Consider the following 72,089-nt stretch of genomic DNA (forward strand, 5'->3'; position numbering starts at 1 on the left):
AAACTCTTCTTGCTCTATTGGATTAAATCTATTATTTCATGCTATTTCATTTTATTATATTTTATCATTTCAATAACTTTTTCTTACAAATTTAAACCCTAGCCCCGTTTTTCTTTCAAATCTATGCATATAAAATTCTTAAATAAATTTAATTGCTCATATTGAGAATGCATAAAATAAAAATATGAAATTTCTCAGAAGACATATGGAAGACACGGAGAAGACAGGGAAAGCATGATGCGGAAATAGAATAAGTAAAATCTCAAGAATGTACCCAGATTCTGATGCTAATTCGCTCTTCCTTAGAAAATCTGCAGAGCAAGCTCCCCTCTTTAGAGTTCTTGAGTCCTCCAATGCTCCAATTGCTCTCCAACACTATGTCTAAGCTTCTAAGAATGCTTCAATATAAAGAGCTCTCAAGAAACCTCTAGAATGCTTCTAAAAATAGCTGGAAGGTGTCACCAACTAAGCATGGGTCTTTTCCAACCTTCAAGATGAGCCATAGGGTTGTAGACACCATGTGCTTAATTAATGCACTAACCTCTATGTTGTTGACACATGAGAAATAGAAAAATGCGTTAATTCTCATGCAAGCTTATAACTCCAATTCACTTTTTATATAATTTTTATTTAAATATTTATAACTTTCATTTTAATTTTTTTACAACTTTTATTATTATTATTTATTTATTACTTTATTATTATTTTATTTTATTATTATTAATTTTAATTTTCTAATTTTCTTTGATTTTATTCATTTCTCTCAATTAATTCTCATTTAATTAATTATACTCAAAATATCAAAGATCATGATATTTTATTAATTTTTTTCAAAATAATTAATTTATTAATTAAATCTATTTATTAAGACTTAATTAATAAAAAATTCACCATAGACCTCCAAGATAAAATATGAAAACCCATCATAGAACAAATCATACAAAATCAGTCTAAAGGGTTAAAAATCATGAATCATGTCTTCTGACACATTCGGTGGGTAAAATATCTAGATACTTGTCCTACCTCTTTAGGAAAATTGATTTAAAGGTTTGGGATTTGGATTTGAGAATTTATCTCCCTTCTCTTATCATTGAGATAGTATAATAGGGTACGCTCATCTTGGAAATTTAGGAAAGTCGATACCCAGTACCTGCAACCTACAGAAAAACTATGCATGTACATACAATATATATAATGCTAAGCTAAACAGACAATGGTAGGAAGTGGTGCATCATGTAGATACCGACTAAGCAGGTGACTACGACTCCCTTCCTTAACCACATCAAAAATGCCATACAATAAGAAAACAGGCACACCATACACATGCAAGTATGGGATAAGTATCCATAATAAAACACATGAGATAATATACCATCTAACTAATCATCATTAATAACTGAAAGCAATGTAATGATCATCATACATATATGAAATGTAAAGTCTAAACGATCTCATCATATATCAACTGAATCCATATTATAATATCTAATAATGTCAAAAAAATACCACTAAACCATCAACATAAAACTAGTCCATCAAAGTCTGATAATAACAACAACAATAAGTCTAGAAAAGATGTGAACGAGGGTAAGCACTACATCCTCCCCCCCTTGGGTTAGGCTTACTCCTAGAAGCCTACAAACAAATAGGGATATAACTCCCTCAATCTAGCTGCATCCTCCCAAGTAGCTGAAGAATCATCAGTAGGGTCCCATTGGACCCTTACCTGCTCGATGGTTCAACCCCTGAGGGTCAACCCCTGCTGCTCCAGAATATGAACTAGCTCTAAAGCTAGCTGCACGGCCTCTACCTGCAATGCATTCCAATCAAGAACATGTACAATATTAGGAATATACTGCCTAACACTGAAACATGGAAAACATCATGAATGCGAGCTAGGCTGGGCGGTAGAGCAAGATGGTAAGTAACCGGGCCAATCTTCTCTAGAATCTCGAATGGTCCCACAAAGCAAGGTGCTAGCTTAGAACCCTTTCCATATCGAATTGGACTCTTTCGTAGTCGCACTCTCAAGAAAACCTTATCACCCACAGCAAACTGCTTATCAATCCTATGAGCATCGACATACTTCTTCTGCCTATCCTGTGCCGTAGTCAAATGCTCACGGATATGCACTACCTATTGCTCCATATCACGAAGCATCTCAAGACCCAACAAGATGCAATCCTCAAGACTATCCCAACTCAATGGTGTATGACAAGGATGTCCATATTTTGCCTGAAATGGTGCCATACCAATAGAACTGTGATATCCGTTGTTGTACGCAAACTCCACTAGGTAGAGACAATCCTCCCAATGTGTCTGCCTATCGATCACATACATTCGTAACATATCCTCCAAAACCTGATTCACCCTTTCTGTCTGACCATCACTCTCTGGATGATATGCCAAACTGAAGTTTAGTTGCGCTCCAAGCTCATGCTACAGCGATGTCTAGAATGCAGATGTGAATACAGGATCCCTGTCAGAAATAGTCATTCTAGGAATACCATGTAACCTCACAATATCATGCATAAAGAAATTAGCTATAGAAGCTGCTATGTAGGAAGACCTAATCGGAGAAAAATGCACCACCTTAGTCAACCGATCAACGGTGACCATGATAGCATCATGACGTTGAACTATCATAGGTAATCCTACTATGAAATCCATGGAGATGATATCTCACTTCCAAGAAGGAATGAGATTTGGCTGCAAAAGTCCAGTTGAGTGCTGATGTTCTGCCTTAACTCTCTAACACTCAAGGCACCTAGCCACAAAATTAGAAATATCTCGCTTCATCCAAGACCAAAAGAACAAATGTCTCAAATCAGCATGCATCTTCTTAACACCTGGATGTGCTGAGTAAGGTGTATGATGGGCTTCTGCCAGTATCAAGGTGCGAAGCTCATCTGAAAATGGCACATAAATCCTTTCCAAATGTCTCAAAAGACCATCTGACTCTCGAATGTAACCTGCAAATCTACCTTCCAAAGGCATTCTTGAATCTATCTCTCTGCACACTTCCTGATACCAAGAATCTATAGGAAGTGCCTGAAGAATCTGACTCCTCAGATCCACACTAAGAGTCATCGATGTTACCACATGTCTCTTGCGACTCAAAGCATCCACCACCACATTCTCCTTACCCTAAATGTACTTAAACTCAAAATCATACTCACATAGAAACTCCATCCATCGCCTCTGGCGAGCATTCAAATTAGGCTGAGTAAAAATGTACTAAAGACTATGATGATCGCTATGTAGCTCAAATTTGTGCCCCAACAAGAAATGTCTCCACCTTGTCAAAGCATGAACTACTACTGCTAACTCAAGATCATGCGTAGGATAATTTAACTCATGATCCTTGAGCTTGCATGATTCATACGCAATTACCCGTCCATTCTGCATCAACACTACCCCAATCCCTTCAAGAGAAGCATCTGTACATACCATGAAATCACCTTCTAGATCAAGTACAACTAGAATCAGTGCACTGATCAAAAGTTCCTCGAGCTTCTGAAAAGCTTCCTCACATTTCTCTTTCCATATGAACTTCTTTCCTTTCCTTTGAAGAGAAGTGATAGGATGTGCTATCCTAGAGAAATTCTGGACAAATCTGCGATAATAACCTGCTAACAAAAGATTGGCTACTCTGAGCTGGCTGATTGGACTGATTCTGTCTATTACATTGAGCATTGCAGTTGTTCTTAGAACCTTTTCCACCACCTTGAGCTTGAGAATTTGAGCCCTTCTATTGCTATGTCTTTTGAAACTACTGTTGATACTATTTCCCCTTAGAGAAGGAAAACTTCTTGTTACCACCTGAATTGTAGTTGCTTTTAGATCCTAATGCTGCTAGCGCTCCTACAAAACCACCTTGACCAAGGTTGACACTTTTCTCAACAAGGATAGCTCGATGCACCACATCCTTGAGGGTTTTTGGCTCAAATACCTTAACTCCCCCAATAATATAGTTATTCAAACCCCTAATAAAATATTGTGTCAACTGAGCTAAATTTTCACTGAACCCTGAAAAAGGCATGAGCTCATAAAACTTACGCTCATACTCGATCACTGACAAAGTGTACTATCTAAGATTATGAAATTCATTCGCCCTTTGTTGTTTCCATTCCTTTGGTAGGAATCATTCACAAAAATTCTCTAGGAATAATTCCCATGTGACACTGCTCATATCAATCCCCAGCTTCTTCTCCTCAATCATCCACCAAGTGGCTCCAAAATTCTCTAAATTAGTGATCGCAAACCTTGCCTTAACATTTCTATCGAACTCCTGCATGGCAAAAATCTTGTGGAGAGAAATAAGCCACTGCTCGGCCACATAACTAGAACCTTGCCCATTGAAAGGTTTAACCTTGGATCTTGAAAGATCCTTCATCTGAGTGGACACAATGGACCTCTGACGATCCTTTTGAGGACTTCTAGATCTGGGTCTATGCTCTTGTTCTGTCTGATGCACTTTAGGCTATTCTTGAACAGGAGGTAGATGTTCTAGAATAGTCTGCATCATCTATCTAAAACCAACCTCTTCAGACTCAGCTTGGTCCTCTCTATGGCTCTCTTCCTGCTACCTACTAGAGTGTTCTTCCCTGCTCTCTACACGAGCCGATCTCTCATGGGCAGACTCATGGGCACTGATAGTTCTGCCATGACCACGGCCTCTACCACGGCCTCTAACAGAAGACCTAGTCCTAGATACCATCCTACAACAGTACAAAGTACTATTAAAATCACATGTTGTGATAGACTATGTTTAGTTCTATGTTTAGGTTTAAGTAAAATTTCTAATTTTGAAAACTAAGTGTTGAAGTATGAAAAGTATACAAGTAATAGTTCAAGTTCTATTTTAGTTCACCTAGTTTCAAATTGAATAGATACACTTGATAGTTCAAAGTTCTAGTTGTTCCAAAATACCTAGAGCTCCCAATGTAGAAACTCGGTTCTGATACCAAATGTAATGCCCTGCCAAGGGATCCAAAGAATTAACCTAAAATTTCACTAAGTTTAGAAGTAATTTTTTTTTTTTTTTTGAAAGTAAATACCACATATAACTTTTGCACAATAACGGAAGCAATAGCATTGTCCACCTAAAAGTAAACATAACATAAATAAAATATTACATTCTTTAAGATCCCTTAACGTTGAATTACATACATGAATCCATCTACTACAACATCCACATGAAATAATAATGATACATCCAATATACAAATGTCCTTTCTGAATTACATTCCAGAATGCACAGTCATCCACTGTACATGTCACAGGGTATGATAGGCACAAAGAATATACATATGTAGAATAAGGTACATCATCCTATTCTAATCCATGATACATCAAAGTAGAGATAATCACATGATACACCATCATAAAAGAGATAAACATCCATCATAAAGATCAAACATAATAAACAAAGTGCATGATTCCTCCCAACCGTTAATAGCATCATTAGACCATCGTGGATCCTAGCCATCCCTCCGTGCATAACATCCCAAATCATCGAAGAGATCATCGGTACTAACATAGTAGGAATGTCACTCCTAATATATACAATATCATATGTAGAAAGTAATCTAACATGCAAATAAAAGCATAAGAGAACATCATCTAACATATGCTAATCACAATGAAAAAGGATACATATCCACCATCATGAAGGACACATCAGCCACGATGTCTCAATGAATCTCAAAATGATAAGAGTGGAAAATACACTACCACCCGACCGTGTGGTACCAAAGTGGTCTACGTCCACCGTGATAAGGAGATAATCTCAAGTCCCAAACAGGCTATCAAAATCACATAGCACAAATCTCCATAAGTCTAGGAATCCTAAAAGTATACTAACTCAAGGGTTCCAATCACAAAAGTGACATCTAATCCCAAAGGCACACAATGACATGTAGGAACCTACTATGCAAGAGGGAAAGTGTCATCGCAATTATCACGTACAAGTTACCTTGGCAGTTAGCTAAACTTCACGGGCCCATACTGATTTCATGCGGCCACTAGTATCCTCTCATACTGACGAGGCATACTATGGAATGCAAGGTCACAACCATGCATCTCACTACTCCCATCCTAGCCTGTACAAGCACTCAAGGCATGGGTGAGAACAAAACACTTATCTTTTTAGGTTCATTCAGTTAGTATAAGGTTGAAAGTTATCACTTATTAATCCAACTTACAATGAGTTACCTTGGCAGCCTCTTAGGGCCCCAACCCCCATTGCAAGCCACTTCCTGTCACTACATGCAGATATCCTACCCTAATGCTCATGGAATCATAAATCTCAAAATCTCAAAAGATAATCCATAATAAAATCATCAAATATGCATAAAAGCATCAAATCTCCATGGGCAAACATTCATAGAAAATCATGAACACAACAACTCTCTATTGGCAACTGAAGTATCACTGATAATCAAAGTATCCAATGGTTCTCAATAACCAAAATATATCTCAATCATACTGATTGAAGACTCCAAAAATGGTTGAGTCAAACAAGTCACATCATGACATCATCAAGAATAAATCCACATCTCAGTCCCATCATGGCGACTAGAAAATAATCAAGGATAACTGATCGATGACCAAAATAATGGTTAGGTCAAGAGTCTCATACGCAAGAATCTCAACTATAGCAATCAGTAATCACAACCAATACATAGAGCATTCCATCACATAACCATGGTTGGGTTTATAAAGATCGAAATTAAAACATCATCATGACATCACAAATCACATAATCCCCAAGCCTTTGGTAGATATCCTATACTGGTCAACACTAGTCAACCCAAAACCCAAAACAATAACATAAAGAATACACAATGTAAACACATGTTTTGGTTTTGCTAAGTTTATAAATTTGAATTTAAAAGTCTCAGTTTATGTTTTTCCAAATTATATCAAGTGGAGAAATTTTACATTTTACCTAACCCATGTTTTGTATTGATAGATAAAAGTTTTTCCTTCTAACTCTTAGAATTTCAATTTTCTAAATATTCAAGGACTAAACGTTACATAAATAACCACCCACATTGTGCTTCAATAAGATGCAAATAACATGGATGAATGCAAATATTATCTATCTTCCACCCTTAGCAAATTAGCTTTGTATCTTTAAATTTGATTTATGTTAATAATTAATTTACTTTTTTCTACTATAAAAAAATTCACATAATTTGTTTATCAATTATTAGTTAAATTAATATAATAACCATTGTTCATCGATCAATATCTTATAAAATATTAATTGTCATTTACTAAATAATATTAACTCAGGCTAATTATAATAATATTTAATAGTTATCGCTTTACTCTGAATACCCCATTAACTAATCAAAACTTATATTGATTGAATTTATCACAAATTCTATCCTACGATCTCTAATATAATGTCGCTACCTTATCAATATACCTGCCCACGTATGATGGTCATGCGGCCTATCTTAGCTGTGCGGCAGTATATATGGAGATTGTTTCTCCATGCGTACAATACCACGAGCTGTGGATAGTAAGAAAGAAGATGGAGTAAGGGGTCACCCCAATAAATTTAATTGCCTTCTTAGTCGGTGCAGACTCTAATATGTGCGGTCTATGGTAATAAGCCCTCTGCAAAACTTGCAGTATGACACCGTCAGATATGGAATAAGAGGGGGGCATGGTAGTATTAAGAGAGACCCGCCCCATTCGTAGGTACTCTGCGATGTGCAGGTACCATACACATTTCAAGCCATCGGAGTACGGGGTCGTGGGGGTGGGTGCATTTCGTCCCACCTCTAGTACATATCTATTTTATATATATATTTTTTGTATACAACAATTCCAATAATGTTTTTTTAATAAAAAATGTTTCCTTCCAATATGAAATTTATTTATATGAATCTCTGTTGTGATTTGATATTTGATTCCTCAATTAAATATATATATGTGTATGTATATATACGAATTTTATATCATAGTATATGTATAAATAATGCATATATATATATATATATATATATATATATATATATATATATATATATATATATATATATATGTATGTATGCAGATTTAAAAAAAATGTAAACATATATATATATATACACCATATATGAATTCTAAGTCTCAGAATTTTTCTATGAACTTTTAATTCTCAATTTTATCCAAAATAATCTAATGGATTTGGTCATGAATTTAAACCCTAGCCCCGTTTTCCTTTCAGATCTATGCATATAAAATTCTCAAATAAATTTAATTGCTCATATTGAGAATGCATACAATAATAATATGAAATTCCTCAGAAGACATATGGAAGACACAAAGAAGACAGGGAAAGCATGATGCGGAAATAGCATAAGTAAAATCTCAAGAATCTACTTAGATTCTGATGCTAATTTGCTCTTCCTCAGAAAATCCGCAGAGCAAGCTCCCCTCTTTAGAGTTCTCGAGTCCTCCAATGCTCCAATTGCTCTCCAACGCTATGTCTAAGCTTCTAAGAATGCTTCAATATAAAGAGCTCTCAAGAAACCTCTAGAATGCTTCTAGAAACAGCTGGAAGGTGTCACCAACTAAGCATGGGTCTTTTCCAACCTTCAAGATGAGCCATAGGGTTGTAGACACCATGTGCTTAATTAATGCACTAACCCCTGTGTTGTTGACACATGAGAAATAGAAAAATGCGTTAATTCTCATGCAAGCTTATAACTCCAATTCACTTTTTATATAATTTCCATTTAAATATTTATAACTTTCATTTTAATTTTTTTACAAATTTTATTATTATTATTTATTTATTACTTTATTATTATTTTATTTTATTATTATTATTAATTTTAATTTTCTAATTTTCTTTTATTTAATTCATTTCTCTCAATTAATTCTCATTTAATTAATTATACTCAAAATATCAAAGATGATGATATTTTATTAATTTTTTCCAAAATAATTAATTTATTAATTAAATCTATTTATTAAGACTTAATTAATAGAAAATTCACCATAGACCTCCAAGATAAAATATGAAAACCCATCATAGAACAAATCATACAAAATTAGTGTAAAGGGTTAAAAATCATGAATCATGTCTTCCGATAGATTCGGTGGGTAAAATATCCAAATACTTGTCCTACCTCTTTAGGACAATTGGTTTAAAGGTTTGAGATTTGGACTTGAGAATTTATCTCCCTTCTCTTATCATTGAGATAGTATAATAGGGTACGCTCATCCTGACAATTCAGGGAAGTCGATACCCGGTACCTACAACTTGTAGAAAAATCATGCATGTACATACAATATATATAATGCTAAGCTAAACAGACAATGGTAGGAAGTGGTGCATCGTGTAGATCCCGAGTAAGTAGGTGACTACGACTCCCTTCCTTAACCACATCAGAAATGCCATACAATAAGAAAACAGACACACCATACACATGCAAGTATAGGGTAAGTATCCATAATAAAACACATGAGATAATATACCATCTAACTAATCATCATTAATAACTGAAAGCAATGTAATGATAATCATACATACATGAAATGTAAAGTCTAAATGATCTTATCATATATCAACTGAATCCATATCATAATATCTGATAGTGTCAAAACAATACCACTAAACCATCAACATAAAACTAGTCCATCAAAGTTTGATAATAACAACAACAATAAGTCTAAAAAAGATGTGAATGAGGGTAGGCACTACACTGCTGATACTCGGTGACCACACAAATAAATGCTAAAACTTGATAGATGTTCTATTAACTTATTAGGCATTTAAAGTGATTAACATGCATGCATAAAGGAAATAAAATGAACACAAGAGACACTAGATTTAACGTGGAAACTCAATTTGGGAAAAAACCACCAAGTAACTAGTTACCAATTTTTACTATTCTGAAGTGAGCCCTATTAGGAGCCAACCCTGTTAAAGGTTACAAAACACACTGTTAGGTGTGACCCTGTTAGAGGATTTAATCACCCTGTAAGGAGTGGCCTAGTTGGAGGTCTTAAGAACAATTCAATTGAATTGTCACCTTGTTAGAGGATTTACAAAATGGTTGTTAAACCAACTCTGTTAAGAGATTTTGAATCATGGTTACAATGATTAGAAAGAAACAATGAAGTGATCTGAAATATATGAAACTTATCTTTGTTGAATACAGATCTCTGTTCTACTTCACTAGATCCTCATTGATTGAATACAACTTTGTAGCTCCATAAGGATATCTAATCCTTCCTCAACATTTGCTCATATATTCAATATTCACTCATTCCATTTATATCCATACATTCACACTCTTATGCATCCACTCTTTTTCATGTTCAAGAATTCACAATTTGACCTTTCATATATACCTTACAGATTGTCAAGTCGGCTCAATTACAAGTTACAACAATTGAAAAACATTAAATCAGTCGGCTGCAAATATTGCACAAAAGAATTAGACTTAATTCTTTAGAACCATAAAGTTCTTCGCTGCCTAACCCAGCTCGGTGACCACTGCTCTAGAATGGTTTCCCCAGTGTTAACCAAGTGAAGCTCGGTAAACACTGCAAACCTTGTAACTTCCTTTGGAGATCAAGTTAACTTAGTAAACATTGACCTTCCTTCACTTACTGAGTGAGCTCGGTAAAAGCTAACTTTCTCTTCGATGACTGAGTCAACTCGGTAGATATTGACTTTCCCTTTGTTAACCTTGGGAGCTTGGTTAACATTAACTTTCTGCTATAGAATCCTTTGATGCCTGAGTGAGCTCGATAAGAGCTAACTTTCTTTTGAGTTGTTCAGGAACATTTGGTAGACACTATAAATTGCTTTGCTGATCGTCTGAGCTCAGTAGACTCTATCTAATGGCTAATTTGACATTTGTGTAACATCAAACACAATACACAATTAACAATTGTATCCAACAATCTCCCTCTTTGGCATTGATGGAAACACGACATGTCATAGTAGAATGAAATTTGAAAATAAGTCTTTCTCTTATATGGCAACACAACATGTCAACATAATAATTCTCCGTCTAAGATAGAAAACTCTCCTTCTTACAGTAATCTCCCTTTGTGAAGGAATTACATAGAAAACTCTTTATCTTAAACAAATTTCAGAGAGATATGATAGTAAAACTCTCCCTCTTTGACAACACATGCCAAAGACAACTCAACTTAAATGAATTTTAGTGTACCTTTAGTACTGATTCATATGTAATATTTCTTGGTTATGTTGCATCAACTGATAGATCTTTAACCTGGTATGAGTTGATGCATCACTAAAACTTCATTTTAGTGAACTTCAGATAGGGGAGTGACCCCTAACTTATCTCTTAGATACAAGAATGCATCCTTAGGTAATGGTTTTGTGAATATGTCAGCAATTTGTTACTTTGTATGAACATATTCCAATCTGATCTCCTTATCTTGCACCAATTCTCTGACAAAATGATATTTTATTGCAATGTGCTTAGTTTTGGAATGCATCACTGGGTTCTTAGATATGTTGATTGCACTTGTATTATCATAGAACATAACAATTGGTTCTTTGATTTCCATCTTCGTGCCTTCCAACAACTATTTAGACCAAACAATATTAGAATAGTTTACTACTGCAGCAACATACTCTGCCTCTACTGTAGATTGGGATGAACAATTCTCCTTTTTGTTTGTCCAAAAAATCAACCTCTTTCCAAGAAAGAATGCACCTCCACTTGTACTTTTCTTGTCATCAAGGTTTTCTGCCCAATCAACATCAGTAAATAATTTTAAATCCAAATTACCTTCAAACTTATACCATAAACCATACTCTTCAGTTCCTTTCAAATATCTCATTATTCTTTTGATTGCCATAATGTGATTTTCTCTTGGTTTTGTTGAAAACCTTGCTACAATACCAACTGCAAGGGCAATATCTGGCCTAGTATGAACTACATGCTACAACTTTCTGATCATAGATCTATACAATGTTTGATCTACTTTTTTTGATTCATCTTCCTTGGGTAAGTTTTAATTCGGTACACATAGGAGTCCCAACTATTTTACAATCTTCCATTCCAAACTTTTTCAATATCTCCTTGATGTATTTTGATTGAGTGATGTAGATACCATTTATATTCTAATGAATTTGAAGACCAACAAAGAATTTGATCTCTCCAAACATAGACATTTCAAATTCCTTGTTCATTTTTTATGAGAATTCTTTGCAAAGATCATCATTCCCTGTGAAAATAGTATCATCTACAAATATTTCTGCCAAGACAATCTTATTATTTGATCCTTCCTTTATATACAAGCTACTATTATCATTAGTTTTTTGAAAACCAATCTGAATAAGATAGTTATGCAATCTTTCATATCATGCTTTAGGGGCTTGTTTTAGACCGTACAATGCCTTGTGTAATTCCTAGACCATGTTCTTCTTATCTGGATCAACAAAACATTCAGGTTGTTCAATGTAAAAATCTTCATCCAGTATACCATTGAGAAATGCTGACTTGACATTCATCTAATAAACTTTGAATCTTTTGTGAGCAGCATATGCTAGTAAGGTTCTAACTCCTTCCAATCTTGCAACAGGAGCAAAAGTTTCTCCATATTCTATTCCTTCTTCTTGAGCATATCCTTTGCATACTAGTCTAGCTTTGTTTCTTGATACCTTACCATCTTCATCCAACTTGTTTCTGAATACCCACTTAGTTCCAATAACATTTTTGTCTTTAGGTCTGGGTACAAGAGTCCATGTCTTGTTTTTCTCTATCTGCACTATCTCTTCATTCATAGCCTCAATCCAACTATCATTTTCCAATGCATCTTTGATATTTTTAGGTTCAAAATCAGCAAGTAAACAAGTACCTTTCAACTTATTTCTTGTCATGGTTCCTTCAAATTTATCTCCAATGATCTGATCTGCTAAATGATGTCTCCTGGCATACTTAGCTAATATAGGTTCCTTTCCTTTTGAATGAATTTCATTATTATCTTCTTGCATTTCAACTTTAGGCACTGTCTGTTCTGGCTCGGTAGATATTTGCTCGGTATATGTTGGCTCGAGTCCTTCAGACTCGATAGACACTTGCTCGGTAGAAACTTTCTCAGTAGATACTTTCTCGGTAGACACTTGCTTGGTAGACACTAAATTTAACTCGATTTGCTGTGGCTCGATTTGAACTTCCTGTAACTTGGTTACAGATGACTCGGGAGTAGAAGATTCTTGATTCTCTGATGTAATTGGTACCATATCAGGTTCAATGAAGAAAAACCTTTTATAATCTTCTGGTTCCCTTTTGCTTTCTTCTTCAGTCTTTTCTGCAAACTCATCAACTTTCACATGTGCACTTTTTATGACTTTGTGAGTAGACAAGTTTAAACATCTATATGCCTTACTTTTGTATGAGTATCCAAAGAATATACCTTCATCACTTTTCACATCAAATTTTCCTTTTCTAGATTCTTTCAAAATATAACATTTACTTCCAAATACTTTAAGGTAACTTACATTAGGTTTATAGCCATACCATAGCTCATAGGGGGTTTTGAATAAGTCTTTCTTCAGTTGTACTTGGTTTAGGGTATAAACTATAGTGCTAATAGCTTCCTTCCAGTATTTGATAGCAATGCTCTTTTCAATCATTAAAGTTCTTGCACAATCCATGATGGATCTGTTCCTTGTTTTAGCTATTCCATTTTGCTGAGGTGTTCTAGGGGCTGATACCTATCTTTTGATTCCTCTTTCAATGCAAAAGTTATTAAACTCATGTGAAATGAATTCTCCACCTCTGTTTGACCTTAAGCATTTTAATCTTTTCCCTGTTTCCTTTTCTACTCTGGCTAAATACCATTTGAACTTTTCAAATGCTTCTGATTTGTTTCTTAGATACATGATTGTCATCATTCTTGAGTAATCATCAACAAAAAGAATGAAGAACTTTTCTCTAGTATAGCTTTCAATTCCAATGGGTCCACATAAATCAGTATGTACAATTTCTAATATATCTTCAGACTGATAGTTTTTACTTTTAAAACTAGTCTTTCCCATCTTTCCAATCTAGCAATTTTTGCATAGACCAACCTCAGGTTTCTTTATGTTAGGAATGCCTCTTACTTTCTTGAATTTGCTTATCTTTACCAAATTATCAAAATTTACATGACACAACCTTTTATGCCATAACTAAATTTCTTCAACTTGAGAAATGAAACATAAACATTCACCTAGTTCAAGATAGAACAAGTTACCTTTAGTTTCAGTACCTGATCCAATCAGCTTTCCTTTGCCATCCAACAATCTTGCTTTACCATGCATGAATTCTATATACTTTGAATCCATTATTGAGTAGTTGTGCCACACTTACCCAATAGGCATTATCACATATAAGTTCTTTGGTTAGAGAGATTCTACCTCTTTCTTTTATACAACATGGTTTATTGTTACCAAATCTTACACTGCCACCATCATAGTCTTCAAAGTATTCAAACTTAGTTTTGTCACCAGTCATGTGATGAGAACAACCACTATCTATGATCCATGTATCATTTTTGCTCATATGAGAAATGAGTGCCATTTCTTCATCATTATTAGATTCATCTTTCACAGCAATGTAGACAATTTCATCTTCTTCTTCATCATTAGAATCATTAGAATCTTTAGCCATAAAACATGTTTTCTTACCTTTATCCTTGAATGATCTGAAGTGTTTCTTGCCATTCCATTTGTGATCTTTCTTCTCATCTTTCTTCTACTTGTTTGGACACCTAGCAGCAATATGACCAACTTCTTCACATGAAAAATAGATTAGGGGTACTTTACATTTGTATTTTTCTCTACCTCTAGAATATTTCCTTGCTAGAAGGGCTTCAATTACTTCAAGATCACTATCTAAACTTTGGTCTAATTCATCTTCACTTTCTGATTGAGATTCCTTTTTCCTTTTGCCTTTCTCTTTGAGTGAAAGCTTGGCTTCAAATGCTGATTCAATGTTCTTGGAAACTGGAACATAGTTATCAAAATTGTCTAGTTCAAATGCAGTCAATCTTCCAACTATAGCCTCTAGATTTATCTTATTATTTGCTTCACATCTTCTTTCTTGAATTGTAGATACTTTGATTGCATAAATGGGAAGTAGAGTTCTAAGAACTTTACTTATAACTATCTCTTCCTTGATATCTCCTCTCGATGCTTTGATTGCACTGACACATGCTTTGACTCTTTCAACATATTTTACAATGTTTTCATCCTCTCTCATCCTCATTTGATCAATTTGTCCTCTCAAACTTTCTACTTTGGCTCTTCTAACATTATCATCTCCTCCATAGATCTCTTTCAACTTTTTCCACATTTCAAAAGCAGATTTGCAGTCCTTGATATCATCAAATTCTTCATAACTCAGAGTAGATACTATATCTATCATCATAATGTTGTGAGTCTTCTTTTCAACAATATCATTGACAGATAGTGTACCAGCTAGTTCTAAATATTTTTCATCAATGTATTTTAGTCCTGTATCTCCAATAGAAACTAGATGAAGTCTCATCAACCCTTGCCATGCTGAGAAGTTATCTTTGTTAAGTCTTAAAATTTCTCTCTTATAAGACATCCTGATCTTTAGCTTAGATCCTTGAAATCTTATCCTGCAAGCACCAAAAGCTTTGATACCAATTGTTGGAAATAGAGATGGAGTAACTGAGAGGGGAGGGGTGAATGAGTTACCACAAAAATAAATCCACAAATCTTTAGATGTCTTAAAATATAGTTGCTGCTAATACTCGGTGATCACACAAATAAATTTTAAAACTTGATAGATCTTTTGTTAACTTATTAGGCATTTAAAATGATTAACATGCATGCATAAAAGAAATAATATGAACACAAGAGACACCAGATTTAATGTGGAAACTCAATTTGGGAAAAAACCACCAAGTAACTTGTTAGCAATTTTCACTCTTCTAAAGTGATCCCTATTAGGAGCCAACCCTGTTAAAGGTTACAAAACACACTGTTAGGTGTGACCCTATTAGAGGATTTAATCACCCTATAAGGAGTGGCCTAGTTGGAGGTCTTAAGAACAATTCAACTAAATTGTCACCTTGTTAGAGGATTTACAAAATGGTTGTTAAACCAACTCTGTTAAGAGATTTTGAATCACGGTTACAATGATTAGAAAGAAACAATGAAGTGATCTGAAATATATGCAACTTATCTTTGTTGAATATAGATCTTTTTTGTACTTCACTAGATCCTCATTGATCGAATACAACTTTGCAGCTCCATAAGGATATCTAATCCTTCCTCAACATTTGCTCATATATTCAATATTTTCTCATTCCATTTATATACATACATTTGCACTCTTATGCATCCACTCTTTTTCATGTTCAAGAATTCACAATTTGACCTTTCATATATACCTTACAGATTGTCAAGTCGACTCAATTAAAAGTTACAACAACTGAAAAACATTAAATTAGTTGGCTGCAAATATTGCACAAAAAAATTAGACTTAATTCTTTAGAACCATAAAGTTCTTCATTGCCTGACCTAACTCAGTGACCACTGCTCCAGAATGGTTTCCCCAGTGTTAACCAAGTGAAGCTCAGTAAACACTACAAACCTTGCAACTTCCTTCAGAGATTGAGTTAACTCAGTAAAAATTGACCTTGCTTCGCTTACCGAGTGAGCTCAGTTTAAGCTAACTTTCTCTTCGATGATCGAGTCAACTCGGTAGACATTGACTTTCCCTTTGTTAACCTTGGGAGCTCGGTTAACATTAACTTTCTGCTATAAAATCCTTTGATGCTCGAGTGACCTTAGTAAGAGCTAACTTTCCTTTGAGTTGTTTAGGAATATTCGGTAGACACTGTAAATTGCTTTGCTGACCATCTGAGCTCAGTAGACTTTGTCTGATGGCTTATATGACATTTGTGTAACATCAAAGACTACAGAATTAACAATTGTATCCAACATTATATATATATATATATATATATATATATATATATATATATATATATATATATATCAAAACAACAATGCACTTTCTAAAAGTTTATAATTGTGCAATATAATGCACATATTCAGATATCATTGACAATGATGAAAATAATATTAAAAAAAACCATATAACAACAATTATGTATAGAAAGAGAATAGGGAAAAGGATAGTCAAAGAATAAATAGTAGGTATTACATTGATGACATTTAACTTTAGAAAGAAATAATCAGCAGAAATAATGATCATACAAATGAAGTCAAACATTAGTAATTAAAATGAATATACTATCAGTAGTGAAAATAATTTTGGATACCTGATAAGATGATAAAGGAACAAGAAAGTAAAGGCATCATTAGTATGAGTCAAACAGTATATAGAAGCTTAGTTATTTGTAAGAAATTCATCTATGTCATCACCAACAACTTATACTTGAAGATTTTTGGCAATGATAATTATATTCTACTATGGGTTTCTAGTATGCATATGGGAGTTATACGGAAGTTAGAAAACATCATTTTAGAAAGCATAAAAAGGAGACATGTTTGAAACATTAGTAACACTGCTACATATAAATGAAGATTCATTTTCAACATCAAGCAACCATGTGAAGGCAATGATGAGTATGGAAAAATAATTTATGAGTAATGGATACCACTATATCCCCCATTGTTTGAAGGAAAGAGAGTTCAAAGAATAGCATCATACAAGTGTTATATAATAAGGAAAACAAAAGAAATGCAACTTAGCATATTTATGATTTATTTCTAATGTTTTTCTTATTTTTCATTTTAAAAAATAGTTTATTATCCTTTTATTTTACTAATAAAAAATATTATTTTTCTAATTGGAAAATAATTTTTAAGTTTACAAATCTTAAAATTATATTTCTTAAATTATTTGTAGGCCCTAGATTGAGATGCACTGTAGTACACATCATATATTGTGGGGAATATATTTGACTACTTCAACCTTGGGTCAAGGGATTATTTGTACCATTTTTCTTCGGTCATAAAAAATAGTTCACTAAGGAAATATTAATCTACAAGTAGTCAATCTAAAAAGTGATTTTTAAAAATAATCAAAAGTCAAGATCCAATTAAATGAAGAAATACCATGCACCCAAATAAGTATAAATAAAATCAAAACCTAGAAATTTTAAAGCTAACAAAAGGGGGAAAAAGAAAGTAGTAGAGAAAAAATGATTTTAAGCTAATCATTGAAGAGGTATGTCAAGTATACAGATGTATTATGTAAAATGTCAATCATGACATCGGTATAGTTGCTAGAGAAGCAACATAGAAGATTTGGTGAATAAAAGAAGAAAAATACAAAGATATGATGGGAGAAGTAGGTGCCCAAAAAAATGACATCACCCTTACCCTCTATTGTTGTCATAAGGACTCCATGTAGACTCTTGCTGCATGATTAGTTCTGTAGCACCTATTTCTACAAAAAATTTAACAAACAATCCATAAGATGGAAAACTATGTAAAGACTAAAATTCTCACAAATAAACCAAATAAACATGGATCTAAATATATATAAAAGTTAAGTATAAGGAAGTATAAGATGTAGGAGTTTTACATTGCAATTTACTTTCTAAAGAATAATGAAACCTACTAGCAACTATTGTTTGATTTATCTTTTAATGTATACAGAGATTGTAAACAAAATATCAATATTATTCTAGCAAAATAAAAGTAGAATGGTTTTTAACTTCAAAAACCCCATTCCTGGTTGTTTTCTACCATTAAAATATTTTGAGATGGTAAATTAAAAAATAAATTGTAGAAAGAAATTAGACAAACCTGGATTCATGCCAAGCCATGAAATATTGAGCATTGACAAAATAAAAATCAACTTGAAAATAATCCATATGAAAGGGTGACTGTAGAAACTAGATAATAAGCCAATATCCACAAAATGATATGCGAGGAATGAAAATAAATGTGAAGCTTCTTATCTAAAACACTTCTTAGTGACAACTCATCAATTGGGTAGTATAGACAAGGCGCATGAACTGTTTGATAGAATTCTACCATGATATTTGTTAAAAAGATTGTCTATAATTCTATCCAAAAGTCAAACATTAGTAGGCATTACATAGGAACTAGAGGACATCATGCTCACATGGAATGGAGAAAGCTTGTAGATGCACCATAGTGAAGGGAGGAAAGAATCATTTGTTGCAATGTGTTAATAGAGAGGTCATCACATGAGAAAAAATTGGTGAAGAAAAGAAGAAAAATAAAAAGATATGATGTGGGAAGTAGGTGCCCAAAAGGATGACATCACCCTTGCCCTCCATTGTTGTCATAAGGACTCCATGTAGACTATCACTGCATGATCAGTTAGCACAAAAGTAGACTATCACTGCATGATCAGTTAGCACAAAATTTTTGCAAATAATTTCACAAATAATCCATAAGATAGAAAAATATGTAAAAACTAAAATTCTCACAATTAAGCCAAATAAATGTGGATCTAAATACATAAAAAATTTAAAGTATAATGAAGTATAAGATGTAGGTATTTTACATCACAATTTACTTTCTGAAGTATAATAAAGACTATACTAGTAATTATTCTTTGATCTCCCTTTTAATGTATACAGACGTTGTAAACAAAATATTGATATTCTTCCAACAAAAGAAAAGTAGAAAGGCTTTTAACTTAAAAAACCCCTTTCCCAACCATTTTATACCATTCATATGTTTTGAGACTCTATATTGAAAAATAAATTGTAGAAATAAATTAGACAAACTTAGATTTGCACCAAGCCATGAAATATTGAGCATTAACAAAATACAAATCTGCTTCAAAATAATCCATTTGCAAGGGTAATATAGAAACTAGATAACAAGCTAGTATCCACAAAATGATATGTGAGGAATGGAAATAAATGTGAAGCTTCTTATATAACAACACTTCTTAGTGATAACTCATTAATCAAGTAGTATAGATAAGGCACATGGACTATTTGATAGAATGCTACCGTGATATTTATTAGAATTATTGTCTAAACTTTAATTCAAAAGTCAAACATTGGCAAACATCACATTGGAACTAGAGGACATCATGCTCACATGGAATGAAGAAAGCTTGCAGAGGCACCATAATGAAGGGAGGCATGAATCATTTGTTGCAATGTGTCAATAGAGAGCTCATTCCATTAGATGGATAAAAATTGGAGTGATAATTACTTAGAATAAAATAATCACAAAATATATACAATATGGAAGCATAGAAAAACACATGAACAATTGGGCAAGAGGCCTCAAGAGAATGAAAATTTTGAAAAAATTGATTGGTTTTATGAGTAATATTCATACAAAATTTGGCTTATACAAATATCATACTATAATGTGGCTTGTAGAAATACCATGGAAAATTGTATTTCATCCTACTAGATGGGAACAATTGATTTTTCATTTTATTGTACCTAATCTGATGACAGTTCTACATGAATATGTAATCAACCCAACTAATCAACAACTAGACCTAATTTACTAGGTTATGACTAGTTTCTTTCTAAAAATATCTACTATGATGTGTTTTTGTAGAATTTCTTGCAAACTCTACCCTTTTTTCCTAGTTTGTGTTATTTTTGTGGAGGGCCTTGAGGTAAGTCACTTAGCATTGGTTGAGTGAGTTTATTATTTTATTATTTGAATTCTAGAATATGTATGCAACTTGATCAATTTTTATTATTATGCTAAGATGTAATAAGCACCTTAAATAAGATCTCTAAACATACATGTATAGAAGGAAATATAAAGAGATACCTTTTTAGAAGGGGAAAAAAAACAAAATTTTACCTAGCCCTTGAAGAAAATGGTAGAGCTAGGGAACGACAATGAAATCACAAAGAAAGGGCACTACACAGAAATGAAATCATAGAGAAAGGGCATAAAGATCACAAGGGCACAACATGACAACAAAACTGCAAAGCAAGGGCATGATAATGAAAATGTAGATCAATGATACGACAATGAAATGCAGAGATCACAACAACCAAATCCTAGATCAAGGGCACAAAAATGAACTACAAAGATCAAAATAATGAAATCACAGACCAAGGGCATGACAAAAAAATGTAGAGATTACATCAACTAATTGTAGAGATCAAAGAAATGAAGGGAAAGCCAATGTTCACAGCTCTCCACACTCATTCAAAGCTCTCAGCCCTCTTTCCTATGTAGCTCTCTACAATAAAAAAAAATAGGGAATGATTTATGTCATGTTTTTTTTTTTTCTTTTTTTTTCTTATAGTCAGTAGGCATCAAAAATACAACTCCAACATCAGTGTTATGATGGTATCAGGGACAATTGAAAAAAAATGAAAATCAACATGAATTACATCGCCATCGCAAATTAGTGTCAAAATTTGACCCCAAATGTTGTAGTGTGATTTATGATTTGAGGCAAGGATGAAAATCCTTGAACTATCCTTCCTCCATCTCCTCCCTTGAGTGGATCAAAAACCTCCACCTTTCTCATTTAGGGAGATTTGAATGTTTTGAGAATCTCCTAAATGATCTTGAAGATAAATAACTTGAGGCAAAGAAATAACAACAATTGATTCTACTCTAAAAGACCCTTGGATAGTCTTGGATGAATAGAGATAATTTTACCATTTACATTAATATCCAGGCTTTTGAATTCAAATACAACATCATCTACTTTAGAGATATTGTGCATCATGTTTTGAGAATCTTTCTTATTGTGTCCATTCAAATTAACATTGCATACCATTTAGATTATATCAATCATGTTTCTTTCATAGGATAATATTACACCATCATTATTTTATATATATTAAATCATATCATATTTTAGTACAAAAATTCAAAAAATATCTTACAATTGCATACATTTAAATCCTTCATCCTAGTATTGTCTAGTCATTGATATCTTAGCAATCTAAGAACAATGATAATTGTATTAGATAGGAGGAAACAAGTCTAATTAGCATGATTTTGTGCATTCATTTATTTTATTATCTAATTTATAATAAGTGTGAATGTAATGATTTATTAAAGTGTTGTGCCATGGGTGCATGACTAATTTTTACACACACAATTATGGAATCCACCAAGGGGCCTAAACTTTTGATTTATGGTCTCAATATTTTAATATTTTGAATTTTTAATGTTTCCATTTGTACATTTTTTTAGATTATCATATGGAATTAAAAAATCCTCATATGAGCATTTTTAAGGCTTCATATCATCATTCTTTGTTTGATTCTAACTCGTAGAAGCCTTTGTAATTTGGTATTCTATTGTATTAGCCCTAATTGTGACTCATACAAGTATTTGAAGAAAAGGTATTTTGTCATATATGAAGAGCATATTATTATACAATTTTCTAGTAAGATTGCAAATTGATATTTTACTTTTAAAGAGTAGAATTTTAAGGTTTTTGATTGATTTCCAAAATACTAGTAATGCTAATCATTGTCTCATCTTCTATTTTTTGATATTATTAATACAACTTAATAAAAAATTTAGCAAGCCACTTGATGAAGACCATCATTGACAAACTGAAAATGGATTTTTGTTATAGGTATCCTTGAATCTATATCAAAATATATTATCTTATTTATTTCTTTTCATTTTGGGGCATCTTAAGAGTTTTATCTATCACATTTAAGTTGGTGTTAGGGGAGTATGCTCTTGGCAATTTGTGTTCAATCAAAAACCTAAAAGCATAAGATTCATCATGTGTAATACATATGGTTAATTAATGATACTAGATCTATTTTGCATGTCTTGGAGAAGTTAGAGGATAGGGGAGTATTACCTTTTCCATTAAGTCCAATAAAACATATAGACCGTTGAGTCTTTTCTAGTCTTGTAGTATCTCTTTTAGAAAGCTTGTCTTTGAGGAAAAAATCTTATACAAATAATTCAAGCAAGAACAAGAAGACCTGTCTTATCCATTTGACTATAATCCAATGGACCTTAATAATACTAAATCCTAGGGGTACTTAGGTATTCTATCTTCTTAACTCCAATGAGTGTGTAGGGCCTTGCAGTCTTAATTTCATTTACGAGACTACCCTCACCCTTGTACTCATAGGGAACTCTTTTGTGTCTTAATTCTATTTTTAGGAATATGGTAGAATATACCAGTATTTGTGTAGGGTCGAGAGGTCTTAATCTTGTTTACAAGACTACCTTAAATTTGAGTGATTGTTAGGTTAAAAGGCATTAATTCTACTTGCAGGAGCATAGGGTATAGCTATGAATGGAACACTTACTAAAAACTACAGGATAGATGATACCCAAATCACCTTTCAAAGCCTCATAATTTGTGTGTGAAGATCAATCCAAGTGGTTTCCTAGATCCCCCAAATATTTTACACTCACCATCTATACTCAATAGAATGGAAATATAAATGAGGCATCAATAGATCTTTTTGATCAAGAATAGAAACCATCCAAAATTCCCAAACTTTTCTATTCTTGTGAGATACATAGTATGGGAAAAGGTTTTGATACTAATTCCTTGGGTAGAATTTTTCTTTAATTTCCTTCATTTTTCCTATACCAGTAAAAACATTCTCAAACATAGATATATCATTATGTTATAATTGAGAAATTAGACATCCTAATTCTTGCATTCCATGAAGTTTCTTTTTCCTTTGTAGAATTGTTTGAGATTACTATTTTATCATAATTTTCTACCAAAATGTATCTACTAATGTCCTTATAATTTCCTTGACTATGTATGTCTATCAAAAAAATCTCAAAAGATGTATAAACTATCAAATTTTGAAAAAATTTCATTTTTGTATGCTAGAATTGTCATACAAGCCTTTTCCTTAGGTTTGTTGTTTGTAAATTATTGTATGATGATCTTGGAATTATCATCTAAAAACTACATGTATTTTTTACAAGAATATACTATATTATTGGTAAAAATCTATCAATTTTTCATATTGTCATTTGAGATTAGCATTTTGTGTTATAACACCCACATATTGTCATAGAAAAAATCATGTTATCATACATGACTATAAGGAAATTTCAAAAAAAAGAAATATTTTGACTTATATTTGTTCTCATTCAGACCTTGTATTTGTTTCCAAATATGGATGTCATTAACAATATTAAAACCTATACATTTGAATATATTTAAATGTAAATATAAAAATAATACAATGCAACTCATAACACCATTATTTTTTAACTAGGGAAACCCTAGCTAAGGGAAAGCCCCAATGGGAATGGTACCCACAAAATGATTCACTAATCAAAAAATCTTAGGAAAGATATTGACTCTATTAGGAGTCTATTACATATGTATAGTATCTCAATCATTATTACAAGACTAGGTCTTGTTTGAATCCTCAATTATAAAAAGTATGTAAGATAAGCCCACTTCCCAAGCATGTAATATACAATAATATTTTGTACACAAAAAGTATAGATTGATAGGGAGGTTGGATGAGTCACCCATTGACTCATGCTCTTAGTCTCCTTATAAGATCTCTAGGGTGATTCTTCCTCACCACTTGCCATGCATAGGACCCTAATTTTCCTAAGGTCCCCTTTGTTTCACTAATCAACCTAACTATCAATTAAGAACACTCTAATAAGATAAAACTTGATGCATTTACACTTCCTTCACTCTAGCCCTTAAACAAGCTTAATGGCTCAAAATGCCCAAATCTTGGACTGAGCCTTGTAGGGGTATGGAGGTAATGAAAAATACTCCTACTCAAACAATTAGTTATGTTTGACATCCCAAAAAGTTCACCTTCCCATCCAATCTCTTACTTCTTTTACAAATAGGCCTAATAGGCCAAGAGCACCAATTAGGTCTCTTAAAGCAAGAAAATTGGGTTTTTCTCCTATGCCTTCCAAAGTAGCCCTAGATTTTTGTATAGGTTTATTTGTCTATTTGGAATTCCCTTAAATATTTTTGGGGTCTTGGGGTCATACTCTCCCATCCATCAACCTAACCCAAATTAGGTGAAGATAGGACTTTAGGCTTAATTGACTAGTCTAGCAAGCAAGCTTGTTTTAGGATGGTTATGGGATTGGTCTAAACCTTTCTCCTTCATAGGATTATGGTAATCCCTTATTCTTCAATTTCCAAAAGGAATCGGACTCTATATTCATTCCTTTGCTAGCATCTCATACTTCTATATGGTCTTCCCTAGCCAAACTAGGCTTGCCTAGGGAAAGAGTTTTAAAATGGTTAGTTTTCATTTGAGGGACCCTACTCCTAACATGCTGAGTACATGGAGTCTACTCACTATCCCTAAGAGGTTTTATAGATTGAATAGTGGGGAAGTGAATTAGAGCTCCATCTTCCAAAACTACCTAGAAAAAACTAGTGACAATATAGAACACAGAGAATTTTATAAAAGGTAATAAAATTTATCAAAAATCCTATCTATAAATGTATAGATTCAAGAAAACATGCAGACCAAAAGATGAACAAGCTATAATACAAATCTTACATGACTAACTACCTACTATCATGAAAAACAAGAAAATTGCTCACAAAATGCTTCAAGTACTAATTTCAAAAACTCAAATTCCATACATTGTACTTCCAACCATTCCCATAGGTCTAATTTTTCAAAATCTCAAATTTTTTACATTGTAATTTTTTACTTTTTCAAAAAATTTCTCAAGAAAATTTTAAAAATTGCAAAGTCGCTCAATGCATCCTTTCCAACTTTTGCCACTTTTTGGAAAATTGGTCAAATGACCTTTCTACCTTCCCAAACTCTACCATAAACCTTAACTATGGTAAAAACCACGTCTTAAATCTTCCAATACCCTAATGAACTCATGATGAAATCATCATCATGTCTTGTGTCAATCAGAGGGCTTTACATCTTGCTAGCCCCTAATTGCACTTAGTAAAAAGGCCTAAGAACATATGAACAACACTCTCCAATGTACCTCACCCATGGTCAACATGACCTTATCCTTCAAATCCAAAACTCCCTAAGGCTCACACTTAAATAAAAAAATATGTAACTTAGATTGCCTTGGCAATTGTTAGGCGCTCCTACACCATAGATAGAAAAACCTCTTGTCAATATTGATATCTTCAATATCTAGATTTACCTTTGTAGCTCATTATACAATATTTTAATATAGTGCCTCTTAGTACTCTCAACATCAAATTCACATCACAAAAGAATAGCATAACAATCAAAAAATCATCACACAACTTTCCATTTGAAGTTCTTTCCTTTATACCATGTTATTTCGTTCTGTCAACCTTCATGTCTTCACACATGCCCCAAAATACAAAATCATTCTTTATTCACTTAGGATTAACATCTAGGATGTTATACCTAATTTTTAAAGTAATTATTTTGACAAAACAAAAATTCCTTAAAATATTTGTTTCCTTATCTCTGACATGTTCTACTTGTGCAAACTTGTAATCAACAAATCCTTAATATCTTTGCTTGTACTACTCATAAAGACTCATGCACATAGGTATTATATCCTAACACTTTTTACTATCACCAAATAACTACGTATGTACCAAATTTTTTTGTGTAAACTAAACAAATCAAAACTATGTTTGTGCTAATAGTTAAACTTTGAAATATTTAGATAATTTTCTAAGTTATCAACCCAAAATCATATCTCCATGATATACTAACTCTATAAAAGTAATATGTTTCCAAAAATGATAATATAAATATATTTTCATAATCTTCTCTTAGAAAAATGATCAAGAATCTCCCCCTTTGGCATTGTTGGCAACATGTGGGAAAATTGGCTAAGTCCCAAAAACTTAAAATTTCAAAATTTGTGAAGTTCTTCACATGGCTATACAAATTTTAATATGTGGATAATTTTTTATTTATACCATCTTTACATATCATATCATATTTATAATATTACTCCCTCTTTGATAATGTTCTACCTTATAGCTCCTCATACATATAAAATATGCATTTTTCACTACCATGACCCCCCCCTTTGACATCAGTGACAAAGGTGAATCAAAAAATTATATACAAGTAAAAAAAATGGATCTACCTTCCATTTCTTTATTCTGACTATTTTGATATGTGTGTAATGCAATCAAAAAAGTTTTTCTTCAGGTTCTTGAATTCCTTTTCCCATATTTTTGTCTTTTGATATGCTAATAAGAGCACATAGTCTGTAAGATGCCACATCAATTATATTCAAGTTGAAATGGAAAAATTTATCATAAGATGACTTATCTTTAAGGTATTCATCCAACTATTTTAGAATATGACTAATTTTTAGAGTGAGGGGTCAAGCCATAGTAATGGTTCCTAGTTTTCATCATGAATAAATCAGATGAAGAGTGGGAATTTTGATTTTTAGCTGCTTTAAATGAAGCTTGGGATTTGCATGAAGCCACCACATAGATTTGAATGAAGCCTAGGCTTTGGATGAAGCAATTTCATGGCTTTGAATAAAGCCTAGGCTTCACACGAAGTTGCCACATAATGTTGCACGAAGCTATGTGGCGAGGGCTTCACATGAAGCCCAATGGGGTTGCTAGCCTCATAGGGCTTTGTGCAAAGCCCAAGGTTCATGTGAAGCCATTAGGATTTTTTTCAAAGAAATTAAAACCCATTTTTTCCACTCAAAATGGTTTTTTAACATGTGGGCTACATTTTTCATTTCATTTCTATGGCTACAATTTCATTGAAGGGCTTAGAACAAACTTTGTGAAGTCTTTAGTTGCATCATCATTCCAACCAAGAATTTGCAACCTTCTTCAAGCATTCAACATACCAAGTATGTTTAGTTTTTGCATTTTTGCATTTTTAATAAATATTTATTTATTTTTAATGAATATTTAGTTATTTTTGATGAATATTGAGTAATTTTTAATGAATATTTAGTTGTTTTTAAATGAATTTTTGGTAGCTATTAATGAAACTTTAGTTATTTTTAATGAATATTTAGTTATTGTTTATTGGTATTTAGTTATTTATAGTATATGCTTATATGTTGTATTTTAGTTTACATATTAGAAAATATTGAAAAACATTGTTATAATTGTAGTTGAAGGAATTGTATGTTTAGAATTATTAAATTCTAGGTAAATAGACAAAAAAAAAAAAAAAAAGATGTAGAAAACAAAAAATAATTTAAAACTATAGATGAATAAAAACATAAAAACCTAGGATATCTAGAAAACTATCTCTCTCTCTCCTCACTTTCTCTCTCTTCAATCTCACTCTCCTCACATTATCTCTCTTCAATCTCACTCTCCTCACTTTGTCTCTTCAATCTTGCTCTTGTCACTTTCTCTCTTATATATATATATCTCATTACTCTCTCACTCTCTCTCAAGATTCTCACTTTCTCTCTCCTCAGTCTCCCTCTTATCATTTTCTCTTTTCTCACTTTCTCTATCCTTAGTCTCTCTTCTCTCTCACACACACATTTTCTCTCTCCTTAAACTATCTCTCTTCTCACTTTACTCTCTCCCTCTTCTCTTTGTTGCTCTCCTCTCACTTTCTCTCTTCTCACATTCTCTCTCCTCACCTTCTCCATCTTCTCAGATTCTCTTTTCTCACTCTCTCTTATCACTTTTTCTCCTTAATATCTCTCCTGACTCTCTATTTGTTGGTAATTTATTAGAAAGATGTCCTGAGGTTGTCATTTATATCAACATGTATTCAACATTTTATTTATGCATTTAGAGATAGAAAATTGTCTAAATGTTAAACAATTTTTAGTAACAGAGAGAACAAATGTGATGTGTACGAATGACTTGATGAGAGTTAGATCATTCATAGTTGAGAAAAGCTCTATGATAGTGTCATGATGATGTATGCTAGTGCATAGATGGGTATGGATAGTATGACATGAGTTATAGTTAAAATACTAGTGTGCTTGTTTTACAATATAGAACAAAGCATAACAGAGAATTAGATTATACAACTTTAGGAATTACATTGGTTACAAAATAATTACTATGTCATGATGAGCTGACTATGTGGATATTATTCCATAAGTTATTTCATATTATGCCAAGTGTGTGAAGACATGAAGGCTGACTGAGTAGAGATTTATGAATATAAGAGGTATTAGTAAAGATCTTATCTTGTGAAGATACGTGTGCAATATATGATGAACTATGTGACATACATATGATCTATGCGAGATTTTTGATTGATTATATGTGAATTACATCTGATATTTGAGCATAGCAAGTGAAAAATATAGTAGATAGAAGGTATTGTATGGATATCTATTCTTGTGAAGAATTGAATTGTATAATTACATGTTAGGGCAATGGGCTCTTCTTGCATACATTGTATCTGTTCTAGCAACTCCTAATAAGGTTGATGCTTCTAACAAGGCCTAGTCCTCTAACAAGGACTTGAGACACTATATGTACTTCATAGACTCCTAACAGGGTCAGTATCCTCAACATGATCCTATTGTTTAGTGAATCATCTAGTGAGTATCATCCTCACTAGGGTTTTCACTTGGCCAAGTTTTTCCTAGGTAACAAATAATGATGTTATGAGTTCTCTATGTGCATGGTTATATTTACCATTCAACATTGTTAGTTTACTTTCACATGCAAGTTATAAAGTAATTAACAATATTCAGTTGTAGGAAAAAGTTTGTAGAATATTAATTCACCCCTCATCTTAGTATTATCTATTTATAACACTCTCCTCACTATCTCTCATCTCTCTCTCTCTCTCTTCACTTTCTCTCTCCTACATTTAATTAATTTTGATTAACACCTAATATGACCTATGAAAACCTTATATTACTAATTAGACCTAATAGGACCTTATACATGACCTCTTAAGACCTTAGAAATACTTTTAAGACTTGATAGGACCCCTTATGACCTTAAATTACTTATAGAACCTATCATGATCCCTTATTGAGTACATGTTCTTGTAATTATATGAAATCCACTTATTGACCCCTTGTATTCTTGTAATATGATGCAGGAGCATCTTGGGTTTTCTTGGTGACTACTTCAAAGTTCATGGGAGGCTCAATAGTTTCTTTGGAGGGTGCTTGGACTGGTACTCGGTTGAAGAAGGTCTAGTGCTTGACATGCTCTGGGAGCTCAGGATGGTCTATGGAGCTTGGCATGGTCTGGGAGCTTGGAATGGTCTTTGGAGCTCAGTATGATCTTGGAGCTTGGAATGGTCTATGGAGCTCAGCATGGTCTTTGGAGCTTGGCATGGTCTTGGAGCTTGGCATGGTCTTTGGTTGCTTCACATGGTCTAGGAATTTTGTGTCTATTTCAGGGTGGATAACTAATTTTTCACAATGAGTTAAAGGATGAAAATTTTAGGGATTGAAGAGGGCTTAGAGTACTAAATATGGTTTACAGAATGAGTTCTAATTCATTTGGAGTTAGGAGATATCATGATTTTACTTATACATCAATTTTGGGAATTTAATTATTGTTGTTAGTTGACTTGTGGCATTTAATTTATGTATTTGTATTTAATTTTTGTCTTGGGATGACTTGTGGCTTAGATTTATATAAGTAAAGGTTGTGGGGAAGTCTTTAACCATTATCATTCATCGTGGAGAATTGGAGGAGCTTGAAGAGTGAATTTGGAGAAGAGCTAGTACCTACAGTTTGGAAAACAAGGGGATTTCTTGGTGGGCTTGTGAGCATAAGTTTTGATCTTCCTTGAGGGTTTCTACTAGAGTGTGGATCTAGACTAGCTAGTGTACAGATTGGATCTTGAGGGATCTTGCTGAATTGTTATTGTAATTGCTTTGTATTTGGCCATAACTGGGAAGGCCTTACAACTTGGCACATTGCATGTAAGCAGTTATTTTATAAATAGAGAGTTGTGATTTGGTATCAGATCTTGTGTTATTTCTTCTTGTTGTTGTGTTTTCTATACGTGATTATTTGCTAGGGGCAAGGACATCTCCTCTAGGGAATGGTATCAGCGCAAAGGTTATTCCTGAGTATGTAGATAGATCACCAAAGCTGAGGCATTTTTCCCAAGGACTTGGGTTAGAGAAGTGGATCTGAGAAGATCTTGATTTGTTGGTGGATATTCTTTCTAGAGTCCTAGATCTCTTGGTTGCGGGGTGGAAAATTGTGATTTTGACTTGCAATTGTAGAGGTCTTGTAGATGGATCGATGGATGATTGATCTTATTGAAGCATGATCACAGAGTGTTTGTGGATTGAATATATATGGTCCTAGACTTGTGATGTGGTTCTTGATTGTTTGTATGAGGTGGCTGGTTGCAATCTCACTTGCAAACAATTTGGGTTTATCACAAGGAGCATAGGAAGGATTTTTTGTAGAGGGCTTACAAAGATCTTGGAAGATGTCTCTAGGAGGATTGGACCCTAAGATGATTGCAAATCTCTATGATGTGGTGGAGAGGAGGTCTTCTAAGATGTTTGCTTGATTTGAAGCTAGTTTGGCTGATCAAACTAAGAAGGTGGTTGCTCAATTTGAAACTAGCTTGGCTGATCAAGTTAAGGATGGGGTAAGGAAGGAATTCCATACTTGTTTGTGGAGTTGGAGTCTACCAATTTGGAAGAGAGTTGTTTGACTAGTTAAGAGACTCATTCATGAGAGAAGATAGCATACCAAGGTTGAGGTAGAAGAGGTTAGTTTTGTTGATCAGATTATGGAGTTTGATACAAAACCTACAGAGTAGCTAGAGGTTGTTGCTAAAGATATTCCTAACCTTGTTGATGCTAGGATAGAGGTTTGTTTTCATGATCAATTGGTTGGATCTGGCATCAAAATTACAAAGCACTCAATCATGGATGATCTAGTTTCTATTGGTGGTGAGTTATGTATTATAGAGCATATTGTTGTGAGCAATGAGATTGCTAGTGTTGTAAGTTTGGCATGTGTTGATGGAGATCTACATGTTGCTACTAATGTGGAGTTTGTTGCTACTGATGTGGGGTTTGTTTTTTTTGGTGTGGATTCACTAGTTGCTGATGTGGATAAGATTTTTTTGGTTGAAGAATTATGTTTAGTTTGTTCCTAGGAGTGAGCATGTTGATTGAGTGGTTGATATTCTAGTTTTTGATAGAATGATGCAAATGTGGATGATGTGTAGATTGGTTTTCTTATTCCTGTTGGAGTGGAAGCCTTTGGTGAAGATGAAGTTGGTTGTTGATCTTTCTTTGGGAATCAAAGTGTGGGACACACTTTTCTATTTACCTAGGGAGTCTGATGTAGGATCATCTTAGGTTTTCTTGATGACTACTTTGAAGTTCATGAGAGGAGGTTTAGTAGTTGCTTTGGAGGGTGCTTGGACTAGTACTCGATTGAAGAAGGACTAGTGCTCAGTATGCTTTGGGAGCTTGGCATGGTCTATGGAGCTCGGCATGGTTTTTGGAGCTCGACATGGTCTATGGAGCTTAGCATGGAATTTAGAGCTTAGCATGGTCTATGGATCTCAGCATGGTATTTGGAGCTCGACATGGTCTTGGAGCTTGGCATGGTCTTTGGTTGTTCTACATGGTCTGGGAATTTAGTGTCTATTTCAGGCTATATAACTAATTTTTCACAATGATTTAGAGGATAAAATTTTTAGGGATTGAAGAGGGCCTAGAGTACTAACTATGGTTTGAAGCACGAGTTTGACTTCTTTCAGAGCTAGGATATATTATGATTTTACTCAAACATCAATTTTGGGCATTTAATTGTTATTGTTGGCCGACTTATGGCATTTAATTTATGTATTTGTATTTAATTTGTGTTCTGGGCCACTTTTTGGCTTAGATTGGTATAAGTAAGGGTTGTGGGGAAGTCTTTAGTCATTATCATCCATCGTGGAGAAGCAGAGGATCTTGAAGAGAAAATTTGGAGAAGAGCTAATAGCTGCAACTTGGAAAACAAGGGGATTTCTTGGTGGGCTTGTGAGCACAAGTTGAGATCTTTCTAGAGGGTTTCTACTAGAGTGTGGATCTGGACTAGCTAGTCAATGTATTGGATCTTGAGGGATCTTGTAGAACTATTATTTTAATTACTTTGTATTTGGCCATAATCGAGAAGGCCTTATAGCCCAACACATTGGATGTAAGCAATTATTTTATAAATAAAGAGTTATAATTTGTTATCAGATCTTGTGTTATTGCTCCATGTTGTTGTGTTTCCACTGCATGGTTGTATAGCTAGGGGCTAGGACATCTCCTTTGGGAATACTATTGCCTTGCACTACATCATACTATTAAGTTAACATTTAGTTTGCACATGTTATTGGTAGATGACATCCCACAATCATGGAAAACCTTAGCCTCAGCCTTAACCTTAGGATTAGGGATGGGGGAAGGGTCAGGGATAGGGATATGGTTAGGGATAGGGGTATAGAAAAAGATAGTGATAGAGATAGGGACATGCTCAAGGATAGGGATAGGGACTGCATGCTTATGTACCACCTTTCCACCCTCGTGTTCTTGATATGACAACTAAATTCTAGTTAGTGACCACAAAGACTAATTGATTGAAATAAACTATTAAGAGATCATAGGATCATCTATATAGAAGTGTCTATCAATAGATTTTGACTAGTGATTAGGAGCTTACTGATAGGCTTAGATCATAGACTCTATTTAGATTATGATTTTTGTTGAGCTTAGAGTAGAAATCTTAGTTGGTATGTGATTAGAGAAGGTTTAGATCCTAATTTCTAAGGAGATTAGCAAATGAGAGGTCTTCCCATTTTATGAGGTCAAGACCAAGGTCAGGGTATATCAGGTTACTAGATGTGTTGTGCCATAGATTGCTTGTATGATATACACTAGATTCCTAGCAAAACATGGTTGATACCCTAATAATGACCAAATTCTATTATATTTTTCCTAGCAGTTGTATGCAGAGATCCGTTTAGGGCATCACATGAGCTATTTAGATATTTTGGGATATTATGGTTTGGGATGTGGTAGAGTTTGTGATTGTGATGCATACCATGCACAAATTTGTCTTATTCCTCATCATCATGCATTGGTGGGATCTAGAACCCCAATGGTGACTCCACTGATGGCCGCTACTACATATAGAGTTGTTATTTCTTCTTAGAGGGAAGGAGTTTATCGGATAAGACATATTGCATCTATAGCTAGGAGCATGACATCTAACACTCAAGGTAGATATCTTTTGAGAAGACCTATTTAATGTAGATCATCTTTAGAGGCATCATCAAGTACTGTACTTCCCACTAATTATATCTATAGAGTTTCACATATTTCTAACACAAGAGATATATGTGGTCTCACTAGAGAGCATAGACATATAGAGATGGACTTGTATCTTCTAGATGATCTTTTATAGGAATATTCATACACTACAGATACATAAGGGATGTCTTTACATAGTGTCATAGAGATAGTTTCATAGAGGCCTATATTTTGAGAAACCCATGACATGTCATCAGATCATGTACACAAAAGTACACAACACTTTGCATAGGACTTTGGTATTAACCACTCTACACAAAACTCTGGTACTCAACACTTAGCTCACCACTCAGATACACAATAGTATGTTGCAGCTCCAACTAAGGGATCTTAGGAGTTGGTTTAGGTTTTTATATTTCTATTGATGGACTTGATGTGATTGTTCAACAATTGCAAGATTTGAGTCAAATTCATGTTCCCACTGAGATAGGATCATACATGGACATGCTATTTTAGTTTATTGACTCTATCCCACTTCCATCCTAGTTTGTTACTCCTTTGCACTCCTCACTATTATAGAGGATTGATACTATTGGAGATGGAGTTTCTATTGATGACACCTTAGTACATGTCAATGATGACCCACTTGCTCCTTATACCTAGTTACCCCTTTTAAATTTTATTTTCTACAATAACAAATTTCTATTCATAAGTATATATTTGTGTACTGATATTTCCAAATGAATTATATTTTTGTAGGTACAAGTAGTAGAGTATGCTTCTTCCAGTATGGGCTCTAATCATAGTGGGAGGATTATTGTTATTGATGTGACAGATACTACTTGTGGGGGTACAAATATGATGGATGTGACACCCACTAGTTCTCAGGTGATTTTCAAATAGAAATTTAAACTAATTCAATACTAGATACATTTGTACAAATATTTGAAACTAGTTGCCATGTATATATACATGTATATGTCTAACTAATTTTTGTATTTTAATTTGTAGAGCTCAGTTGATACTCCATAGACACATGATCCTCATGAGTCTCAATCAAAGGTTCGCTCTTTCCATATGTGTTTTAATGACCCTTTAGTTTAAAACACATGCATATGTTTAGCTTATCATTGATCTTGTCGAGATATATACATTTATGATTTCACATTTATATACACATATTGATCTTTGCATGTGTTTATGATTCATTTATGATTAGACACATGATTGGTTCAATTTATGATTAGACATTTGATCTATGTTTATAGTTTATGGTCCATGTGATATATGTATTTAGTTTATTGTTAGATGTACATGATTGGTTTAATTTATGATTAGACATGTGATATATGTATGTTTCTAGTTTTGTATTATATGTACATGATTCAACATTAAAACACATGATGAAAATTATTTAAAGAGACATGATTGATGAAAATTTATATGTACACATATAAACTCCTAAAATTCATATGAAATGAACATGTATGTATTCAATATAAATCCTACATGTCTTACATGAAATGAGTTCATGTACAATGATATAAGTCCTAAATTTCATGAAATGAGTCCATGTACAATATAAGTCCTACAAGTTATGTATGAAATAAATATGTATAGATGTATACACATATACTTGTCTCAAGTTACATGAAATGAACATATACACATGTAATGTATTAAAAAGAAGATACATACATATAGTACATACATTTTTAGTAGATCAAAGAGTGAGTTACTAGATTTATGAAATATTTATGAAAGTCATAAATATAAAATATCTAAGCAAATACTACAAATATGAAATATCTCAAGTGGTTCCAAATGCTCATGGAGAACATTTAGTGTTCTCTCATGGTCCTCAATATCTAATCTCCACTTGCAACATCCAATTTTATGTTAAAATGGATGTAGAGAAATTGAGGTAGCAATAACATGGTGACTATATTGAAGCACTTTATTGTCAAATTGGTAATCAACAAAATAAATTCCATGTTTCACTTATCTATTTGGTTGAGATATGTTCCCGCCAAAACAACTAAACCTACACACCATGCATTTAAATGTTAATCTAATGTGTATATTTATTAAATGAATTCATCATTTAATAATAAGTACACATATTTTATATATATTCAAAAAATAAACCTATAGGGAATGACATCCCATCACTTTCTTCATGTTTAGTTAACTTCATCCTGTCTAGAGTGCAACATAATAAATAGTAACTCACTCCTACATTTCCATGCTTAGCGATAACTGCAAAGACTTTGCCTATAGACAATAGATATCATACATGTATATGTATGCTCTAGATCATCTTTGTGATATATATATATATATATATATATATATATATATATAATTTATTAAATTTCACTTTCTAATTCAAACTAGTCAAGATATATGGTTACATTGTGGTTCGACAACATGTACTCCATTTCGAGTCACAAGATAGGAACCCCCTAGTTTCAAAATCCTATATGAGGAACCTAGTATGACACCTTGGTCATTTGAGACCCTTATTTAGGTCTATTTAAAACCTTGATGTTTGATCAGGTAGTCTTAGATAGTCAACTAGGGAGAAAGTTCAAGTTTTAAAAATCTTTGTTTCTTGTTTCCCCTCCAGTTGTGCATCTTCACACCCTTTTAAGTTGTGCATATCTAAGGGTCCACTTCTCCATTTTCTAACTCTTCTATCTCCTAAGGTATAAACCCCCTCTTGAAGGTGTGCACACACATACTTGCACATGTTTGCACCCTCAAGAGGTGTGCATGTATGCACTTAAAAAACCACACCCTTTTAAAAAGAATAAAACTAACACTATCACATGTGCAGGTGTATAAGTCAACATGTGTGAAATTGCACACATTTTGCTCAAATGCAAAATTAAATGCACACTAGTACACCCTACACACTTGAACAAGTGCACTAGGTGCACTAGTGAACAAAACATGCATTTAGGGGTTTTTGGTCAACTTTTGTCTTAACAGGTTTTTGCTTAGTTTTTAGTCAGTTCAAATACTGACTAATTCTCAAGTCTTCCAACATTAGATTACTTATTTTTTCCTCTTTTGACAAGATATAATGGCATCATCATCATCCTCTATGGAAATAAAAATGGCACCTAAGCCTATATAATTCAAATACCAAGGAAATCCTAAGAAGTTTAGATTCTAGGAAAAACAAATAGATTTTTGGGATACAAAACTTGACCACATTGACAGGAACACTTTCTTGATACTCTATAATAAAGTAAAGGAAAGATGGTATCAATATTGATCTAGAGTAGGTTGGTGAATGTCACTTCACACCCTACATTAGTTTAATCCTCTAAATTGATTATGACATTGCACTAGTACATTTGACCCAAATTTTTGACCAAAACTTTTGACCATCTAATAAATTAGGGTCAATTTGGTCAAATTGTGATGACTTTTGTTAAATGTGAGCTCGTGTTGGTCAAAATTTTGACCAACACGGGATCACACTATGTAAAAATTGAAAAAAGTGTTGTTTTCTACCCTAATCTTATTGTTACGTGACCCAGAAGATAGCTCGTGCACTGAACCATTTTCTACACTACCTTTTGTGGCTAGGAGTATGTGCCAAAAGGGTTTTATAGCGTTAGCACCAATAGGGTTTGACATCTTGGGTTCTTTGGTGGTTGATTGTAGCAGAGGAGAGCTCATGAATGCTTCAAAGTTGATCCATTGAAAGAGATTTTAGAAAGAAGGTAGCATGAAAGCATTAAATAATAGCTGGAAACATTGAAGAGTCTCCTTCCCAGCATTACAAAGGCAAGTTGAAGTTTTGTTTTATAGATTGAGATTTGATTTCATCATACTCTTAATAATCCACCCCATTTCTACAAAATCATTATTCATTGTAATTTGCTCTTTGATTGCTTTCTTTCTTGCCTTGTTTTGAATATATTTATATGCCCTATACAATGTTTGCCTTTTTTTGGACTAGACATTTCTCATTTTCTTTGTTCCCTAACTTGAGTTTTCAAACTAGTGCTTATAACAACCTCCTAAGATATTCATAAATACCAGTAATCCAAAAGCAAGGCAAACAAATTTGATGAGTCAAAAAATAAAACACAAAACTATCAAGATCTAATCAATGGACACAAAAAGGCCCTCCAATAATAACCCTTAGTTAAAATCCAAGGTATTACCCCTATCATTTCTAAACTCTAGACAATTCAAATTCCAAAAAGAATATCTATTATAAAAAATTTGAGTATCCCTATCTAATTTGCATCTACTATCCCCATGTATAATTAGAAACTTATCCATACTTACAACATTCATTCTATACACATGTATGCATCTTACTAGATCAATCTAGATGAAGCTTAGAAAAAGTTTGCTTCAAAATAATAAAATCAACTACTAGAATAACCTACAAATCTATTACTATGCAATCGAGCCAACTATGCTAGATAGTTTGAGGGTATCATGCCAACGTTAGGGTTCTTAGGGATGAGAAAAGGTGAACAAGTGATTAGAATATTAAACTTCATCAATAATAGAGTCTTCAGCCCTCTAAATGCTCAAATGGCCAATTGACAAAAAAAGGTTAATAGTTTCTATTATTGGTAGCCTTTGGAAGACATTACAAGAAAGAAAAATCAAATTCATGATGTTATGCAGATGTTTCACAAGATAAAATCTATACTGATGAACAATACACAAATTGTCTTGGCTTTATTTACATGAAGAAAACAATAGAGAAGCTTTCATTCTGCCAGGTATAATGTACAACATTATAGCATGCCGAAAAATAACGTGAAATGTCAATTTAATTAAAATCCTAAAAATCTCACAATAGAAAGCAATTATGTTGAATAGGCTCATTAGAAGACCTTTCTATCCTACAAGGTAGGAAACATATACCACTTAAAGCTCCAAAGTCCTAAGAGAACACAATATCTTTTAAGAATAATTCTCATATTCAATTGGACTTCAGAGAACCCTCTAGCTCATGGAAATTATGTGGAATGAGCTTCCAAGAAGCATCAAGAGGTATCTAAAAATACACGACTCATGTTGCTCATATGATTAGAGGATGAGTATCTCACACTTCCTAAATTTTAGAAGTTATATCCTCTGTCTACCATTTTAAGGGAAAAAGTAGCTTTTCCTTATACTTCAAGAATGAATGCCAATTTCTGGCATAGAAGAGGTCACATATTATAGAAATAAGGCCTAACACAAGGAACAAATCTTTTTGTTTCAACCAAAGACTTGCTGAGCCGTACTCTTGAACATGTTTTTTATCTGTAGATCATGGAGCTGCAAAACAAAATTAGTGTATTACTTAGCAAAGATCTTCCCACAAAAATTCATTTGTCAAAAAATACTTTTAAATACATTCAAAGATATAACTACCTCCTTCAAGCCCTCTAGGTAAGTTTCTCATAGTTCTAAAACTTGATCAGCTCTTCTTTCTCCAATACCCTAGTTAAAATTTTATCAACAAAATCAGGCCAAGAATAGGCATAAACATAGCACTAGTTAAGATTTCAACAAAACATGAGTTTATAGCTAAAGACCAAATAAGAATACCCAATAATCTAAATCATATGGTCTTCTTGTCTTTTATATTTCTTTATTCACTCAAGACGATTGAATGATTAATATAGACTGATTGAATTAATTGAAGAATTGATTGCAAGTCTATTTGATTCCCAACTGATGTTTGATGAATGATATAATGATTTCCTTTTATTTTAAAATTTGATAGTTAGTGAATGATGAATAAATGAATTTTGTAATTCATAAATTGAGGAGTGATGATTGTGTGTTGATTTAATGTATTTGGAAGTGATGAATGGTAAATGATCATAAAAAATTTTCTTCTTTTACATAGTATTCATGGAAGGTTCAACACCTGTCATAAAAATTGAATCACCACTTTAGATTAATATGTTATTCCCCAAATTTATCTCCCTCGGATGCCCTCCTCAAATGAAACCTCTTGTTTATATCTTACAATGTAAGAGTCACTTCTCTTCACCACATGTGCCTCTTGCATTGGTCACAACCTTTCACAATTACCACCCTTCAGATAAGGTCAAACTCTTCATCATTGTTGACCAAATGAAGGTACTTCCTTACTATCTTCCCCTCTCTTATTCCATCAATCCTTCCTTAATTCCTATGCTCCCTTTATTCATATCAGAACTATCTTATATCTTAGGCCAGAATTTACTATGGTTATCTTATGATTATCCAATCTTCCATGCCTTCAAAAGAAGTCTTTCCCCCCTGTTTATATCTTCATAATGGGAGAGTCAAAACCTTTCATTATTAAAACTCTTCATCCTTTATGCCCTTTGAAAGAGTCACAACCTTTCATAGCTACCCCCTTATGAAAGAGTCGCAACCTTTCTCAATTACCACCTTTTGGGAGAGACATGACCTTTCCCTTTGAAGGAGTTACTTTCCTATGCAAATTTGAGAGTGATATGTAAAAGCTCTATCATATGTATATATATAGTTTGTATAAGCAATACATGTGGCTTTCTAATTGAATTTTACCCTCTTCACTTGCAAACAACAAGTGGAGTATCTGTTGAAAGCATTTCAAGTCATCACTAAAGCCTTCATTGATCTTTTGTTCAATGTCTTCCATACATAAATTTTGTCCACCATTATTTCTTAGCTTAATTCTAGCTACAACAACCATTAACATAAATCTTTAAATACAATATCTCTATCATCTTTTATTAACCAGGAGAAATTTATAATCATTCACCTTAGTCATACTTTATAATGTTGTGTACTCTTTTGGACATGCTTTTCCTTATCCTTCCTACTTGAAAAATTTATGAACTAAAAAATAGATGGTATTTTTTTTTTGTTTCCTTTGGAGAGCCAAGATTCTGGTGTTCAATCCAAACAACATTTAGGCTATCTTTACTAATCTAAATACCATTCCATTAGAACTATAATGTTCCCAATAGATTAAAGTAGGATCATTTTTTCATTGTTGTAATTTGTAATAGAACTTTGGATACATCTTTGCTGAAGATTTATGTTTACCATATGTTTCAGATATGATTAAGTTCTTAAACCATAGCTTTCAAACATGAAGATTTGGAACTGAAGATAGGGTTTGGGAGTGGGTGGGAGTTGGAAGCTAAAATAAACACGTGCTTAGGAGTTAGCTGAGCTAACGAGGTGCAATTTAACAAAGAACAATCCAACAATTCCTCAACAAATCTGAACTGACATTATTTTTTCCTTTCAAGCTTAGCATGCTATTAGAAAAGCTATTTAGTGTTTGACTCAAATAGAATGACCACTACTTAGCATTGACATTAACTAATCTTGTGAAGAGTGAGTGTATTGTGTGATTCATTCATTACTGTAACTTCAGTTCAAAGGAAGTTGCACTAGGCAGAGATGCAAGGGCAATGCAAAATATTATTAACCTAGGGGTGCTTTAGTCTCATAATGCAATTCTAGAAGTCTAGAGTAACTTTGAAGCAAGCCATCTTTGTGGGAGCAAGGTCATGTACTTCTATTTCTAGTATCTAGATAATAGACAAGTACATGGTTCTCATTCATTGGAAAGATCATACGTTGAGTAGTAACCCTTATAATACACTTCCATTTAAAGATAGAATGTTCTTCAAGGTTGATTTCAAGGAACATGGTATACATGTATGTTCATCTTGAGGAGAACACCTATGAAAAATTCTTTTATTGAAACATAATGTTCCATTTAGTCCATTAAATGCACTTCTAATAGTTTATCTAAGAAACCATATTTTTTATTTTTTGTATGCCTGCCAATATTTTTTAGCAAGACAGAGCATTTATGAACTTATTTCTTATCCAATTTTTGCCATTGTTTCTGTATGAAAAGTGTATAGATGTTTTTTTGAAATAGAATCATACTAAAATATTTTGACATGCTTTTTAATGGCTTTGGTTTATCGATATTTCCTATTATAGGTGCATGAAAAAGGTGTGGCTAAAGCTAAGCTTCCTAAATCAATAATTAAAGGTTCAAACTTACTCCTCATGGGTTTTCTAAACTATGGAAATTCTTATTACCTCCTAATACAATTGGATATGGATTTCAAGCCTCTTTTTACCCTTTTGGAGTCCAAGCAAGACTCAACAAGTAGATCTGGTCTTCTTTCCAGTTCCATCCACATGTTTCATTTCAACAAGATTGATATTAGAAGAATACAAATGGTGGATCATGAGGTGAACTTGAGCCTTTTAGACAATGGGCAATCATATCTAGAGAAAGAGATAACAAAAATTTCAAATTTAATTTTAGAATCTGTGTCTAATCTTGATGCATTTACAGATTTCAGTCTTCATGGCCAAGGGTGCTTGCAGTCAAGATTTTCATCTCTAGTAGATGATGTATTTGAGTTTGACAAGGGAATTCCATTATCTTGATATTTACCAAAACATAATTTTCTTGTTGAATCTTCACCATCAAATCATCTAAGTGTTGTGTAGGGTATTTAGCAAGGAGGAAAGTATGGTCCATCAACTACATGGGATAGGAACTCTCAGTTGTCCTTAATTAATAATACAAGAAAAAATTCTATTGGAAGCTTACTTTTTAACACTAGGTTGATGTTTGAACCAAATCATAAGAATGTATGGCAGACTGGCTCAAGCCCCCTAGCCGATGGACACAATTATGGAGTCAATACATCCACACTCAACCCTGCAAGGATCCAATCTTTTAATAAATGGTCATCAACTACAAAGTATTATTTTAACCGTGATCTCACTTCTTCAAAGTCTCCATTGCATTTGGGAGACACTTTAGTTTATCCATCAATGAAGGATAATAATCTAAGAAAAGTAATGGATTCTCCAAAGGAAGGGCTCCCATCACATTCTACTCATTGGGAAACTAGTTCGTCATATATAGCAAGAATATCATTAGTGCATAGGAATTCCATTCAATAGTTAAGGTCTTCTCTTGTTAAGACTTCAATTGGTGGTCAAACATCAACTATATTCAAAAGCTTTGCAACTAGCTTTCACATGATCCCCCCAACATGCAAATTTCTATTTCTAATTCACTATACTTTTGAGATGGAAAATGGTAGCATGTTGGGTTGGGCATGTCAATTGTGTCTGTTGTATGCCTTCTATTTTTAACTAAACATCATCTAGCTAATTCATGAGGTATACATCTTATAGTTCAAACATTATATTCTCTAACTTTTCATGGTAACACATCTGACATAACTCCAAAAATAAGTAGTCGAAAGCATTTCCTTTCAGATATTGTGTAGTCAATTCCATCCTTGCAAGGAATATCAACTTATGGAGAAAATTAGAAGAAAAGAAAGACCTTTGAATCAATTAATACACAAAATGCTTCTGTTCAACTAAATGCTTCCAACACTTTGGGGAGATTTGCTAGCCATACATGTGGGAGCATTCTTAGAGAAGCTAATCATGGGAAAGCACCTTCAAGTATATATGTATCTGTTCTTCTTCAAGTGATTAGGCATTCTTCTTTATGTATTAAGCATGCCTAACTTACAAGCCAAATGGAAGTCCTAAATACCCCATATATCAAAGATGTGGGCTTGTGAAAACCCTTTATAGACATATGGTTTTGGCTGCCCTATTCAAAAGAGGATGCATGGAAACATATTTGTTTGTGTCTTGGTAGACCTAGAAGCACCTACTAGGATGTCAAGGTAAATGATGAACACCAGAGGTCTACTCTAAAAGTGGATCTCTCCTCTTTAAGAGTGATCTTAGTCAATAATTCCATATGAATATGTTTTATTTGATTGAATTCATTTATCATTAGTATCGACATGATACCTTCATATCATTTGACTTCTTAATATGATTCCTTATCTTCTAATTCCTCATATTGGTGCACATCAAACTAAAATATTTGCCAATATATTTCTTAAAATAGTAATGGATGACTAAGATCCCAGATAGCAATGAATGACCAAGTTGTTACAGTGAGTATCCACCAATTAGTGCCAAGACTTTTGAGTGTTCTTAAAGGATTTTGATGTGCCTTGTTCTTGCTGACTTGCTATGCCCAATTTAGGCAATATGATTGACATAAGAAAGTAATGCCTAGCTTAATATGGCTAGAAGTATGAACTACATAGCCATTTATACCATCAACTGAACATGTGGACTATGAAGTTATTAACAGTCCAACTCTTCATGGAAAAGATTCTCACATGAAGATTTATTGCAAACTTTACTAATATATTTCCAGCTACTCTAATAAGGTTTTGATGAGCATACCTTCTTCCTTCACAACAATATACTTTAATTCACCATAGCCTCTCCAACCAATAGAAATGGTTAAGTTTATCGTAGTGCCTATGTGGAAATATCTTGGTGCCTAAGTGGCATAGTAATTGTAATGTGCGCTAGTCACTTCTAGGAAACTTTACAATGCAGATCTTTACTAACATTTAAGTATACTATAAGTTGATCTCTTGTGATCGTAAAGGCTTTTGGTCTTTTTTAGAAGTTCCTTGAAGGATACAAAAATTGTTTTCTAATTGGAACATTCAAACTTCTAAATCAAGTGACAAAAAAATGAGATTGACTGTTTCTGTATGTTTATCCATTGTGTAATTTTGTATGGAGTATTTGGTTTTCTTGATTATCTAGCAAGCACCACAAATTTTTTTAATGAATTAATGTCTTTGAATTAATGAATTAATGATGGTACTTCTGATTCTCCAACTCCAACTAAATCAAGTTCTAAAAACTCAAAAAAGGTAAATGGTCCTACTACTGTAGCTATAAGTCTTACATTCAAAATCAACAACAAGGTTTCATACAAAATAGTACGAAAAGGTGTGTGTCTTTTTGGGGTTCAAGTTTCAAACTGCAAGTGCACATATTTGTATATTAAATTAGCACCTTCTATGCTCAAATGGTTGCTAATCTTTGTTTCATGGCTTTCTATTCCAACACATAGTGCAATTGTGCTAAAAGCAGAAAGTATAGCAGATAAAATAGAGTGGGTTAGCAAAATCAAGACCTTATTCAACCTTCAAAAGGCATATCAACAGAAGGACTAGTATTATTTTTGTCTTGATCTTATCCATTATTGTATACTAGGTGTGTTTTTTTGGTAGAAGAGTGGTACTACACATTTTGCAAACATCTATGCCTTCTAGAAATTATAGGATCATTTTAGTTACATTTGAAAACGTTAATCAAGAAAAACCATATGTGCAGATATAAACATTAATCACAACATGTCCAATTTATTTGCAGATATATTTTCCTGTGAAGAAAGACCATGCTTGACAATATGAACGTTGAACAAAATGAGACAATGGCTACATTGTGGGCTCAGTTTCGAAGAAAACCTAATAAATTTTATTGTCCTTGCAAGAAGTGTAAAGGCTTAAAGACTCAAAGAATTCTAATCACAACAGCCCAAAGTCATTGTAGGCAACATGGTCATGTTGAAGGGAGCCATGATTTTCATCCATTGTTAAATGTGGATTTCCTATTGGAGGAACATGGAGGTGTGAATATCCAAGTTGAGGATAACACTCTCATGGAAGAAGATGATAATGCACCAGAGGACATGATTGAAGAAGATGGTATTGGGGCAAGTGATGAAGAGGCTCACAATGATGGTACTAGCACATCAAGCAATCAAATGATTTGGACTAGATATTCAAATGAATTGCTTGTGCAGTGGGATTGCTAGGGTAATTGTATTTAGGAATTCATGCATTCATCTACTGCTATTCAATGTTTGTGTGCTTTAGGAACAAGAATTTGGATTGGATACGCTGATGGGAGGGTGCATGTCATGGAACAAGATGCATGTCATGGAACGAGGAGCTTCCTGGTCAAGGTCTTGCATTGAATGATGAATTGGATCATGTTCTAGGGAAAGGATCATGTGCTAGGGAAACACGACTCCATTACTAAATTTTATCTTTCCATTGAAGCTTTTAGTCCAAGGAAAAACTAACAACATATAACAACTAGATGCTTAATTGAGAGTATACCATTTAAGCAAAACATTTTCAGATTTTGTTCAACAGTTACACACTTTTTTTGGCTTGATAAACCTTAGATGTGAGGATGAAGATGGTCATGTCTAGTCTTGCAAGCTATAATGGACTGTTCCTAAGGTTTTCCAAGCTCCTTAATAGCTATGTTTTAGTGATTTTTCATTCTAAGCACCTAAATCTACTTTGAAAATATTGGGTGCAGCCTTCATTAAGGTGGATTCTAACCACTAAATGCTATTCACAACTGTTCAGTCTGCATATGATCAACACCAACAACATATGATAAAGGTGATGCTTTTAATATGGATGATATAGTAATCAAAGGTGATTGAATTTTAGTTAACTTGTGTTTAAAAAATTGGCAATATTCAAATTGGAAAATCAGGAGCATCATGGAGGAACATTACATTCATGCATCTTGTCAAACAGTTCACATGACTTATCTATGCTTCCATTTTGCAAGCATGTATCCCAAGACAAATGCTACTACTTCATCTACACTATCTAGCAAAATCCTTTATGCTTTGATGGATGCCTATAGCTTATCCTAAAGCTCTCATTCAACAATTATGAGATGACCAATCAAGAGGAAATAGTTGAGAGCTTAAAGTGACACAATTTTCAAAAGATCATATGAAATAAAATGGGCGTGCGAGTAGAAAGAAACTAGAAAGACATTGTGTATAGATGAAGGCATGAAATGGATGGTTTTTGAGCACTCAGCACAAACACTCAGCATTTAATACATATCATTCGAGATCAAATGGATGTGTGGGATTATACGCACAGTAAATAATAAAGGAGGGAATTGAACCCTCCTTGATGCTCACACTTGTTGAGGTCCACTTCAGTAATGGCCCTTTCTATGAAATTGCTATCTAAAACTTTTCTAATGAGATAATGTGTTATGAGCTCTTCATCTATGGGATAGAATGTGAATCTAGGAGGTAGCTGTGCATTACCCATATCATGACTATATATAACTAAATTTAAAAGCCTCTATTATTGAATTCTCTTCTCTATCACCCATATTCATTTCCTTTGCTATTCATGCTTCACATGGGAGTCTTTTTATATGATGATTTATTGTCAATCATGTCCATTCACTACAAAACAATTCTTATTCTAAAAATTCGAGATGTTGGAATTTTTGTGGATGTGTAGGCCATCGAAACATACTGTAGGGAGGATGACAAACTTAATCTCAACTGTCAAACTCAAGAAAGTGATAAAAATTGTAGAATCTTAACATATTGTTGTTCAAATTTTGTATCTCCTAAATGATTTCCTTTTAGCATATAACTTGCTGTGCATAGTTGCCAAGTTTGGTTATTGTATTGGGCATATTAATGAAGAAGCATATTAGTTACTGTCAGTGATTACAACAGTTTGATTAGTTATTGTCAATATTTTTCAAGCATTCTATAAAATAGTTCACATGCCTTCTATATGATATGACATTTTGCATGCATCCTCCACTCTCTCATCTGGCTGATGATGGATTACAGAGAGTGATCTAAAATGATTTAGCATCATCGTTTTAGATTACTCTTCGTAATCCATCATCAGTCGGATGAGAGACTACAGGATGCATGCAAAATGTCATATGATATGCAAAGAATGTAAACTATTTTATAGAATGCCTGAAAAAAAATTACACCTAGGCGTTGGTAGAAATTTCTACCTTCATTGGTCAAAATTTCTACCTTTCTTGGTCAACATTTCCTACCTTCAATGGTCAAACTTTTTGACCATCATTGGTTGAAATTTCTACCTTTCTTGGTCAACATTTTCTACCTTCATTGGTCAAAATTTTTGACCTTCATTGGTCAAAATTTATACCTTTCTTGGTCAACATTTTCTACCTTCATTGGTCAAAATTTTTGACCTTTATTGGTCAAAATTTCTACCTTCATTGGTCAAAATTTCCACCTTTCTTGGCCAATACTTTCTACCATCATTGGTCAAAATTTTTACTTTTATTGGTCAAAATTTATATCTTCGTTGGTCAAAATTTTGACCAATTCTAGGCAAAACTTGCACTATGGCTATTGAAGTTTTTTGACCAAAGTATTGGTCAAAAGTTTGACCAATGAGTTGGTCAAAGTTTGGTAAAAAAGTGGGTCAAAATTTTGACCAATAATGGTCAAAAAATGGCCTCAGATGTAGTAGTGTTGGCTCAACACTACATGCTAGATGAGAAGGTTGTAAAGAGTGTCACAAGGGAGATAGTCCCTGACCTCAAATCACAAAACATAGAGAAGGTTTTCCACCTCTCGAGGGTAGACTTATTCCTCCAAATATCCTATAAAGGAGTAGATAGATGATATAGGGAAAATGAGAAAGATGCCAAGGAATTGGTAAATCCACATTCTTAATTGACAAGACAGCCTTGGGCTGGAGAGTAGGGAAGGTGAACATGACCCAATGATATGTGAAAGATGATATTGGGTATTCAATTATTCTCCTCAGTGGACCTATGGGCCTTCCCACAATAGGACACCTAGAGATGTGGATGGTGTGCTTCATTAAGACCATTAGAACTACCAAGGTACCTATTGATTAGAACACCATCCTGAGTGATAACTTGGATGAGAAACTTATCTTGGTCAAGATTGGCCCACACTTCTACATTGCATCTTATATGGTGTATCTACTAGTAGATAGAACCATAGACTACCCAAGGCTATACAAGAAGGGAATCATGCAAGATGTAAATGTTTGGTCCTCTGTGGCATATCCACAACTAGCGAAGAAGAGGCTCCCATTGAAAAGTGTGGAATATAAGGTAGTGAATGATGGATTCATATTCTCCATCATCCAATTCATTGAAGGTGATTATTCCAAAAGGATGTCAATTGAGGCAATAGCTAGGATAAATGAAGTAGGAGCCTACTACATCTAGTTCATGACTTTTACATATCCCTTATTCCCCAATAAGCTCCCAAGGTATCCTTATGATTGACTCAAACTATTGGAGATAGCCTACCAACTTACTTTTGCATATGGAAAATTGAGGAACAACACAAGAAGACATGGGTTTGGCCAATCATCATTGGAGCATTTAAGGTAAAGAAGAAACAATATATTTCTACCTTTGACTTAGAATGGGATCAATATCTTGTAGAACATTATCAATATCCACACCCATAATTTGATAATACTAGGATGGTTCAACATCTAATGGGGAAGAAGTTTATGCATGAAGAAAGCTTCGAAGACAATTGGATAAATGCAGTAGATGACTACGATGCCCACATAAGGGACTATTGTAGAATGACTCTACATCTGGTAGAAAAGGTTCTCAATATGGAGATACCCTTAAAGGCTTGGGACAAGGATGCCCCTAAGATAATGGATCCCTTATACAATAAGGATCAAATATATGATAGGCCCATTATGATGGTGAGATAGGGAATGAGGAGAATGATGAAATGGATCATTAGGGTAGACATGTAGTGGAGATTACAAGGGAATGGATTAGGAAACCATTTTGGATGGATCCAATTCCCCATGCCACACCTCTCAAGGCTACAACTAGGCCTAAGAAAGATAAAGGAACCAAGGTCACAATACCAACCTACACTACTAAATCACTAGTGAGGCCCAAAATGGTACATCAACATGAGTGAGAGGTAAAGTATTTCAAGACTAACAAACGCAAGGGTAAGAAGAAAAGGGAAGCCCCTAGGTAGAGGAAGCAAGTGACCAAGGCTGAAGTAACAGAAGCACAACAAGAGCTAGAGAAACCATAAGATAAATAATATGAGTAATAAGATGTAGAGCATCAAGAAGAGAAAGAAATCCCAATACCTAGAACCATAGAGGAAGAATCCTCTCCATGGTGCTAAAGAGAGCCAAAATAGAAAAGATGGTGGTAGGTGTAAAAAGGAGGAAACTGAAGAAGAAGAGTACTCCCTCTCCATAGCTTCCACAAACCATTCCTAAAGAAGAGGATGAGGAAGAAGGGTAAAAATAAAAAATTTCTCGTTAAATAAGATAACTCTCTTGACTAAGGTGATAGAGGAGGAGAGAAGAAGAAGATCAACTCAAACACCTCCATCTTCCCCTAGGGAGCCTATTTAGGTTGAAACTTTAGAATATGAACAACAAAAGTGGATAAATAAGATGGAGGTAGAAGGAGTCAATATTTTGGACCTCTTGGATTTTGATTTCATGTTGGTAGGCACCAAGCTGGTAGGAGAGAAGGTAAAGGATACCCCAACAAATGAGACATTAGGAGAGGATTGGAATCAATTTCCTCCTCTTTCTTAAGGACCTCTAAGAATTCCAATGCCACCACCATAGGACATGGTAGTATTGGACAAAGGGTTAGTGGTCCTACCTCCTCTAACAACTCAGCAGAAGCAAAAAGTTAGGATATAGAGGAAGGAGATATCAACAGTTGCATGGGCCAATGAAGTATGAAAAGAATGGAAAATAGTAGAAGAAACTCAAAAAGTTCCCCTAGATACAAAGCCAAGATCCTTAGCCCAAAAAAGCACAGAAAATCCTTCTAAATATCTTCCTCAACATGAGAAGCATCTGGAGAGGAGTATTATGGTAGGGAGCCTACTTTGGAACCAACTTATTTAGCTAAATACATGTCACCAATGGGGACTACATCATCGTGATTGAAGAAGGAGGTCCTACTTTCATGAAAGAAGCAAATGGGATTGAAAGAAGATCAAGAGAATGATAAATTTGATAAAAGAGATAAAGAGACCTAAGCCACCTAAGGATAATGCTAGAATACTTTCCTTCATCATAAAGAAACAAGATCAAGACCTTCTAGCACATATTTTCATTCCTCCTCTTCATGTTGACACCAAAGAACTCACTCCAAAGGATTACCAAATGAAGGAGGTGATATTGGGAAAGCTTGTAGTGGATATAGAGAAAGTGTTGATCACTATAGGCCTCAAGAAAGTGTTCAAACATATGGATCAAGATGAGTTAGAGTTGATAATTTTATGAAAGCATAATGAGCTATTAAGAGGATACTTGAAGGAAGTTATGGGCTCATTAAACTGGATAATCTTGAGATCACTCTTGGAGCTACACTTGGAAGGAAGCAAATAGGGCTATAGATGGATTCATTTTTGGATGCATGTCAACAATGGTGTCCTATTTTTGAAGTGAGAGGAGTGAAAAAAATGTAGTGCAATTTGAACCTATTGCACAACATCTAGTCAAATATTGACAAGTTTGTTTCAATTTTAAACCAAGATTTTGGGCTAATGGATGAAGTGTCAACCTAGACTAATGATCTACATGATATCATATCTATAAAGGGTCAAAGGTATTGAATGTTGATGGAAATATACACAATAGAGGAGCTACATAAGCTATATGATTATATAGAGAAGATATCCTTAGGGAATAAGGTTATGGAGTGATTACATGAGGGAATCTAGTAGATAAAGGATAAAGCTCAAGAGCAATTTTTGGAAGCAGAAAAGTACTATAATGCTAGAAGCCTTGAGATTTTTGAAGATGAGTTGAAGACCAAGATTTTAGTGAAATAAATAGTTCAAAAAGTTAGAGACACATTAAAAAATGCTTTTCCAAAAGATGATGTATGACCAGAATTCAGAACTGAAGAAGCATTGTTGGAACTAGACACCAAGCTTGAGGCTCTTGTGGAAACTAGGATAAAAGTAAGCAAATATGGGGAAGTAGTTAAGATGAAGTATGATTCATTACATTTACTAGATACTAGTGAAACTACATAAATAATAGAGAATTTCAAAGGAAAACATCTAGACATTGTCCTGGTATAAAGGGGAAGAAAACGTAGATGACTCAAATTCAGTTTTGACACTTGGAAGATTTTTTTTGGATTTTTGGAACCTATCACCAAGGCATGCAAGTACACTTTTCTTAGAGTTGCACCAATAATTTTGAAGAAAGTAGTGCACTAAAAATTAATTTCTATTTTCTATTTTAGAGCATTCTGTGCACCAAAAACATATTCAAAAATTTAGAGACACATTAAAAAATGCTTTTCCAAAAGATGATGTATGACAAGCATTCAAAATTGAAGAAGCATTTTTGGAACTAAACACCAAGCTTCAGGATTTTGTGGAAACTAGGATAAAAGTAAGCAACTATGGGGAAGTAGTTAAGAGTAAGTATGATTTATTAGATTTACTATATAGTAGTGAAGCTACATAAATAATAGAGAATTTCAAAGGAAAACATCTAGACATTGTCTTGGTATAAAGGGGAAGAAAACTAAGATGATACAAATTCAATTTTGACACTTAGAAGATTTTTTTGGATTTTTGGAACCTGTCACCAAGGCACACAAGTACACTTTTCTTAGAGGTGCACCAATAATTTTGAAGAAAGTAGTTCACTAAAAATTAACTGCTATTTTCTATTTCAGAGCATTCCATGCACTAGAAACATATTTAACGTCTCTATAGAAGGCTGAGCTTCCATTTTTAGAGCTTCCAAAGACTTCTAGATCATCCCATAACTTCTATCTTCTCATTATTTTATTCTTCTATTTCATGTAAAGGCTCATGCACTCATTAATTGATATAAACATGGGTGAAGACCTAGTTAGAACCATTTAGAGAGCCAATTTGTATATAATTAGATTTATTTTATTAGTTTTTAGCATATGTTTTCATTAAAAAAGTTCTCACTTCTAGAACAAAGGGAGGAGATGATTTATTTAAATACATGGATGTAATATGTACTCCAAGCCAATTTTTTATTCAATAATATATGCTATTAGTTCTCTCATTTTATGTGTAGTTATTCTTTCTGGAGTGTGTTATTTTTTTCAATGCATGTTCATGAATAATAATGGAGCCAATGGTTTTATTGTGTTGTTATAATTGTGAGATCTTTTAGTTATGGTGTTGCCTCTTGTTAATGAATTATGTTTTTGTGAAAAATTGGAGAAAGGATAATCTTTGTTCTTATATAGAATTTTGTCTCATGTGAGCATACTTTTCATGGCCTCACAATTTGATGAAATGTGAAATATCTAATATTTATTATTGAAGTTCCCATCGATGATTGCATTAGTGGAGTTAAGGAAGCACTACCCTAATTTCATTGGTTTCCTACCAAGATCCTTTTGATAATTTAATTAGCAGATGTGTTGTTACTTTGGCTTATGTCCATTAGGAATTTCCCTTTTAGTTATTTTCTTAAAATCTCTTGTTACCCTATCTTTTTTATTTTCTTTTCAAACACTTGGTTAAAATAGGAATTCATATAGTTTCACTGATAAATTGCATTCATCATAAAATAGAAAATACAAAAATATATCTCTTTGTGGTTACATTTCAATAGCAGGTGTATAGATTGGTTTGTACTAGAAAAGGCCTCTTCATGAACATACACATTTATATTAAATTGAGTTACCTAGTAGGGTGAAAAAAAACTATTTGAAACCTTGGATTTGGTCATTGATCAAATTTTCAAGAGAGAGATCCGAAAGGATTTTCTCCATTCAACATTATGTAAAATGACATCTCAACAAGTTATAATAAGTAGAAATCAAAGGAATGTCATCAAAATTTTCATCTTCATCTCCATTAACTATATCAATAACAACAAGTCACACCAAATATAGTTTGGGAAAGAAAATCAATGAGGAGATTATGTCTCTAGATACTATTGGTGCAAAGAGTCGTAGAGGACCAAGTAAGAGAACTAAGTAGAGTATGAGGAAAAAGATTACATAGGCACTTGAGGTTCTTGACTCTCCAATAGTTGATATTATCTAGAGTACTATAGAGGTAGGTAAGGAGGTTGAGGAGATCATAAAAGAGATGTTGTAGGTGTTGGTCATGGTCAATGGTTTTCTAGTTATTGGTCCATGTTGTTTTGTTGGTTCTAGAATTTTTGTTTAAACTTTAGGTTCCAAGTCCTTTTGAAACCTAGGTGTGTTTTTTGCTTGGATACTTTTGTGGTTTTAGGTCCCTATAAAACTTCGCGATGCTTAATGTTGATCTTTAGATTTTGTTAAAGGGTTTCTAGTCCCTTTAAAAACTTTTTTTTTACTTAATCTAAAACAATCACACCAAATTACATAGACCTATGTATCCATAATTTTGATTGATGCATTCATTGTAATTTTCAACAATGCAATAACAAAAAAAACATGAAGTCTCTTATGTACAATGTCTAATTGTGATGATTGGTACTCATAATAGAATGTAAGGCTCATGATTTTTCTACCCTCTTAGAACCATGCATGGTTTTTCTATCCACACCTTAAGACACATATTTAATATATTTACAAAAAAATAGAGATGAAAATATATATTCATGTGTGTATGACTTAAATTAGATAAGAGAAAATATATACAAGTGCAAAAATTTACCTAATATCTCCCAAAAGAATCTACATGGTACTTCTTGACTCATTCTTGATGATGTGCCAAACTTGTTTGATGAAAAATGTGCCTTTCACCATTCAACATTGTCATGTGCATCATTTATGCAAACTTCTTTATAATTGATTTCATACTTTCGTAGATCATGTTTGATGCAAGCTCCAACACCATCATGTTCACCTTTTTCATATCCACTTTCAAAGAAACTCCATACATGTGGTATATTTTTATTACAATGATATCAACAGAGGACATAAAATGGTCTAGATTATTTGAATTGTGCAACACACCCATCTGACCAAACATAATGTTTATCAATACTTATACCCCTTTCTTCGATATATGAAAAAATAATCTTGAAAAAATGTTCAAAATAATGAATATCATGTTTTTAATCATCACTTATGTAGAAGTGATATTCTTTCTCGATGACTCATGCTTCATCTATTCTTTGAATACCATCCAAATCTAACTGTGCATAATGATAACACACTTATACCATAATAGTTACCTAATTTGAAAAATAAAAGTTTGATTGAATAGGTTTTTGATGAATGAAAGAATAGTTTTCTACAAAGTCAACAACTGATAAAATGGTTTTAAGTGGACAGTTATCTCTAAGTGTTTGAAATTGTTGTGCTTTCCACTTTGCAAAAAATGCATGACAAATATATGGTTGTATCAAACTTTTTAATTTTCCAATAAATGCTCCAACACCCATCGCCTCTTCAACATATTCTAATCTTTTCAATCCTTTCCCAAATTTAGTTTCATTCCTTACATACTTGTAACCCTTGCAAGTTATCATTTTTGTGACATCAATATCTTCATTTTTCAAAGGAAAAAGAGAAAAAATAGAATATGTCTCACATGTTCCTCTAATGCAATTAATTTGACCAACTTGGTCATCTACTTGTTCACATAAAATAGATGAAATGATCTCACTTTGTCTACTAGGAGGGGCTTTTTTATAACCAAAAGTGACTTCTATAAATTTTCAATAAACTTGATAGTGGAGATCAAATTTGATATGATAGTGACAAGAAAATGTTTGAAAAACTTGGTTTCTCCTACCACAATATGTCTTCAATCTTTCAAATAATGTATGCCCAATATTTATATTAGAATTTGAACTAAAAAATGAGATGCACATTCCATGTTGTGTCATTGGTGCAGGAGCCCAAGGCTAAATCCTAGTCCTTGTTCCACATTTTTTGTTTTTGGTTTGAACTAACATTCTCCAAGTCAATTGGGTATTTTTTGGACCTTAGAAGGTCATGTGAGTTTTCTCCTAGATAGATTTCACTAGGCTCAATCCATTCTAGATGTTTTTTCTTACTTTGTGTTTAGAGTTTTAGTAAGCAAGATTAGAGTTATGGGTCTTATACACTTCAAGTGGTTTTGAGTTCAATTTGTCTTCTATGGTGTTTGTACATATTTTTTCATAGGTTGGAGATTGTAATTAGTGAATTTTGAAATTTAAAGCCATGAAAATATTGTTCCACATTTGATAGTTTTGGGTTTTTGATTGCATGAGTACTTTAATGGATTGAAGGACTTATTTTTTTTTAATCCTTTTAGTTAATGTGAATAATTTTCATTTTTTTAATATTTCAAGTTGATTGGAGTTCATTTTTTTTTACTTTAGAAATCATTTGTACATATCTAGTCTATTGTTTCTATTTTGATAGTTTTGTGAAATATGGCTCTCCCATGAAGCCTCACTATCGAATCATCATGGCCTTAAGGGATGTGGAAGTGGATTCCTTGTAAAATGTGTATATAAAAAGAGAAGCTTGGACAATCTTGTTTTCTATTTTTCAACCAATGCCCTAGGCAAGCTTTTGATGCATGCCTATGTGATCATAGTGCTTACAAGTTGTTTTTGGTAGATTGAATGTTCTAGAAAGTTTAGAATAAGAGTTTCAAAAGGAGGAGGGATATATGACAAAGCTCTATGTAAGAGGAAAATTTTCCAAGATCAATCTTTCTAAGAATTTCATCAAACCCTAGTAGGTGTTGACATGAAGTTCTTAAAACCCTTACTTATAGGCACAAAATTAGCAAAGTGATGTATGGAAAAGTTAAGGACCAGAGACCTAAAAAATATTGAAGCAATTCTAGAAGGGTATTCATATTGGTAACTATTTTTCCACCTTGTTGAGGGAAATTTGGAGTTATAGCCCAAAAACCAAATTTGAAGGCCTAATTCAACTAGGCCTAATTAGCATAGTTTTGTCAAATTTGAAGAAATTGGTGGTGAAACCTATGTATTTGGAGATGATTAGGATAGGGGAAGTCTAAAATATGTCAATTTGTGTCTCTCACTCCAAGTTGAAGGTAGAATGAGTATTTTTGATGAAACTATCAGTTTGGAGAATAAGTTGGAATGCCTATGATGGATGCAATTTGTAAAACCATTAGTGTAGCTAGATAGGTAAGTGTAGAGTTTAAGATATCAATCCTCTTGAGATTGAGGTGACAAAGGGGAACCCTATTAGGATAGAAGAGAAGCCTAGGTGATTCCTTAGTGAAGGAAAGGGCTAATAAGAAATCAAATTACATCGAATTGGTATTAGAGCCACTAAAGATTCGGGGCTAGTGGCATGTCTTTATATACTAAAGAGTCAATAAGGTAGGCCAACATGGTGACAATTGAATAAATTTCCAAGGAGATGAAGGAGATAAAGGAAATTAATAGGATCCTAGATGAAGCACTAGAAGAGATGAAAACAAAATTGAAGGAAGTTGTTGAGGAAACTAAGAAGAAAGATCAAGATGGAAAAACTAGTGATAGAGGTAACAGAATGGATGATGAGTAAGGCACCATCCCTAAAAAAGACCCTCCATTGACTGAGGAACCATTCCGAAAATCCATCAAGGCATTAGGTGGGAAATCCCTAAAAGGAATCCCTTTATTTAGTGGAAATATGGGCATTGAACTTATGATGGAATGGCTTAAGGGGATGGAAAACCACTTTGAGTGTAAAGGTGTTACTGAAGCACAAAAGGTTAAGGTAGCCAAATCCAGGCAAAGAGGATCAACACTAACATGGTGGAAGTACCTCCAAGAAGAGAGGGAGAATATGGGAAACCCATTGCAACTTAGAAAGCCATGGTGGCTAAGGTAAGGGAACAATACCTACCTGAAGATTATGAAATTTGATTGCACGAGAGAAGGAAAAGTTTAAAACAAAAACATATATATGTGGCAAATTATACTGAGGAATTCCAAAATTTGTGTTTGAGATTAGGGATCCAAGAAGAAGATCCTCTTAAGGTTTCTTGGTATCTAGGTGGGTTTAAGTGGAACTTACAAGAAGAGATTAGTCTATGGATGCCTAAAATAGTCCATAAGTATTTCCAATTGCTACTAAAAGTGGAAGAGAGGATTATAAATAAATTAGACACCAACTTTAGAGGTAGAGGTAGAGGCAAAGATGGTAGGAATCAAAGAGGTTATGGTAGTAGAGGTTCAAATTCAAGGACCCAAGGGGAAACCAAGTTGATTGAATAATAAGAAGGGAACTCAAATAGGAGTTTCAATAGGGGAAGAATCTCTAGCCATAGTGGAAGAGGAAGAAGAAATAGCCAAGGTAGAGGATCCTACTTTTCAACTATGATATGTTATCATTGCAACTAGATGGGTCACCCTACATATAAGTGCCCTAAGAAATGTTCTACTTCCCAAGACAGTGTAAAAAGGGTCAATTATGTACAAGAAGAGTCTAACAATAACAAAAAACCATCTAAAGTACCCTTATAATTAGAATAAGGGGAAAAAATAATGATAAGGAGGGCATTGATTAAAGAACCCATAAAAGAAGAATCAAGCCAAATGAGAGCACTATTTAGGGTGAAGTACAAGATGATGAGAAAAGTAGGTAAGATCATCATTGACTTAGGTTACATAGATAATATTGTATTAGAGGAGGCAATTAGTAAAGTGAGTATGAAAATAATTCCACATAATAGTCTCTATAAAGTTACATGGCTAAACAAGGGGCAAAATTTTCTTGTAAGTGAACAAATATGGGTGGAATTTTTGATAGGAAAGTATAAGGACAAAGTGTTATGTCTACCTATGGATAAATCTCACCTTCTATTAGGAAGGCCATGGCATTTTGATAGACAAGAAATGCATGATGGAACAAAAAATGCATACTCCTTCAACAAGGAAGGTGTGACATTCAAGATTCAATCCTTAATAGAAGAGGTAGAAGTAAAACCTTCCAGTCCTAATGTACTTGTGGTGGGTGAATATTATTTCTTAAAGACATTGGAGGAAGGAGGAGTAGGGTTTTCCTTAATATGGAAACCTAGGCAAGAAGTTGTTGACAAGGAAGAAAAAAGATAAAGCTACCTAAATAAGTGCAAGAATTTCTTGATGAGTACATGGGCATTTTTAGTGATGGGAAACCTACTACCCTACCTCCCAAGAGACCTATTAGCCATCAAATTGACTTTATTCTAGGAGTAACATTTCCCAAAAAAGCTTCCTATAAAATGACCCTTCAACAAAATGCAGAAATTGACAAGAAAATCCAAGAAATCTTAGACCAAGGCCTAATTAGGAAAATCATAAGCCCATATGGTGTACCTTCTATTTTAGCGCCCAAAAAGTGGGGAATTTGGAGACTTTTTACTAACTCAAGAGCCTTTAATAGGATCACCGTTAGGTATAGGTTTCCAAAAACTAGGATTGAAGACCTAATGGACTATTTAGGGGAAGCAAGGTACTTTACTAAGATAGATCTCAAAAGTAGCTATCACCAAATAAAGGTAAGGAAATGGGATGAGTGGAAAACAACCTTCAAGACCATAGAATTTTTGTATGAATGGCTTTTAATTTCATTTATCTTATCAAATGTTCCCTCAACTTTTATGAGGCTTATGAATGAGTTATTAAAGGACTACATTGGTAAGTTTTTTGTTGTTTATTTAGATGACATATTGATTTTTAGTAAAAATAGGGAGGAGAATATTGAAAATTTAAAAACTATTTTAAAGAACTTACATTAAGAAAAAATAAGGATAAATTTGAAGAAGTGCGACTTTATGAAGTAGGATCTAGTGTACCTTGGGTTTGTTTTGTCTCAAGGAAACCTCAAGATGGATCAAAGTAAAGTAGATGCCATCCTAAATTGGCCTACTACTAAATTTACAATAGAGGTGATAATTTTTAATGGCTTGGCTCAATATTATAGGAAATTTATCAAACATTTTAGTGCTATTTGTGCTCCTATGTTAGACACTATCAAGGGTGGAATGAAGAAAATGTCAAATCATTGCCAGTAAGTGTATGTCAAGCTCACTCAGGCATTTAAGATAGTTTCATGTGTCTACTAAGAATTCTAGAGTTTTCTTAGTTTAGAAGGCAATGTCTACTGAGTTCACTTAGGTGACAAAGTAAAGCTTGCAGAAGTGAGCTCACTTGGTTAATGAAGGAAATGTTAGATGGAACTAGTGTTAATCAAGCTCGCTTGATTACCAAAGGAACTTTGTGAATATGCAATGTTAATCCAATTCACTTGGTTAACATATGAAAATTTATTTGTGTTAGTAGCTATCGAGCATGGTCAGCTAACAAAGGATTTTCTGGTTTTGGCATATTGAGTTCAATTGAATTGTTTGTTGGTTCTAACTTACTAAGAAGATGAATATTAATTATTCTAAGTTATATTCAAGCAAACATGAAATTGTGTAAGATATGATTATAAGGTCAATTTTAGGATTGAATGTGTGGAAAACAATTGAAGATTTTTTGATTCTTAGAGGAAGTGAATTAAAAGGATAAGTAGAATATCAATTTTGAGATGCAAAGATACATTCGATCAAAGAAGGGTAAAGTATACAAGCTAGAATTGAGATCTATAATTAGAAATTCAGTTTCATCATAAATTAGGTCATCTTATTGTTACTTTCTAACCATTGTAGTAGTGATCTAAATCTCTTAACATGGTTGGCTAAATAGTTATTTGTAAATCCTCTAACAAGGTGGTATTTCTATTGAATTGTCTAAAGACCTCTAACAAGGCCACTTCTAATAGGGTGATTAAATCCTCTAACAAGGTCACACCTAATAGTGTATTTTGTAATCTTAAATAGGGTTGTCTCCTAATAGGGCTCACTTTAGAAGAGTGAAAATCAATAACTAGTTGCAATTGGTGGTTTTTCCCAAATTGGGTTTCTAGATTAAAATCTTGTGTTCATGTTATTTCTTTTATCTATTTGCAACTAAGTTAAAGTAACATAAATCACATATAATATATTAATATTTTCATGTTAAGCATTTGTCAAGCTATTTTCATTATTTACTAAGTTACAACATTTTTCTTATGTGTATACTGAGTTACAACAAAGTTCAATTTTAATTTATATTGACATCTAAGGGATCTAGGATTTATTTTTGTGGTAACTAATTCACCCCTTCCCTCTTAGTTACTCCTTTTATATTTCAAAAAATTGGTATCAAAGCTTTTGGTGCTTTCAAAGAAGGTTTTAAGGACCAAAGCTAAAGATAGAGATGTCTTACAAAAGAGAGATTCCCAAGTTAAACCAAGACAACTTTCTAGCATGGCAAGGACTCATGAATTTACATATGGCAACTATCAATGGTTCAGGTTATAAATATCTTGATAGTGAATACAAGACTCCTATCAGAACATTATCAGTTAAAGATATTTTTGAAAAGAAAAATCATAACATCAAGATGATTGACATTGCTTCTACTTGTAATTATGTTGAATTTGATGAAGTCAAAAGTTGCACTATAGCTTATGATATGTGGATCAAACTAAAAGTTGTTGCAAGATTGTTGGAAGCATGAATGTTGATGATATTCCTATGGGGGAGTATTGTAGATATGTTACTATGATGATATGTTATATTCATGACTAATTTTGTCATTGATGTCAAGATCATAATTTTATTTGGTATCTAACAGAAGAAAAATAGAAAGATGAGGATGGTATAGATGACTAGTTGAGTATTCTCACTATCTAAGGTTATAAGAGATACTTATGTGTATTTTCTATATGTAGTTAACATCAGAAGTAGAAATGATAAGTCTAGAAGAGGTTATTTTGGTGATGTTTATTCTAAAATAGAATCTGCAGAGGCATGTTCTGATAAACTTGTTATATATCTTTGTAAATTTGTATCACAAGAATCAAGGTTGATAATATGAAGAAGAAATGTTGGTGATTATGTCACTAAGCTTTCTCATCATGGTATTCTATGTACAAAAATTTATTCAAGTTGCAAGGGAAAAGATTAACATTATCACTAAGTGCAATGTGTTTTTAGTGTTGTCCTATACTAATTAATCAAGAATTTCTAATAGCTGACTCAGGGAATTTGTTGTGGACTCAGTATAAAGGAAGGAAATTTTCCTTTATCATGGCATGGTTTTATAAGTGATGATAATCAGAAGCAAGAGTGGAATGTGAAGTTGAGTAGAGCAGTGCAGAAGTGAAGGAAACTTCATTATCGAGGTTTTGTTGAGTGATCTGAGGTTTGATATTTGGATGCAAGATTTGTGACCTACTCTATAAGGTCTAATAGTGATTGGTTTGGTTGAAAAAACAAGAAAAGAAGAAAATAATAGTAAACTGCACATTTGAGCAGTGAGCTCCTCTTGTAGTTGAAATCACATGTTTGGGCAGTGGGCTCTTCTTGCATAGTTTGTACCACAACTTCTAACAGGGGTTCTATGTACTAAATTTTGTAATAGAATCCTAACAAGGTACAACCTCTAACAAGGAATATTTATATTAGTACAAGAGGCATCATTCCCATTAGGGTTTTCCCTCTAATCAAGGGTTTCCCTAGTCAACATATCTAGTGTAATTGTTTATGTGCATATTATTATGGTTTTTTTTTACTTTGGTTGAATGGTTAAGTTTTTTAAAGAAGATAAATTTTTCAATCGTTGGATAATTGATTCACCCCCTAAATCTCTTAGTTATCTTGGTGGACTATTATTTCTAACAATTGGTATCAAATCCTCAGGTCCTTGAAGATAAAGCTTAACAACTTTGAGAGATCAGTGGCAAGTTATTTTACAAAAGATAGTCCTAAGTCTAATGAAGGAAATTTTGACACCAAAAAGATGGAGCTTCTTGGTGAGAGATTAGAATTCTGTATAAAATTGAGTATTGAGCTTCTAGATAGAGGCACAAGTAAAGATAGACCGAGATCCAAAGAAAACATGAAGATCAAGGAAGGTATTGATCTACTTATGAAAGGAGAGAAAGTAGGAATGGAATTTTTTCTTGTTGAGCATGTAATGAGTTTGGTCATTGTGCATCTACATGCCCTAAGAGATTAAGAAAAACTAGAAAGAGTACTCTTTCTGATGAAGATAAATAATTTAAAGCAAGTATGGAAAGATTCTTGAATGATTGTGATGATAAAGATAATGAACATGAATTAGTTAAGAAAGAGGAAGTATTAGAAGAAATTACTTTGGTAACTATTATTGATCTAAAGCCTAACCATGAAAATGTGGAAGTTATCATTAGAAATGATTTGTAGAATGTGAATCAGATTGAAGAACAAAGATTTGATCCTAGAGTAGAAGAAAGAGTTGAGTCGAAGACCCTTGAATAGAATGACATTATAGAGAGAAGGAATAGGTCAGTTATAGAAGCTAAAACAGCTACATTAGCTGAGAATGATGTATCCAAGAAATTTTGGAGAGAAGCTATGAATACAATAGTCTACATTATGAATAGATTACAAGTCAAGAAAGACACAAACAAGACCCCTTATGAATTGTGGTTCGGTCACTCACCTATAGTTAAGTATTTTAAAAATTTTGGGAGTAAGTGTTATATCAAAAGAGATGATGATATTGGTAAGTTTGATTCTAGAAGTGATGAAGGTATTTTTCTTGGTTAGTCACTAAAAATAAAGGCTTATAGATGTTATAATCAGAGAACTAAGACTATTATGGAAACTAAAAATGTAAGAATTGATGAGAAATTCAAGATACAAGAGAGAATAGTTGGTTACAATTCAGATGATGATGTTGTTTCTAAGCCAAGGAATGATGAAGTATTTCTTGAGACTAACAATGATTTGTAGAATGAAGGAGAGCCAAGGCAAGAATATAGCTCAGAACCTTTAGTAGAGCCAAGAGTTTAGATAACAACTCTTACTTCAAGAAAGAATATGATAAATAATCACCCATCTAAATAGATCATCAGAAGCAAAGAGAAAGGTGTGATAACAAGAAGTAGAGTCAATAAAGAACTATGTTTTATATCTCAAGTTGAACCCAAGAATGAAGATAAAGCATGCAAAGATGATTACTGGTAACAAGCTATGAAAGAGGAAATGGATCGAATAGTAAAAAATGAGACATGGGAATTGGTCCCTAGACCAATAGACAAGAATGTGATAGGAATTAAATGGGTATTTAGGAACGGGATAAATGAGCAAGGATAAGTTGTAAGGAACAAAGCAAGATTGGTATGTAAAGGTTACTCATAGAAAGAAGGAATAGACTCTAAAGAAATTTATGCTCCAGTGACTAGAATAGAAGCAGTAAGATTATTCCTACACTATGTAGTATAAAATAAATTTAAGGTATATCAAATAGATGTTAAGTTAGTATTTTTGAATGGAGAACTAGAAGAAAAAGTATACATTGAGTAGCCTAAAGGATGTGCTTTCATAGATAACAAAAAAATAGTATGCAGATTGAGGAAATCATTGTATGGTCTAAAGCAAGCACCTAGAACTTGGTATACAAGGTTGGAAAAGCATTTGAAAAAGCTTAGATATAGAAAAGGTATGACAGATAGTAATCTATACTAGAAAGAAAATAATCATGGTTTGATGATTTTGATAATATTTTTTGATGATATCATATTTGGAGGTAATGGTAGGGAGAGCAAGAAGTTTGTTGAAGAGATGAAGAAAGAATTTGAGATGAGTATGTAGGAGAAATGAAATATTTTCTAGGATTATAGATTGTACAAAATAAAGAAGGAATCTTTATTTCTCAAACTAAGTACTTAAAGGATTTATTAAAAAGGTTTGGTTTAGAAACATGAAAACCTATTAGAACACCTATGATAAATGGACACAATTTATCTACAAAGGATGAGACACCTACTGTTAAATAGAAAAAGTAGAGATCTATGATTTGAGGATTGCAATATCTGAATCACATTAAGCTAGATATAGCAAATGCAATTGGAATTGTTGCAAGATTCTAGGCAGATCTAAGAGAAGCACATTATGCAATAGTAAAAAAGATATTTAGATATCCAAAGGGAACATTAGAGTTTGGATTGTGGTATGATAGATCTAATGATTTTACTCTAAGTGCTTATACTAATGCAAATTAGGTAGGCAGTATGTGTCAAACCAATATAACACCTTTTTAGTTGAAGGATTGGACATTGTTTACTATCAAGGTACTATGCGAATCTTCATTAAGTATCAATTTGAGAGTGTGAACTTGAGATGATTTTTGCAAAGTATATGCTTTAGTCTCTACTAAAAGTCACTAGTACCTTGAATAAAATAACCACTAAGGAAATCTAGTTTATCAAAAAGAAAGAAAACTATCAAATTCTTGGAAGGAAAGTCTAATTACTTAACCATACATCTATGCACCTACTGCTACAGGAATAGTGACAGGTTCTGTTTCTAGTGGATGCAAGAATAGCAGTTCTATACTTAACTTAGAAAATTGAGTCTAACTCCTAATTGCTAAAGTAAACTCTACCTTTCGTGTGAGCCTCCATGCAAGAATGAAGAAAAGATTAACTCAGATAGAAGTGTAGAAACTCAGTAAACTCATGTATTCATTCAATAGGAAATGTTACACTTGAAAAATAGAATGTCTAATAACTCTACTAATCTACTTACTACTTGACCTTTTAGATATAGACAAGTTCTTATTTAAAAAGAAGGGAATAAAAGATTCCTACAATCACGACTTCCTCATCAAGGATACTTTGTTATAGCTCAAGATTCATGCAAGCATGCAAAATAAAAACATCAAGTATCTCCTTAAATTCCCATAAATACAGAGCATAGTGTATGCTAGATATTCTCTGCTATCTAACTTTAATAACTTCTAGGAATCTAGGTACCGTGTAACAATTCCTTGCATGTTTAACTGATCACCTAGATGCTTGCTTTCCTACTCAGTCACTTCATTAGGTCCTTCTTATTCTATTGGAATAGGTCCCCTTTCTATGCCACTGAACAGGTCCCTTATTATTTCACTTAAATAGGTCCCTTCTAGTTTTGCCACTAAGTTTCTGGCTGCAACAATGCCATGACACATCTCCTTTAATACTTGCGATTCCACAACACTAGTCCTTTTCTTGAGCTATTTTGACCAATTCTAACTTGGCTTGGATACCTATGGCCATCATTTAATGCACACAAGACTTCCTACAAGAATTTATTTATATTTATTAATTTAAGAAAAAGTATTAATATTCAATTAATAGTCTTTACAATCTCTTTGGTTGTAGGAAGATCTTCCCATGCCAAACATTCATGAAGAAAGATTTTTATCAACAAAATAAACCCTTTTTAGATAAAATTCTGATTACCATTTCTATGCCATATGTTCATATCTTATACATCAAAAAGCGCAAAATACTATACTTGAAGGATGACAAAGTTCAACATGTTATAAACAAATGTTCACAAAAAGGGTAAAAGAGACATCTATTTCTTCATGTCACCATTTTCTCGCCAACCAACCTAATGCTCATCCCTTCAATAGTTATAAATTTATGATCCTCATTTGCAACCTAAGATCATTGGCAATATTTTCACCTAATTCATTAACCTTGTAGTTAAAGTATCTATGATTCTATTTTAACCTTTCCCATTTTTGATCTTCAATGGCCATATTATAATCAGCAAAAGAATCATGCTTTTCAAGCATAGGATGCAGGACTATTGGTGGTTGGAAATAAATAGGAACCCAATAACTCTTTTAAATTTTTCCTAGCATCATATATCTGGGCATCTTGCTAATAGCCATCTCCAAATTTTGTAGAGAGTGTGATTCCCTAGTTTTTAGATCTTGTGACAATTAGACCCATCTTTGAGTAGAAGCCCTTATGGCATCAAGAGCAATTTTGGAACAATGTTGTTCCCAATCTAGAAATGCCTATTCTCAGATAGGGTAAATCTTAGCAACACCACATTTATTATTAGTAACAAAGAGCTAATCAAAGAATGCCCTATGAGTATTTTTTACTTTAGGCCAAATGTACAATGGTTCCAACATTTCTTTTTCCCTATAAGTGGTGCCTTGATTCTCTCAATTGATCTCATTCTACATCCATGACATGATCACTCTAAACTATACATCCCCCACATATAATAGTAAATTCCAATCCCTATCATCTAGAACAACAAGGTTATGGAGATATAGCTCACAAAGAAGATTCTACATAGCTATTGGGACTGATTTAAATGCTACATAAAAATCATGGGGAGTGTGCAATGAAGGATTTAACCTCTAGGTAATTTGAGACAATTTAAAATTAATCATTTGTTCCTTTAAGAATAGTGTATAAACTAGGGACGGTGACCTACAATTCATAAGCTCTAGAATGAGCTCTGTCACCTTTGTAACATGTTGTTTTAGGACCATGATTTCACTATCTCTTTCTTTAATTTGTTGTGCATGTTCCTTTATAGTTTTGAGCAATTGTTTCCTCTCTAGGTTCTAGATTGACTCTTTCCATTGAAACTGTTGGTACACACTAAGATTGACTATTGATGGAGTAGAAATGTCTGGTGGTGTGTGGTGATGAACAATAGGACTATCAACTTTCTTTGAAGGCACATTTTCTGAAGGCACAATAGTTGTAGCATGTATAGCACCATAGCCTTATTAGTTTGAAATGTCTCAAATATTTCTTGGACTATTTCCTGTGCAAATGAAGGATACTCTTCTAGTGGAAAATCTTCAACCTCTTGTACTTGTTGTTAAAAACTAGATATCATTTTCGCTGAAGAGTCTGTATCACTATCAATATTAATAAAGCCAATATTAGGGCTATTTGGCTTTGTAGAAGCTTTCTCAAGAACATTTCCATGTTCAGGGGTATGGATTGCATGCTCTAGAGATTGTGCAAGCATATGCATTAGAGATTCTAAATCAACAAGTGGAATGGAAGATTCAATATTTAGGCTTACTCTAGACAATCTAGTAACTCACTGTGGGGTAGAGATTGTTTCTTTACCATTATTATCAACAAATTTTCCTTTATTAAGGTCAAGTACAGTTTCTTGTGGCACTGGAAGTGCTTCCTCTGAACCTTTCCCTATGATATATGTGTGTAATTTTATCCTTTTAGAGGTTGAAGCCTCTAAGGTGGAGTTCTCATTTTTGTAGTCTTGGGTGTGGACATAGAGGCTAAAGCTTCTTGAACTATTTTATATACTACCTTTCTGACTCCTATGACAGTTTTCTCTCTTGTCCCCATTCCCTACCCTTTAGGGCCACCCCTTTGGGGTCCCATTATTTTGAGTTTTACAAAATCATCCCATGTCCCTAGGAGCTTCCTAGTTAGTTCCCTTTCAATCATGTCTATTATTAAACAATGGTGGGACATCGACTAGGTTTTACCTTGTTACACATAGGCAGCTTGCCTTTTGACAATATTGTAAAGGAAACTAGGGAGATATATAGGATAGTCACCATGCTGCAAATCACTCAAAATCTTGAAATGAATAGCATGTAAATAGGTATACCACCCTTCATATTTAAAATACCTTATGATAAACTCAGGAAGTTGAATGAATTGAAGGGGGGAGATAATCATAATTTTCCTTGCTTCTTGTTTTCCCCTAGTCAAGGGTCTCCATGCATTATGAATTGTGCCTTTATAGCTCGTGTATCCATATCTTCTATCCATTGTTACCCATCTATAGGTAGACTAGTAACCTCTACCACCACCTATTCTATAAATTCTATTTGGATACCCTTGACGGTTGCATATCCATCCCATAGCATATTATGAAATTGCAACACAATTTCTTGATCAAATTACTTGAGGCTAAGGCAATAAGCTAACCAACCTTGCTATTGAAACAAATTTCATGTTACTAGGTTTGCTAGTAGGACTCTGAGATCTACTGGTTCATGTTGTTGAGGTTCTCCACCCATATTATCCTTTGAAGAATGTTATAGCTGATGAGTTTGACTGTGGGTGATTGAAAATTTGAGCAGAAATAGCTACAGGGTTTTTTAGTTTGAACAATGGCATGTGGGGAAAAAAAAAATTTGTAAGCACTTCTAAATATCATATTCTTCAATACTACATGATGAAATTTTAATCACCAAAACATAATGAGGATAGAGATCATGCTCAAAATAAATGCCATATTAATGAGGGGTTCTATAATTTGTGAAATCATAATTTAATGGCTAGTTTTTTAAATTATTTTTTGCACACCATAGAAGTACAAAGGGTAACTAGCTCATAACTGAGGTGACCTTCCCCTGTACACCCTACATGCCAATTAAGATCACCTTATGATTTCAATTTTCCCTTCCCCCAACTTATCAGAGACTAGGTCCCACCAGACTTTAGAGATTGCAAATTCTAAAAATTGAAATAACACACTTTTCTAAACAAATAATAAATTAAATAAATGTAGAAGGGTCAACTGTAACCAACTTGATACGTGATAGGAAGGGTGCTCCAAGTAGTATCATACTATAGAAATTAATGAAGTGGAGTGGTAATGGAAAGACAAGAAGATGAGATGGAGTGAGGCAGAAAAAGAAATGGATTTCACATAAAATGAAAATTTTTATTATGAAGGCCTTGAAATAAATTCAAGAGGCTATAGCCATTTGAGTGGAAGACTCAAACAGGGTGGTTGTAGGAAGGGATGTTTCTATTGTGTTGAACTATTGAAGAAATTCCTCCCGGGTTACTAGTTTGTGATATATCTTCAAGCAATGTCCATTAACTAGGAGTTTGAATTTGACCAAATCAATTGTTGACAATTGAACTATTCCATTGTTAAAAATTGCTACAATTTCATATGGACCAAGCCATCTATTCTAAAATTTCCCTTGGTGGTGCTGATATCTGGAGTCATATAGGAGTGCCCAATCACCAATAGAGAACTCTCTATCTTTGATGAATCTGTCATGCCACTACTTTCACTGACTCTAAATTAGTTATGTGTTGTGAAGGGCTAACTTCCACCATTCATCCAACTCATTGAGATGCAAAATATGATCCCATTGTGCTACAGGAAGAGTAACACCAAATTCCAAAGCTATCCATAGAGTCTTATGTTCAAATTCAATGAGCATGATAACTGTCTTCCCATATAGGAGCTCAAAGGGTGTAAACCCAGTAGTAGATTTCCATGCTATTTTTTACACCCATAAGGCTTTAGGAATTTGAGCTGCCCAATCTCTCCTATGCAAGGACACTATTTTTGTGAGTATGTTTTCTAGCTCTCTATTTGTCACTTCAACTCATCCATTGGCCTGTGGATGATACAAGGAAGATTTTCCATGCCTAATTTTGTATTCCTCCATGAGAGTAGCTATCAAATTCGATGTAAACTGAGGGCCTTGATCTGATTGTAATTCTCTTGGGATGCCAAACTTGTAAAGATACATTCATATAGGAACTTTGCAACATTATTATCATGAGGATGCTTTATTGGTTTTGCTTCTGCCCATTTAGTGACATAATTAGTGCAAACTTAGATCTAACTCTTCCCTTTTGAAGATGGCTCAATAGGGCCAACAAAATTGATCCCCCATTTGTCAAATGGTGCTACCACTATCTATGGTTGCAGGGGCTTTTCATCTATTTTTGTTGGTTGACCCATTCTCTGACATTTGTCACATCTTTTGATATATTGAGCTACATCCTTATGAATTATGGGCTAGTAGTAGCTTGTATTTAAAATCTTTAATGTAGTTATCTTGGAAGCAAAGTGGCCACCATAGTGTTCATCATGACAAGTGTGAAGAACATCATAAGTATGATCCTTTGTGAGATATTTTTGTGTCACCTAATCTAGTCTAGTATAAAACATGAACCTAGAGATCCATGAAAAGTTGAGACTCTTCTCTACCAACAAAAATCTTCCCTTTGCAGAGAAATGTGGAGGTGTTTTACTATTTGTTAGGTAGTTGGCAATGTTAACATATCGAGCGTTTTGTGCTGACAAGAGAAAGAGATGCTCATCAAGAAAGTTGTCTTCTATGGTTGTAGGATCATTAGGTGTTTGGAGATGAGATAAGAAATTAGCTACAACATTTTCCTTACCTCATTTTTTGATAATGGTAATGTCTAATTCTTGCATCAATAGTAACCACCGAGCCAAACATCCAAAAATTGCCAATTTATTCATCAGATATTTGATGGTGGAGTGATCTGTATGTAGGAATATCTAGTAACCTGTAACATAATGTCTGAATTTATTTAGAGCATAAATTAGAATGAGAAATTATTTCTTAGTTATAGTGTAATTATACTCAGCTCCTTGGAGATTTTTACTGATATAGTAAATTGCATGTTCCATTGAATCCATTTTTTGGCCAAGCACTGCTCTAATTATTTGATTTGAAGCATCAATATGTATGTGAAAAGGTAGTTCCCAATTTGGTCCTTGGAGAATTGGTGCTATTGAGAGGACTTCTTTAAGATGTAGGAAGGCTTTTATGCAATCAAAATTCCATATGAACTCTACATCTTTTCGAAGCAAGTTATACAGAGGGGCTGCAATTTGACTAAAGTCCTTGATAAAATGTCAATAGTACCTTGCATGTCCTAGAAAACTCTTGACATATTTCAACTTAGATGGTATGGCCAATGTGTGTATGACCTTTATATTTTTTGGATCTACTTCAATTCCATTGGGAGAAAAAAAGTGTCCCAACACCACACCTTCTTGCAACATCATGAAACACTTTTCACTGTTTAAGGATAGCTTGTAGTCTTTACATCTTTGCAAAAACTTTTCCATGTTTTCTTTGGCTTCTTCAAAGGTCTTCCCATATGTGGTGAAGTCATCCATATACACCTCCAAGAAGTCTATAGATATATCAGAAAAATACTAATAACAACTCTTTGGAAAGTTGCAGGTGCATTGCACAAACCAAATGGTAGGATAGAATAAGCAAATGTTCCCCATGGACATGTGAATGTGGTATTTTCTTGATCCTCTAGTGCTATCTAGATTTGATTGTAGCTACTAAACCCATCCAAGAAGGAAAAGTATTTCTTTCCTGCAACATTGTTGAGAACTTGATCTACAAATGGCAGTAGGAAATGGTCTTTCTTAGTAGCTGAGTTGAGTTCTCTATAATCTATGCAGACTTGCCATTTCCACCCTTCTTTGGAACAATAACCAATGGTGAAACCCATTGACTATCTAAAATAGGATATATAAAGCCAGCATTGAGTAACTTTTGCAGTTAATTTTTGACAATATCTCATAATGTTGGGTTCATCCTATGCTAAGGTTGTCTTACAGGTTTGCAATCAAGACTTATATAGATCCTATGAGTACAGAGTATAGGGTCCAAATGTTTTATATCTATATATCCTT

The sequence above is a fragment of the Cupressus sempervirens genome, chromosome 6, assembly GCF_028749045.1.
Source record: "Cupressus sempervirens isolate cs-2001-9-10 chromosome 6, ASM2874904v1, whole genome shotgun sequence".
Classification (NCBI taxonomy): domain Eukaryota; kingdom Viridiplantae; phylum Streptophyta; class Pinopsida; order Cupressales; family Cupressaceae; genus Cupressus; species Cupressus sempervirens.